The following is a 72,089-nucleotide window of genomic DNA, read 5'->3' on the forward strand; positions in this document are numbered from 1 at the left end:
AAAATGAGTAAAAGAATAGTAAGCCTTCTTGGTGGGGAGAAATAACAAAAGCAAAAAAAGTAGGAAAGTGGACTATATCCTTTGAGGGGCCATAGCTTATTCTCTATTTTAGCTGGAGTGTAAGATACATATATAGATGAGCAATAATTCATGGAGATGTATTCTATCTGTTTGGCAAAGTAGAGGGAGGATGGAAGGTTTTTAAGAGGAAGACTTGTGGGATAGAATGAAACTATAGGCTGGATAACAATTTCAAAAGGTTTTGAAAATGTTTAAGAAGATGATAAAGATTCCAACTAGGAGTAATGTTCAGAATGGAGAGAAAGATACAGGAACACAGTTAACTTTGAAAAAGGACACAGCTAGGACTTGACAAATGGAAATGAAGAAATTAGGTGGAAATAGCAGAAGCTTAAGAAAAATATAAAATCACAATTAGCTGAGATCGGATAATACTTCAGGCAAAGGAGGAGTCTATTAAAACATGGGAAGCTCTTCTTTTATAATGAAATTTTCAGGTTTACACACTCCTTGGAGAAAATCACAGGAATTGGATAATTGTTCACCTGTGCATTTAAATTTAAGAACCTACAATAACTTGAGAATGTGTCTTAACAGTAGTCTCTCTGATAATGTACATTAATATTAAAATACTTAATATCAGCGTTTCACACACGGAAATAAAGACATAACATTTGCAGTACCAAAGGAGCTTGTCTTTTATGTCGAGTACTTTGTGAAGTGCTTAGAGCGTTAAAGCAACATCTGGACAATACTTGCTTTATAAAACCAATTAGGTAAGCAAACATTGACTGTAATGACATTCTAACAGCCGAAAAGCATATTTCAAAATTAAACAGGAAGGCAATTCTTGTTTTAAGGTAAACATTTTCAAGATGAACACTTACTTCAAACATTTCACCGAAACTAGCGGATAGTTCAGCCAGCTGAAATCTTCTGCAAAGTGCTCCCTAGCTGGCTACTGTATCACACCCCTATATAGAGGCTGTCTACAGGAAGCCATTGACTCAAACACTTTGGTCAAACTCTTTTCTCAAGGCCCTAGCCAAACAGCTTTTTTTTTTTTTTTCAAAAGCAAAAATGTTTTGTGGGTAGCCCCATTGATGTACTAAACAAACTGCAGTCTGTGGCTTCTTTTTCCTGAAATCTGAAAATATTGAACAGACTGGTCTATTTATGATTAATTACTAGAGGCTTAAGGTTAATGACTGTGTTTTCATTCCATTAATTCCCTTCACAAAGAGCTTTGCTGGTTGGTTTACCACATCCACCAATCAGGTCCCACCAGCAGTCAGCATGCCAACTAGCACAGGACCAAGTATGGGAGACACAATCAGCTCCTTTGACTCTGGTGATTATTTTCATTCCCAGAGATATTTTTAAGGGTGATAGAAACTAATTTTCCTCCTCCTGTTTCCTTCTAGAAGAGTTTGAGATTGTCACACCCAGTCTTTTGTGTGCCTGATGACTAAAGAATATTTTTCTGAGTTTTTGATTTTTTTTAAACTTCTGATTGAGGGTTGAAAGTTTGACTGTACAAACTAGTTTGATAATTCTGAGTGACTTGACTAATGAAATTAAACACAAAGGCAATTAGTTTCTCTCTGAATGCTTCCTCATTGGCTTTTCATGAGAACGTTCCTGCCAGACTTCCAAAACTCCTCTCTTTATTTGTGAATCCAAAAGTTACTTTTATGAATCTCTACTCGTATCACTGGAAATAGTGTGTAGAATAAGAGACTAAATTTTTGTGAGGGTTTTATGTAAAGCAGAGAAGTAGTACATTTTAAGAAATATAAAACTGTATATAATATTTTACATTTATATTTTTATATTATATTTAGGAAATATAAAACTCCAGGGAGTTATGTGTATATATAAAATGCAAAATTATTGGCTACCATGCTCTGATAAAATTGGAACAATGTTGGCAATAGATTGGGAGTCATGAGACCCCAAGGCCTAGCTCCACATCTGTGTAATTTTAACTGCATATACCTCTAATTTGGCTCTTGATTTCTTTTAAATAGATAAACTAATCTTTGATCATTGTCACCAAAGCTCATGTGTTATTTTAAATGACATGTATTTGAACTCAAGATAAAGACTGAGAGTTAAACCCTTTTCCATAGTGGTCTGTTTAAAACCGTCATATACATTTAGTACAAATAACTCTGGCAAACAAAATTGCTAGCCTGTGGTTTCTTTTCTTTTAATGGGCTTCTTCTAATGAAGCCCATAGAAGTTTTAGGACTGAGGGAAGTCCTTGGAAGTCCTCAAACAGGATTATTATTATTTTGTTTGAATCAAAAAATAACTTTTGCAATCACAGCTACCTTGAGCACTGATATACCATGAAAATTCAACAAAAAGAGTAGTAATCAATAGATAAATAAGAAAAGCAGAAATAAAGGAGAAGATGGAACAAAAGAAAGAGAAGATCCATGTTCTTGGAATATTAGGTACTGGGGATGAATTGCTACTCTTGTTCACAGGATCCAGTTGCTGTGGCATTACACTTTGTTTTTTTTTGACAGTCTAATAATGAAACTGATAACGATAAAAATGACAAATGCTCTGTTGCAAGTTTTGATTTTTTAAAAAAATACGCCAGGTGCATCCCAGTTAACTTGTGTAATTAGGGAAAACTTTCAAATGACCGTATATTAAATCATGTTCAAATGCAGGTTTTAGCTTTCTTTCTCTATACTTGAAAAACCCCAACTCTGAATACATTTCAAGATTTAAAATATGGAGTTCTGTATCATTCTGTCACTTATATTTAATATATAAAACTAGCTCAAAGCAGTTTTTCTTATATAAAATGGATATTTAGTACTGTGTGATTTTTAGACAATTTAATTTCATTAATTACAATCATAGGCTAATCTAATTCATTTGCTCAGTTATAGAACTATGTATGTGCATGTAAAATGATGTCAATTTATTTAAACTTCCGTCATTCATTATTCTGTACAATTATATGGAAACTTGTGGGCCCTAAGACCAAGTTTTAAGATACAGTTTTTATTTACAATTTTAGTTTACAGTATTCTTTATTATATTAGACAAGCTTTTCTAAAGTAGAAGAGTCAGGCAACCTTTATCTTTTCTGAATTTCTGTTCCTTGATATCCCAATGCATGAAATTTACAGACGTTTGGAAAAAAGGGAGGAATTGGAAGTGTACTTACAATTTATGGCTTTTGCTTGGCAGAATAATTATTGTTCTGTTCTCTGTCATGGAATATATGTGAGAACACTGATAACAGTAAACTATACTTTTCCAATAAGACTTTTTTTTTTTATATTACTAAATGACTGCTTATTGAAGAAAGGGGAAAACAGAAAAAATAACCTTCTAATATTTGTTTCTTTCTGGTATATTATTGTCAGTCTTCGTCAGCTTAACCTTGAGGAAAAAAAATGTAATTCTTCATGACCATTCTGTCCTATTTTCTTAAAGTATAGAGTGTGGGAAGGGAGAGTCTATCTAGATGTTATCCATGTGCACAGAAAATACAAAAATGTAAAACATTTTAATCACTGTATCTAATTGTAATAGAAAATAAATCACTGAAAGCAACGTGAGAAGTATTTCAAACCCAATCTAAAATAAAGAATGGTAACAAGAAAACAGGAAACTGCCTGGAACAGGATTTAGTAATAATTCAAGATGTGATTTAGGACTCATAGGTCCCAGCTCTGGAATGACTGCCTTTCTCTGCATGTGATTCCAGACCATTTAGTAAGGATTTCTGTGCATTAGTTTTTTATCTTCAAAATGTTCATAGTATAGACTCATTTAATTTCTTTGAGCCCAGGAGAGGTCCAGGGCCCTCCTCAGAACTAATCAATAAGTTGTACATATTACTGGAGACAAGTTGATCCTATTTGTCTTACTTACTCACTTGGCTGGGACACAGTGCAATCAGATCTCACGTTATGTTTGACCATATCGGAAAAATGGAACCTTTAGATTTGTAAAGGCCCCTTCATAGTTTCATGCTCTGAGAGATTTTCTTTACATCCTTAAAACTGAAAATTTTAATTGAATAAGTTCTCCCTTCAGAGTGTTTCTTTCCATGGCTTCATTATTCCAATAAATATGATATTTAAATTTGCTTGGATATTATTAGCCATAGTTACTCTGATAGTAATCATGACAGAAGCTGCTACAATGTAGAGATTCTGGATCATTAAGAACCAACTATCTGGAAAGATGGGAATTAGCCATCAAAACAGCATAGTTTGCAAGATAATACCCAATTTTCTCTTTCATATTGGCTTTCCAAATCAGTTCTTACTTTATTTTGGCATGTAAAAATAAAGAAAATTTTAAAATTCTATGACAATGCAAAATAAGAGTCCTTAATAAAGACCCTAGCCACATATCCACTGTGAATTGAACCATTACATTTGCCTAGTATATTTTATAGAGTTATCTCCAAGGTATGTAGACTATAAGATTAGTATCCACATGTTTTAGTTACAAGATCCTACCAGATAGGATAATAAGATAACTTGAATTCTCTTTAATGTACCTGGTAATTACAGTTCTTTATTGGGCACTTACTATAGTTCTTACCATACGGTCTTGAACTAGTATTTTCTTCCCTTAGTAAGTTCAGAACACTTTTGGAGAGATACAAAATTAAGTAACATTGCAAAAGTAAAAAAAAAAAAAGAAAGTTCACTAGGTTTCTTCTATTTTCCCTTATTTATTAAGAAGGTTTTTTTCATCTTAGATCCACATCCCTGATAATAGAACAGACTTCCCTGGACATATTTTTAAGTGTATGTTTCTTGATTATTGTTATCTTATAATAACTGATATTGTTTTGCCTTTCTTTGAAATATAAGATATATTCCCATAAAAGTCATATCAAATATTTGAGCTCAATTCTATTTTGGATCCCAACTCACAGAATAACAAGATTTAGAGAGTATGATGTGTCAGATTTCCCTACGAAGATTTGAAGTCAAATTTACAGGAACCCATGTAATAGAACAAATAACATCATCCACATTCTGTTTAGCAGCGGCTTATTATTTAAAAAAGAACATATGTTATGATACTGTTCTTGGGAAACTTAATAAGCTGTCTTTTCTTAGGTGATTCATACCCAAATTGTGGATGAAAAATTTGAAACCTCTTTAATCTTCCATTTACTAGCTAGAATAGATTCTTCTAGAATCTAAATATTTTATAGGTATTACATGTAACTTCTCTCATCGTTATGTAGATTTTAAAGTTGTGCCCTTTGTGTGAACTACCTCAGGGAATAAAGACAATGAAAATCACTTTCACCAATAACACCTGATACTCTCTACACTGTAAAATCATCAATAGCGTCTTTTAATCTCCTGATATCAGACTGGCTTTTCCACTTGAGGCAGATAAGTTTTGCTATGGTCCTTTGAAACCAGCAAACTGGTAACCAGAACTGGCATGTTTTTCCCAGTCTGAGAGCTACCATCAGAAGTGAGCTCAAATATCTCTATTGACTTCAAGTCTTCAAAAGTTTAAAAGGTTTTGCTCATCTTTACATACTTATCTGAGAATATTCCCCCCCCCCCCCAAATTATGGAGGAAGTCCCAATTTGGATTAATTCTCAAAAAAAATTTAGATAATTTATCCATATTTCCAATTCATAAAACAACAAGAACAGCCTTCCCTTATTTCCACATTTCTGTGTCAAGGTTTATCATAGTCAGTTGACCTCATGTGAAGCCATTTAGTTATGCAAGCTTTTCTTTCAGTGTGAATAAATTCTATTTAGAAGTCATTCCATAATATTTGTGTTGAGAATATTATTTTTAAGAAGTGGAGATCAACAAAGGTATCATACAGTTTCTAGGAACAAAGTGGAGTCTGAGAAGTATAAGTACTTTTTTAAAAAAACTACAATAAGCTCAAATTGCGAAGATATCCCCTTGATGGTAGTGTCCTTCTGCTTTCACGGTAACACTGTTAAGTTCTCTGTGATTGTGTGATGGTGATATAAGCCCATAAAAAAAAGTAATTTCTTTTTCAAGGTACCTCTCTTTTTATGGCGACTAATAAGGATGGTACAATTAAACATGTTAACCGGAGTTCTGAGAAGGATTGTAGTAAAATGTCTGGTAGTTTTGTGCTTTACTCATCTTGATGACCTTTAATTTCCCGTATGACAAATCATGAGGAAATTCAGAGAAGACAGGAGTCTGTGAGAAAAATCTCAAAATGGAATCCTACACTTATTTCCCAGCAGCATCAATGGCAACAAGGCTTAACATGTGTCACACATTCTTTGTAAATCAGATGTTACTTACACAAGTAGTTCCGGGAAAAAAAATGTGAGAGAAAATGAGACTTCCTTTCTAGTTAGTGTTAAAGGCAGAGTACCAAATCTAAACAAATCAAAGTGAAAAATTTTAAGTAATGTTCAGGACCTATTATGTGTCACTGACAATTTTGCTTCGATCTTCAGAGTCCATCCATCCTTTCCTTTCCTCCCTCCCTCCCTTCTTTCCTCCTTCCTTCCTTCTTCCCTCCCGTTCCTCTTTCTTCATTTTCTTCCCTTTCTTTCATCAAACATTCTTCAGGTGTCTACCAAATGCCAGATACCAGTATATACAGACAGCAGGACCCAGTTCCTGCCCTCATGAAGCTTACAGTCTAATGTTGGAAATGAACTGGAAATAGATGAAATGACAATACACAATGATAAGAGCTTGTGTGAGGTTGGAGAGATGGAGGGTTCAGGGAGGATGGGGCAGGAGAGGGTGAGACTGTATTCTAGACGGTGGGAATACATTTACGCTTAATTTTTAAGCAGGTGAGTTTTCAGAAAGACCTTTCCTAAACCGTTTTGCTTACTTTTGAAAAGAAAATGTTAGTTTACCCAAAAGGATTTTAGCTACGCTAAAAATAATATTAAATTCTGTGTTTTCAAGATCTGACTAAGCTGCTTGGTTGTAGTTGTTTTATATTCTTCTGTTCAAAATGGCAAGAGTCACTTCTTCCCATCCCAGCTGCCATTTCACAAGACCGCAAGCTCCTTTTCCAGGGACAAACTATCTTGGGTGGGAAAACTTAAGGTTGTTGATTCTGTTCTCTGGGTGAATTAGTGTCCTGTCTCTTTTATGTAACTTGAGAAATGGATTGAATTTCAGCTGCATAAAACTATAATTACATCGTCACTACTTTCATGTTCTGTTATCTCAAATAATTAGGGCTTGGGGGAAAAAAACCTGGGTCCATTCAGTGTGTTCTAAAGAAAATGCCTGCTTAACATCAGTGTGACTACAGAATATGTAAGTTTCTGGAAATGACTAGTTAAAGTTAAATTGCATTTTCTTTTTCTTTTCTTTTTTAGTTTTCTTTAAAAATCTTTTATTGGAGTATAGTTGATTTACACTGTTGTGTTAGTTTCTGCTGTACTCAACTTTCTGTACTTTGATTAAACACAGTGAAAGGTGACAAATTTACTAAAAATTTTAACTCTATGAACATGGACACAGTGATGTGAAAAAAATTGAAATTGTTATGTGAGTCATTAAAAAGACCCACAAATGTATGTTGTCCCTAGGATTTAAAAAGTTGCTGGAACTTGTTGTATAATCACCTAAATTCTTGATTTTATAGCCTCCTCCCTCAAGTTCATTCTGGGGGTGGTGGTTTAGGGACTGGAGACTGGAAAGGGAGATTGAGAGGAAAAGGAAAAGTTTCTCTACTGAATTGTTGTTTTACTCTCCAGTTAATTATTTAAGATGCCTAAGCCTTGCTCTGATATCTTCTTTCATTTGCAGAGGATTTTTTTTTTTTTCCAGCAACTAATATGTTCTTTCTGGATCATGTTGTTTATGATTAATGCCTGAAAACCACACATCACACAATGCCTATTTACACATCTGGGTAGTCTGAGCAGACGCTAAGCTGTGCTCTTCCAACGCTGTAGTTCCCCTTTGATCACATTTATGTGACTCCATGGTCATTATTCTTTCCTGCTCAGGTGAGGTGCCATATGTCTTTTCTTGCTCACTCAGGCGTCCCGGAGCCTAAAAGAACACTTGACAATAATACATTTCTGTTTAATGAATGAATAACTGAAGGAGTGATTGATTGAAGATGTAATGCATAGTCAAAAAAGTGCTCAGGATATATACATGTTCTCAATGCTTGTTCATTCATTGTCGTGTTATTGGAGACATTGTTTTTGTTTTTTTGTGTATTTGTATGTTTTTTATTTTTTAATTTAAAAAAAAATTTATTGGAGTATAGTTGATCTAAAATGTGTGAGTTTCTGCTGTACAGCAAAGTGAATCAGTTATACCTGTACATATATCCACTCTTTTTTAGATTCTTTTCCCATATAGGTCATTACAGAGTATTAAGAGTTCCCTGTGCTATACAGTAGGTCCTTATTTGTTGCCTATTTTATATATAGTGGTGTGTATATGAGACATTGTTTTATATTGTTTTTGCTGCAGTCTAGTGACTTATCCACAGAGTCTCAGGTTTTCTATTTTACAAAATTTACTTTGAATAGATTATACTTTTTCTTCAGGGGGATGTTGTTGTTAAAGAGTACGGCAGATTTTCTTCCCTAATATATCCTATTCCCTATGTTTTTCTTACAATCTGACATTGTCATTCCTCCAGTGAGAGTTCTGTATTCCCACCAGTGAATACCAGCTAGACTTAGTGAATTGTTTCTAAGGGATAGCAGTGCTGGAAGTGACCAGGTGACTTCTGGGAGGCTAGGTCATAAAAGGTGAAACAGCTCCCACCTGACTCTCTTCTCCTTCTGTTGAGACACTTGTCCTTGGAACCTAACCACCCTGCTGTGAGAAAGCCCAGGCCATGTGGGCATAAGAAAGTGTTCTAGTCAACACTCCTAACTAAGGCTCAGCCCACAGCCAACCATCCACTATCAGACATATGAGTAAAGGTGTCTAGAGATGATTTTAGCTCTTTCAAGCCTTCCAACTGAGGCTCCAGACATCATAGAGCAGAGAAAGGCCATCTTGCTCTAGTCTGTTTGAATTCCATGCCTATATTAAATGGTCATTTTTTGGCCACCACATTTTGGTGCATAATTGTTTTTTGTTTTTTGTTTTTTAATGCAGCCATAGTAACTAGAAGATTTAGCTTTTATTTTTGTTTTATTTATTGAAATTATTTATTGAGATATAATTCACATATCATAAAATGTACATTTCAGTGGTTTTAGTACATTCACAAGGTTGTACAGCCATCACTATGGTCTAGTTCCAAAACATTTTCATCACCCTAGAAAGAAACCCCATACCTGTTAACAGCCTCTCCCCTTCCCCCTAGACTGTGGCAATCATTAGTCTACTTTCTGTCTCTATGGATTTACCTATTCTGAACATTTCATTTAAATAGAATCATACAATATGTGACCTTTTGTGTCTGGTTTCTTTCACTGAGCATAATGTTTCAAAGTTCACCCATGCTGTAGCATGTATCAGTACTTCATTCCTTTGGATAATATTCTGTTGTATGAATACACCATGTTTTGTTTATATATTCATCAGTTGATTGACATTTGGCTTGTTCCCACTGTTTGGCTATTGGGAATAATGCTGTTATAAATATTCATGTGCAAGACGTTTTTGCGAGAAAATATGTTTTAAATTCTCTTGGGTATACAGTAGGAATGGTAGCTTTATGTTTAAGTATTTAAGAAGCTGTCAGATTTTTTTCCAAAATGATTGTACTAATTTACATTCTCATCAGCAATGTATGAATTTCTTCACATCTTCACCAATACTTATTTTCTATTATTTTTATTATTATTGCCATCCGAGTATTAAGTGATGTCTTGTATTTTCTAATCACTTAACGATGCATTTCTCTAATCACTTAATGATGTTCAGCATCTTTTCATGTGCTTATTAGCCATTTGTATGTCTTCTTTTTTTTTTTTTTTAATTTATCTATTTATTTATTTTTGGCTGTGTTGGGTCTTCGTTTCTGTGCGAGGGCTTTCTCCAGTTGTGGCAAGCGGGGGCCACTCTTCATCGCGGTGCGCGGGCCTCTCACTGTCGCAGCCTCTCTTGTTGCGGAGCACAGGCTCCGGACGCGCAGGCTCAGTAGTTGTGGCTCACGGGCCTAGTCGCTCCGCGGCATGTGGGATCCTCCCAGACCAGGGCTCGAACCCGTGTCCCCTGCATTGGCAGGCAGATTCTCAACCACTGCGCCACCAGGGAAGCCCCTGTATGTCTTCTTAAAAGAAATAACTATTTAAATCTTTTGCTCATTTTAAAATTGGGGTATTTGTCTTTTTATTTTGAGTTGTATGTGTATTTATGTATTCTGGGTATTAGACCCTTATTAAGATTTGCTGTGATTTCTCCCATTCTATAGGTTGTCTTTTCACTTTCTCAATAGTGTTTTGTTGCATAAAAGTTTTAAATTTTTGTGAAGTCTGATTTATCTATGTTTTCTTTGTGCTTTAAGTGTCATATTTGAGAAATCACTGCCTAATTCAATATCATAAAGCGTTTCTGCTATGCTTTCTTCTAAACGTTTTATCTCTCATATTTAAGTTTTTGATCCATTCTGAGCTAATTTTTGTATATAGTGTGAGTGAGGAGGTCCAAATTCATTTATTTATTTATTTTTTGCCTGTGGTTATCCACTGTCTCAGCACCATTTGTTAAAAAAACTATACTTTCTCCATTGAATTGTATTGGCACCCTTATTGAAAATCTGTTGACCAGAGATGTTAAGGTTTATTTCTGGACTCTCTGTTCCGTCGATCTATATGTCTATCCTTATGCCAGTACCACACTGTCTTGATTACTGTTGCTTTGTAGTAAGTTTTGCATTTTAAAGTGTAAATTCTCCAACTTTGTTCTTCTTTCTCAAGATTATTTTGGGGAATTCCCTGGCGGTCCAGTGGTTGGGACTCCGCGCTTCCACTGCAGGGGTCCCGGGTTCGATCCCTGGTTGGGGAAGTAAGATCCCGCAAGCCGTGCAGTGTGGCCAAAAAAAAAAAAAGATTATTATGGCTATTCTGGGACCCTTGCATTTCCTTATAAATTTTAGGATCAGTTTGACAATTTCTGCAAAAAGAGCAGAATTTTGATAAGGATTGCATTGAATCTATAGATAAATTTGGAAAGTATTGCCATCTTAACAATATTGTCTTCCAATCCATACACAGGAATGTCTTTCTTTTCATTCAGGATTTCTATAATTTTTTTCAACAATGTTTTGTAGTTTTTAATGTATAAATCTTGTACTTCATTAGTTAAATTTCTTCCTGGGTATTTTATTATTTTTGAGGCTATTGTAAGTGGAATTGTTTTATTAATTTCATTTTTGGATAATTCATAGCAGTATATAGAAATGCAAGTATTTTTTTAAAATTGAAGTATAGTTGATTTACAATGTTGTGTTAGTTTCAGGTGTACAGCAAAATGATTCAGTTATATATATGTGTGTATATATATATTCTTTTTCAGATTCTTTTCAATTATAGGTTATTACAAGATATTGAATACAGTAATTTTTATATATTGATCTATAACCTGCAAACTCAGTGAACCTGTTTCATTAGCACTAACATTTTTGTGTGTGTGGAGTCCTTAGGATTTATTGATACAAGTGGATGTCATTTGTAAATAGAGATACTTTCACTTCTTTTATTCCAATTTGTATGTCATCAATTTCATTGCCCTGGCTAGAACCTCTAGCACAATGTTGAATAGAAATGGTGAAAGAAGACATCCCTTCTTGATCTTAGGGTGGAAAGGTTTCAGGTTTTCATCATACATATAATGTTAGATGTAGGTTTTTCATAGACTCCCTTTATCAGGTTGAGGAAGTTCCTTTGTATTCCTAGTTTGTGGACTGCTTATATCATATTGTATTATATATTATATCATACTATATTATATCAAGGGTGTGGGATTTTGTCCAGTGTTTTTTTGTGTTTATTGAGACAATCAGGTTTTTTTTTCTTTTATTCTATTAATGTGATGTATTACAGTTATTGATTTTCGTATGTTGAAACAATCTTGTATTCCTGGGATAAATACCACTGGGTCATGTTTTATAATCCTTTTTATATGCTGCTGGATTTGGTTTCCTAGTTTTTGTTGAGGATTTTTGTATGTGACATTGGTCTGTAGTTTTCTTTTCTTATAATGTCTTTGTGTGGTTTTGGTATTGGGATGATACTGGCCTCATAGCATGAGTTGGGAATTGTTTCATCCTATTTTTGGAAAAGTTTGAGAAGGATTGGAAAATAACATTTAACTCTAGGTGCTTCAAAGGGTTGCTACAAAAAACAAAACCAAAATGAGACATAAACTGTGTATATTAGTTTCCTGTGGCCACTGTAACAAATTACTGCCAACTGGGTGGTTTAAAAGAACAAAAATTTATTCTTTTACAATTCCGCAGATGGGAAGTCTTAAATCAAGCTGCCAGCAGGGCTGCATGCCCTTTGGAGGGCTCTAGGGGAGCATCCATTCTTTGCCTGTTGTAGCTTCTGATGGCTGTCGGTATTCCTTGATTTGTGGTTGCCTCACTCCAATCTTTGCCTCTGTGGTCACATTGCCTCTTCTTTTCGTCTCAGATCTCTCTCTACCTTTCTCCTATAAGGACATTTGTCATTGGATTTAGCAACCGTCTGGATTTTACAGGATGATATCCTCATCTAAAGATCCTTAATTTAATTGTACCTGCAAAGACTCTTCTTCCACATAAGATAACATTCACAGGTTCCAGGAATTAGGACATGGACATATCATTTAGGGGGCCATCATTCAACCCACTATGCTATGTAAGAGCATTTTGTGAACTGTAAAATGATATAAAAATATATATGATATTGTTATAGTATTGGGTTACCCAAAAGATTCGTTCTTTTTTTTGGTTAAAATGTTATGGAAAAACCGAACGAACCTTTTGGCCAACCCAATTTTATAAATGTGAATATGCAAATGTGTGGGTTTTCTGTTAAAGGAAGATTCCAAAATAATTAGTATGGATAATACTATAAATGTTTCTAAAATTATTCTATTTCTTTTGTGGTTTTTTGTGGGAATTCAATCCAGTGTTTAACTCCTTATTTTCATCTTAGTCAAATAAATTTTTTAATATTCAATTTTTAAAAATTCAAGATCAATACCATTTAGTTATTAAAAAGCCAAGCATTACAGAAGTATATGCAGTAAAAAGAAAATGCACATCCTTTGACAAGCATGCACATTACTTTCTCCACCCTCTTGCCCATGATGGCAGATTCTCAGACCCAACCTCCTTCTAGAGGAAACCAGTTTAGCAAATATTCTTCCAGACGTTCATGACTTTGATATCTATCTATCTCATTCATTTGAAGGATTGTATAGTGTTCCAGAGCATGGGCAAACTTATGTTTAAACATTTTATTATGATGAACATTTAAATTATATTCGGTAAATAAAATTGATCATCTTTAACATATATATGGTCAATTTTTTTTTTTTTTTCCTTCTGTGATTGGTCTGTTTATGTACTTTGTCCAGTGTTCTACTGGGTTGCTTTTTTTTTCTTATTGATGTCTAGGAATTCTTTGAATTAGAGAAATATAGACTGTTTAAATTCTAATTCTGTCACTATTTCTGCTTGCTGCCTTTCTATTAAATTTGAAAATAAACTTATATGAAAGTAAAAATGTATTAGTGCTTTAAATGTAATATAATTATGACACCTTTAATGAACTACACTCTACTATGTATGTATATCAATACATATTTTGTGGTTGTGATAGATGAAATATCTGAATAGAAGAGTCAATTATTTTAAAATATCTGGATACCTTGATAATTTACATCATCCAGAATAAATATAAGGGGGCAGTTTGATAAAGTAATTAACATCACTGTCTTTGCTAGCAAATGAACTTGAGTATTCTCCTGAGCTGTGTTATTGTACCTCTCTAAAATTTTTAATTTTTGCCTGTAAAATGGGTGTAATTATCTACTTTAAGAGGTGGTTGTGAAGATTATATAAGATAAACCATGAACAGAATTTGGCACAGTGCACAACACATAGAATTCACATAGTAAATGGTAGATACTGTAATATTCTTATTGGTAAGATTAAATCTGCACATTTGACTATAATTTTCAGTTTCCAAAAATCAAATTTCACCAATACTAAGTTCTGTCTCCATTTTCTTCATTTAATCTCAGAAAAGGAGATTGATACACCTGAAACTTAAATCTACAAGTTCAGATCAACTCATTTAATCCTCATAATAACCCTCAAATACAATTTGAGTACACCATGACTGTGGCGTACTCAAATTGTATTTGCACATAAGATGATGAGCCCAAAGAAATACTCTTGTTACTAAGTTGGTACCAAATTCTGTCCGGTCTCCTGCCTTGGTGGTTAGACGAAAGTTGTGATCCAGTACCCAACTGGCTAGGTAACAGCCCCCTAGACACTGCCACAGAGAGCCTAGAAGATTTCAATTCAGTAGAAGGAAGAAGGGCTTGGGAATCTATACTTTTAAAAAGCTCTCTAGCTGATTCTGCTGGGCAGTGGCTTTTGGAAACCATGGTAGTAAAGCAGGTGAAACCTCCCTCCTCCCAGTCTATATTTTCTCTTTTCTGTTGCAGTACCTGACTTTTAAGCTTTATAAGGATTAGCTGGAGGTAACCCAGGAAAGAAAAAAAAGTACTGCAATGGGAAGCAAAGGACAACCAAGAGAGCCAAAGAGAATTTGTTCCTATCTATTTTTTTTTTCCTTTTCTCTTTAGAATTTCACCCACTAACAAACTGTCCATTAAGTGCTTTTCTGACCCTTGAAAAGATAATACCTTTTTTCTTCTCTTTAGTGGTGGCATGTGTGGAAAGAGGAAAGGGAGAAGAGCTTAAAGTTTGATAAGAAAACTTGGGATCACCTAGTTTAACCATATGTACAGGCTTTGATCCAATTTCAGGAAGATGAAACACAAACTATTAAAGCAAGTGACTAAGGCTGATTTGTTCTAATGCTGCTGCCAGGGATTTAGCATTTGGAACTACTATAGGAACCACACCTATGACCACTGTGGGACAAAAATGTTGGCAGGAGAATGACACTGGAAATTATGACTGATTAATCAGATAAAGCATATGAGATTATAAAGAGCTTCCTCTGTATCAGGCACTGATGCAAAGACTTTACATGTATTGACTCATTTAATCCTTATAATAACCCTATAAGATAGATTAATTGTATGTCATTTAAAAATCTGTGAAAGCTGTTGGACCTAAAGGAAAACAGATATGTGAAAAAAGTACAGAAGTCCCTTAAAATAAAAGTCTTCAGAGTTAAATGGGGAAGACAATTACTTATCCTAAGGACCAAAGAAATGCAAAATCCATTCAAGGAGGTGACAAAGTTCCTAAAGCGACCTAAGGCAGCAGATTTCCCAGGGCACCAGTGAAACCAGGAGGACTGAAATCTCTGTCACAGACTATCATTAGAGCTCACTTTGTTCCAAGGAGACTCTAGTCACCTTTCTGGCCCAAATCTCTGGTTATTATGCATTTTCATTTGGCTGATGCGACAGCACCCCTGCCCTCTACAGACACATCTTGAATTGTTTGGGATGGCATAATACTTCTTTCCTTGAGTTAATATCTTTCAATTCTAAGAAATTTAGAATTCAATTTAGAAATATTTAACAGAATTAAACCTGCAGTGTTAATATGTTTGTGTTAAGAAGTCTGTTCATATTTACAGAGATTTAAGATAATTTGGACTTTGAAGTAGTAGGTTAGCCTTGGAATTCTCATTTAAAATTTTTATTATGTGTATAAGCAGTATTAAAATATTTTTAAAACTCTAATTAGTATATAATACACCATATTTTAATGTTTTGTCATTAGCTTGATAAAAACTACTTAAGCACCTGAGAAGATTCACTAGTCAGACAAATTAAGTACTTAAAAAAGAAACTGAAAACATTAATTTATAGATGCAGATTTGAACATGTTTAACTAAGTGTTTGAGACCAAATATTGTTTAAATCTCCCCTATAATTGTTAAAATGTGCTAAATTTTTCATAGGATGTCTTGTAAGCTATACTTAAAGCTTAAGGTAGACATGTATTCATAACTACTTAAGCAGCAGTGTTCAAAACGAAAGTAAACCTCTGAATAGATTTTCTGTCATAAAAGCTATATTCTTGGGCATCAGAAAACTCATATTTAACAAAAATAAGAAAGACATAAAACTCTGTTAAAGAATTAAAGCTCCTATCCTCTTTCCCTTGAGAAAATGTTGTAGGAAGAATATATTTTATGTAATCAGTGGAGAATAGCAAATAACTGTCACTGATTCACATGGCAGTTTACAATGGCCACCCTACCTCCTACCTCACTCCTCTCAGATCCAGCTTCAAATGGCAGGGCCTCTAATGTGGTTTCCCCAGAACCCAGAAATCTTATGTGGCTGTCTTTTTTGTTATTGGTCTGCTTGAACTCCATAACTCGGGGCATGCAGGCAACAGAAAGGAAGAAGGAGGGAAGAAGGCCACGCCCACTTACATTACAGAAGTTGCCCATCAGACTTTGCTTACATTCCATTAGCAGTATTAAATCATATGCTACCCCATGTGCAAGAGGAAGCTGCAAAATGTAGTCTTTATTCGGGGCAACCATGTGCCCAGTTAAAATAGAAAGTTCTGCTATTAAGGAAGAAGGGACCGGATTTGGGTCATAAGAGGCTTTTAGGTTGAGTTCTTAGATGCTCTTCGTGGGGACTGTCAAATCTCCTACAGTTTAGGTCAAATTTTGTAGGAAAAAAAGATATACAGCTTTCACAAGATTCCCAAACTCTTTCATGATGAAAAACTGTTTAAGAATCAGTGTCTTACATATAATTTTAAATCAGTATTCAGTTTTAAATAAATATTGTACAAATGTCTGTTTTTCATTATGTCTAATGAATTTTGTAACTGTCAATGGTAATATACCCAAGTTCATATTATGTACGCAAGTACTCCATGAACGTTACAAAATAGAGTTTCAAAAAGCTAAAGACTGGGAGGTAAACAAAGATCTTTAAACCTGGGAAGAATATGTAAAGAAAAGATGATTCACACGCTTCTTGCTCATCAATTATTATGAGAGTGTGTTTGCTTTTATTCTCTTACAATTTATACCCTAAGTTGGTTTTTAACTCAATATATTTAGTAAACAAATATAAGCAAATTAGAAGAACAAAGTGTTATTTATTCATCCTTAAAGTCAACAAAATAATGAAAACAGTTAACAACTCTAATATTTAGTGGCAGAATATAACTGCTATGATCATTTTGGAAGACAGTTTCGCAATATGTAAAACATAGACAAATATTTTGATTAACAGAATTTGTTCTCTGGAAATGATACAAAAGAACTTTAAAAGATAAAAAATATAAAAGAATATATTTATTATAGCATTTTAAAATAGCAGCCAAAAATTGGAAACCACCCAAATATCCAGCTATAAGAGAATAGTTTCGCAAATCCCATGCATCAACAAAGAAAACTTATGTAACTGTTCAGAGTGATAATTATGAAGCTTTTATAAATAGCATCAAAAATTACAATGGTATATCAAATTAAAAAGACACAATAGAGAATTATACACAAAAACCTATATAAGCAACAGCTGTATAGTAATATACAAAAGCAAAAAGTTACATTAAAATATAATTTTTTCTATATTTTAACTTATTATTGAAGGAGCTGACCTTTGTAATTGTATTGGATGCAAACATACTTTAAAAATCACTGATGGGAGGTCACTAAAGCACCAGATATGCTTTCAAGGAATCTTACATAATTTCATGTAATAGCTGTACAACTAATGAAAACACCTAAAAGGGAGCATTTGGCCATTCAAAAAAACTAGTTGAGCCAGGTTGGCATAATGCCATTAGGTAAATTAACTTCATTGTTCTACTCTGTGGTAAAAGTCTTAGTCCCGTGATATTCTAGGCAGGTGTTTTAGAATTCACCCATGTATAGAATTATCAGTTTGTACTCTGACCCTCTCCACCCTTCCCATGTGATAGTGTGCAAATCAAAAAGTTCATAATAAATACTCTTAGCCTTTTGTTTTTGAAGCCTTTAAATTTAAATTTCTTAAACAGGAGAAAACAAGAAAAACAAAAATACAAGAAAAAAACCTTTTTTCTTGGGTGTATAATAAGAGTAACCCCTCTCATATTCTGCCCTCATTCCTACACACACTTTTACCTCCCATGTTTTTATTGTAGTAAATTGTACGTCACATGAAATTGACCATCTTAACCATTTGAAGTGTACAGTCCGGTGGTATTAAATATATTCATTCCTACACACACTTTTAAAGATTTTCTATGACCTTAATATGTACTTTGTTAATTCATTCAGCAATTGGTTAAGCTAGAGGAAGGTGTTATAAGGCTTGAATCTGTAAGTTTCCAGATGTTGAAACGGTATTTATCTCTTTTGATGTTGAGAACTTGTCAACTTCTCAGGAAGATTTCTCTGACTCATCAAAACTACTAGGCAAATCCTCCAAAAGCAGTCTTATTCTGCTTCAACTGACTCTTTCTAGAAGAGCAAAGGCAGAGGTGAACCTTTCTCAGTCAAGTCATTAAGTGCCTTTCATGCACCAAACATTGTGTTAGAAGCATTTGTACACAAAACCCTTATTATAGCAACAATCTGCTGATGTAGTTGGCATTATTCACATGTTACAGACGAGGAAACTGAAGCTCTGCAATTTTAAGAGGCTTGGCCAGGATGTGGAGGAACTAGGATTTCAATCCAAAGCTTTGCTCTCCAGGCCCACTGATGGTTCTACCCACCACAGCTACCCTCTCAGATTCTTGCAGTCTCTTCCAAGCAAATCCAGATGCAGAGAGCACACAGGCTGACTCCCAAAATGCTGCACACAGGAGAATGTTCCAGATACAACTTTTTTTTTTTTTCTCACCACTTTTAACTCTTTGGCATTCATCACTTAAAAATGACAACCCCTGAAGGTGGAGATGGATTACATCTTAATTGTTATATTCTAAGAATAATTCCTTTCTGGATCATACTATGGGCTCTAGTAGATTTTTCCCTTGTGTGATTGTATCTGCTAAACTAGGACATGAGGAGCAAATCTGCAGGAAATAGGTTATAGGTATAGTATATATTGATCTTGGATGTTTATACCTGTACTGATATCAATATAGGTATAGAGAGAGAGATTATACAGAGCATATATACAGAGGTCTAGTACTGACACAAGGGCTGAGGTGCCCACACTTTAGACTACAGTTCCTCAGATTCTAGAAAGACCAGTCTTAGGACTATAAGAATTCTTCAGGATCTTAAGTTAGTTGAAGAGAGGTTAGAGTTTGAAATAGCTCTGTGTGTGTGTATATAAATATATACATATACAATTGACCCTTGAACAACAGAGGTTTAAACTGAGCAGGCCCGTTTATAGGCGGATCTTTTCCAATAGTAAATACTACAGTGTTACAGTGATATGAGGTTGTTTGAATCCCCAGATGTGAAACCTGAGATACAGAGGAACCACGTATACTGAGAGTAGACTATAATTTATAAGTGGATTTTCAACTTGGCAGTGGGTGGGAGCCCCTGATGCCTGTGTTATTCAAGGGTCGACTGTATACAGCTTTGCTAGCCGGGACCTTAGGATATAAACTCTTCAGAATAACTGACTCTTCCAGTTAGCTAAGGGGTGTATTCTTTTTTAAAAACAACTTTTCCTTTTTTTCTTTTTAATGTTTTGGACAAAAATCTAAAACATACTGCATATTTGCTGCTGCTGTTTTAGGCTCACATTTTTCGGTGATGGTGATTTGTCTGTCACTGAGTTAAGCACACCACTTGTGCTGTCATTTAATCCCCACTCCCAATTTATGAGGTAGGTACTATCACCATCGTTTTACCAAAGAGCCTGAGGTTTGAAGAAGACCAAGCCTGAGGAACTTGGTCAAGTTTTCATAACTAGGAAGGAGTGAAGCCAGGATTGAAACTGGTCCTCTGACCACCTTACCCCCAAACTTGTTTAATCACATCAATGTATTGTCCCTCTGAATAATTTAAGTCTTCATGGTGATTCTACCTTCTAAAATTAAATGTCGAGTTGACCTGCATTATAATAGAGTGGGACCATCTGGGCTCAAGACCACAATACTACAACAATATATATTACGATATATACATTGTAATATATACTCTTTTTTCTTTTTTTTATTGAAGTATAGTTGATTTACAATGTTGTGTTAATTTCTGCTGTACAGCAAAGTGATTAGTTATACATATATATAATACATATATATATTCTTTTCCATTATGGTTTATTACAGGATATTGAATATAGTTCCCTGTGCTCTACAGTAGGACCTTGTTGTTTATCTATTTTATATATAGTAGTTTGTATCTGCCAATCCCAAAGTAATATTGTACTCTTGAGACACTGAAGATAGGTACAAATAGTCACCGTTTGTATCTGCATTCAGTGCCCCAAGACTACAATGCTGTTTGGGTTCATGACACTTAAATTTTTCTTTTCTATGCCCTCTTTTGCTGAGCACGTAGCCTTTTGTGGTCAAAAGCATGTGGTTTGCAGAGTTAGAGAGATGTATTCAGTTCTAGCTCTGACACACACTAGCAGTGTGGTCTCACTTTCTTCATCTGTAAAATGGGTGTAGTATTGCCTACACTGAAGAGAATGAAAAGAGACAATGTAGCTAAGTGTCTGACACACTGACTGGCGAGCAGCAAGTTCTCAACCAATAGCACGCTATTATTATAGCCTATCACTGCTGTCAGGTGGCTAACCATCATTTCTCACTGCTCTCAGTGTTCCTGTTATATCTGGCTCTTTCACTAATTTGTAGAGTCTAATCTGCTGGGGCTGAGAAAACAGTTCCTGTATTGGTAACATAGCAGAATGGACTTGTGCAAGATATTGGCGCTGAGATGAAGGTACAAAGTCAAGCCAGGAACAAAACAGGGGTGGAAATGCTAAGAAAACATGGACAACATTCCAAAGCACAGCCCATGTAGTTGAAACAGAATCAGGGACGTGACTGGGGCCAGACACTGGGGTAGCGCAGAGATACCAGTGGGAGAGCCAAAGTCCACGGCTCAGTCTGGGGTTACGAGCGGACGGGAGCCAAGCTGGAGATAAAGCACAGAGGCGTGGGGCAGGCAGGCCTGACTGGGAGTACTTCTTGTAGCCAGCAGCGTGTGCTAATGTTCCTTTTGGAGGCCTGGAGCTTTTCCACAAGTATACTTTGATTTTTTTTATAGGTGCAACTCTCCAAGACGAGCATCGCTTAATCAGAATATAAACTTTTTAGATCTGAAGTTAAGGTGCAGAGACACTGAGTCAAGATTGAGGGAATATTTCTTTAAATAAGATAAATAAAAAGGAATTTTAATGTGTCCATTTTGTTTGACTGACTTTGATCTCTTTTATTTATCAGTAGGGTTTTTTTTTTTAAATTGAAGTATAGTTGATTTATAATGTTGTGTTAGTTTCAGGTGTACAGCAAAGTGATTCAAATATATATGTGTATATATATATATATATATATATATATTTCAGATTCTTTCCCTTATAGGTTATTACAAAATATTGAGTATAGTTCCCTGTGCTATACAGTAGGTCCTTGCTGGTTATCTATTTTATATATACTAGTGTGTATATGTTGATCTCAAATTCCTGATTTATCCCTCCCGCCACTTTCCCCTTTGGTAACCATAAGTTTGTTTTCTATGTCTGTGGGTGTATTTCTGTTTTATATATAAGTTCATTTGTATCATTTTTAAAAATTAGATTCTACATATAAGTGATGTCATATGATATTTGTCTTTCTCTGTCTGGCTTACTTCACTTAGTATGACAATCTCTAGGTCTAACCATGTTGCTGCAAATGGCGTTATTTCTTTCTTTTTTATGACTAATATTCCATTGTATATGTATACCATATCTTCTTTATCCATTCAGTGGACATTTAAGTTGCTTCCATGTCTTGGCTATTATAAATAGTGCTGCAGTGAACATTGGGGTTCATATATCTTTTCAAATTATGGTTTTCTCTGGATATATGCCCAGCTTTTTAACTAAGTCACAGACAAATGAATTTTCTTGCTCACATGATGTATAAATAGGGTTGCCAGTAAAATAAGGATGCCCAGATAAATCTGAATTTAAGAAAAATAATGGATAAAATTTTTAGAATAAGTTTGTTCCAAATATTGCATGGGATGTATTTATGCTAAGAAATTATCCATTATTTATGTGAAATTAAAATTTAACTGGGTATCTTGTTGGGTTTTTTTTTAGTTTTTTTTTTTTGCTTTTTCTCATTCTGGAAACTATATATGACTGATTATAATAACATGAATAGTAGTTTAAAATTATTGAACACTTCCAGGAACAGTGATATATTTTAATGAGCATTATTTTACTTCTTACAACTGGTAAATGAGGTACAACTATTGTTCTCATTTTACCAGTCATGAAACTGGGGCTTGAAAGATTCTTTTCTAATAGTTTGCAATTGGCAGAACTAGAATTCAAACTCAGATCTGTCTGACCCTAGAGCCTTAAATAACAAACACACTCTTTTATTTAAATCTACACATAGAATCTGAGTCTGTGGCTGAGAAGGTAAATACATGTGTACTGGCTTTCTGTGACATTTGGATATTTGGATTCTGGCTACAGTCGTCATTCATTATACCTGGTGAGGTACTCACAAAATGCCGCCATTTTACCTCTCTGTATGTTTTCTTTGATCAAAAAGAGAAGACCCATTTCTTATTGCTCAAGTTCAGACAGGTATGTTACTGGGTTTTCTTAGCAGATGCTCATTTTCCTGTGCAGTTTGAGGCTGTGTCCAAGTGACTCAAAGAAAGCCTTCCAACCACTCTGGGTTGATGAGTCCCTGCAATACTTCATAACAACAATCTCACTTTCTTATTCATTTTGGTTAATAACCAAGCCTGGGGAACTCTGCTGGGCAAACATCGGTTTAACGTGGCTAGATTGGCCACTTTCCAGGAACTAATTGTTGGCAATTCTCCCTTGCTGTTAAATATTAATTATTGCAAGTAGGTGAAGCTAATAAAACCACTTAAGAAAATGGATGTCATGTTATCACACCTAATGATGGACGTATAAAGCTGTGTTGGTGCCCAGCCTTCCGTGTGTTTTGGGAGTTGGGGATTTTGGCCTATTTAGCACAACTAACCTCTTTTAAATAGTTATTTAATCACTGGAAACCAAACTGCTACCGTATAAGTTGGAAAACTCCGTTGAATGATTTCTAGAGGATGTATCATCAAGGACCAGAATTGAAAAACTACAATTTACACCCCCGTCAGCTCTTCTGTTGTTATTAACTTCTATTGGCAAAACAGGCTGGAGACATTTAATATTAAAGTGACTGAGGCAATCATATAAAAGGCTTTCAAATAATGCCCAGCAAATGTATTCTTTATTGCATTTAACAGTAAGGATTTAAGGCAATTCAGGAGCTCATTATCATTAAGTAAGAGATCATTATCTCAGGAGATACTATAGAGAAACATTAGTTTTAAATTATTTTTTTAAAAAAGAAGTTGTATTAGCTAATTCCTCGAAAAACAAAAGCAGTGGAAAAACTTAATCCATTAAAAAAAGGTTCATTCTTTTTTTGTATACATAATATATTCATACTCATTCGTGTCCTTTTATGCAAAAGGCCATCAGTATTCCAGTTATCATTTTATTGCCATTTGCCTCTTTAAATAGACCACAAGAAAAAAAAATCAGAATTTTATCTCTTGAGTTCTGATTTCATATTTGAAAATACAGGCAACTGAAATCATTTTCAACTAATTAAGTCTTGTATAGAAACATTCAAATGATTCATTGGATTTTTCACTCTTCATCTGGATATTTGGGTTTTCTGTCAATGCCGTCACAGCTTGAATTTACCATGATAAACTCTGGCAAGATGCAAGTATCTCTCATATGACATCAAAGTGCTTGAAGGGAAATGAGTGTACCAGTTTCTTTGATGCAAAAATCTGACTGGATCTGAGACAGCTATTGTGAAATCTTCAAACTAAACCATCAAAATATAGAAATTAGGAATTTGTGATACAATAAAAGTAATTCTTTTCTCAAATTCTCTAGGCACCAAGTAAGCAAAAGTGTCTTGAAACTTGTAAGCTTGATTATCAGGAGGTTGGGAAGACATGTAGTCCTATCATGATTGCCTCGAACATCATGAAAGACTTTATAAGCTTCTTAGAGGTCATCACTTGCATTCTTTTAAGTACATTTTTAAACTCTGAAGACAATGGTGTTTGCACACTAAAGCACATGACATTTAATTTCATTGGGTTAACTTGACACAGTCGACTACAAAGCAATACTTTTTAATAATCAGTGTTTAAAGAGTTTAAAGAAAAAAATGCCAACGTGTGCCAACATCAGAAAATTCAGGATAACAAAAAGGAACACTGGGTACAAGTCAGTGATAGAGTCAGAGTCATCTTAGTGCTTTCTGAGAGCTCACCATCTTTTCTAGTTCCCCTGCCTTCTATTTGAAACAATATCATTATAAAATTCCAAATTGTAGGATCGTTGATTTTATTTCAGTATTTGGAGAAACCAAAAAGAAAAGTAAAGGATACACAGTATTCTAATCTCTTGCAATGAAGTTATTTTTTAATGCAGTTTTTAAAATTGAAGTATATTTGATTTACAATGTTGTATTAGTTTCAGGTGTGATTCAGTTTTATATATATATATATTCAGATTCTTTTCCATTATAGGTTATTACAAGGTATCGAATGTAGTTCCCTGTGCTATACAGTAAATCCTTGTTGTTTATCTATTTTATATATAGTGGTCTATCTGTTAATCCCATACTCCTGATTTACCCCTCCCCACCTTTTCCCCTTTGGTAACTATAAGTTTGTTTTCTACTTCTGTTAGTCTGTTTCTGTTCTGTAAATAAGTTCATTTGTATTATTTTTAGATTCTACATATAAGAAATATTTATAATATTTGTTTTTCTCTGACTTCAATTAGTATGATATTCTCTAGGTCCATCCATATTGCAAATGGCAGTATTTCTTTTTTATGGCTGAGTATTATTCCATTGTATATATATACCACATCTTCTTTATCCATTCATCTGTTGATGGACACCTAGGTTGCTTCCATGTCTTGGCTATTGTAAATAGTCAATGCAATATTTTTTAATGAAGAGGAATTAACCCACAAATTATGTTTTTTTTCACACTTAATGAATTAACATTTAAGAACTCTATATGAAGGGGGTAAATATTTACACATTTAACACCAAATCTTTATCATCTCTCTATTTTCATGCAGTGAATGAGTTCTCTCTAAGACAATATTAGAAAATCTTCTAAAAAATTATTTTATTATGGAAAATCTCAAGCATATACAAAAGGAGAGAATTGTAAATGAACCCAGTGTAATTTTTGTCCAAATTGACCAGTTGTCAATATATGACTGATCTTTTCATCTGTTCTGTCAACTAGTCATCTTCTCTCTGCCCCATTATGTTAAATCCCTGACATTACATTGTTTCTTCTGTAAACATTTTCTTTCTTTAAGACAAAGACTCTTAAACAAACCCATAATTCTATTGTCAAATCTTAAAAAGAGCAATAATTTGCTAGAATCATCAAATATCCAGTTCACATTTCTCATGTTTTTCCCCCAGTTTTTAAATTTGAAATAGGATCAGATAAAGCACATACACTGTTGTTTTTTAATATGTCTTTTAAGTTTCTTTAGTGTAATTTTTGGCATAAAGGTGGTCATAGACATATTCTCTTATATAGTGACCTTTGCCTTACTACTGAGGTGGTTAAAGTAAAGCACAATGTTTTAAGACTGATAGTTTATCTATGTAGTATCAAGTAAAACAATTTTATGACATCTGAGTCTAAGCATTGTTTACTCAAAAACACCTGGTTGATTTATTTCTTCTTTTTATTCAAAAGTTTTTATTGTGTACATGCAGGAATAAGTGGTAAATGTAAATTTAAATTTTGTCATTTTACAAGTTTTGAAATTGATAGATATCTTTTAAAAACAGCTTTCAGATTGAAATACTCAATTAAAACCATAATTGGTGGTTGCTGATACATTATATGCCATTCTAATTACACATTTTCTCCTACTTATATCAAGATCTTTAATTTGGTTCCAAGTTTATCTTGGTTATCGATTAAGATTCTTTTTCTGAACCACAGAAGTTGAATATAAAACTGTCAGAAGACATTTACATTTAGATGTAATTTATATAATTAATTGTAACTGAGACTGTAGTTGTTAGAAATCAGTTAAAAGCAAAATAACCCACTAATCATTTTATTTATTTTTTTAAAAAATCATCATATTATGCTTGATTTTATTCTAGGTAAGGATTTGATTTAAAAATGCCTTTTGACTGAGTAGTTTCTACTCACTAGAAATGAGCTGGGATTTTTTTTTCCTCCTTGAACTATTTAGTTCACTTATCCAGGACATATATTATGAAGATAGCATTTAAGAGTACCTTTTATTAGTGATGCTTCCTTATTTGCTAATGAGCATGAAAAGTAAGAATTGGAAGTAGATAATATTACTGTTATTATTGCTTAACAGACATGTAATTTACTTACACCAGCAAAGGGGTTTCTTGTTTTCTACAGAATGTGTTAAAGTATTTTTCTCTTTTCTGAATGAACATATTCTCCTAATTATCCTGATTTTCCAATACATTTTTGCCTTTGTAAAGGAAATGTAACTGCAGCGTTATATCTTCAGTTGAATTTTCTTATCTGCTTAACAATTGAAGTTGCTTTTACAAATATATTTTCTATTAAAATTCTGAACAGCAAATAATTCACAGAGAAAGTAGTTGTCTGTACCATCCTTACGCCTCCTTTATGTAACACTAGGTCTCTAAGGAAAGTTCCTCTGGGCAGTGGTAGGAACTCAGCTAATGCTTATAGAGCACTTAATATGTGCTAGGCACAGTTGTAAGCACCTAATACGCATTAATTTATTTAATCCTCATAACAACCCTAACAGGAAGTTACTATTATCATGCTCTCCATTTTACAGATGAGGAAACTTAGGGATAGAAAGTTTAAGTGACTTATGGACAGTTACACAACAAGTTGTGGTGGAGCTTGGTGAACCAAGGCAGTCTGGCTCCGTAAGTTTACTTTTATCCATGACACTATACAATATAATAAACGGGAAGCATATCCATGGTTCCATGGGATTGGGAAGAGGGTGACTGCAAAGGGGCATGAAGGAATTAGTTGTTTGGTATCATGGAAATATCCTGTACCTTAATCGGGACGGTAGTGGCAACATGACTGTATTCATTTAACAAAACTCATCCAACTGTACATGTAAAATGGATACATCTTACTATATGTAAATTATACACTAATAACATTAATTTATAAAAAAGCATCAAGACTCACTTTATGGTCCATGGTAAATTTGGGCAACTTTTGAGTGCAGTGTTCTCTGTATGACCAAATTGACAGTGAGAACAGTGCACGCAAAAATTACCTAATACACATCCCTTTGAGATGCAATAGAATATTTAGCACAGTTTGTTATATGGTGGATCGTAAGGTGAGTCTGTCACCATAGATAAGCTTCAGATCTTCTCTATCCCTACTGATTTTGTCAGCCTGCTCTATCACAACGACGAGAGCTATATTAAATTGATTGTGATTTGTGTTTCTCCTTTTCACTGTCACTTTTGTGTATATATTTTCCATCCTTTTTTATTAGGTATATGTAGATTGTTAGCACTGTTACATTTGCTGCTGGATTGATCTCTTTATCATTAGGAATCATCTCTATTGATTTCTAGTCATGCTTTTTTTACTAAAGTCTTTTAAAATTTATATTAGCATAGCTACACCATCTTTCTTTTGGTTACTATTTGCATACACATCTTTTTCTGGCCTTTTGCATTCAACCGTTCTGTTTCCTATATTTTATTAGAACATGTGCTTGTATTGTTCTTGATTTTGTTTTTGTTTTTCATAATCTGGGAATATTTCATTAATTTTTATTTAATTAGTGTATATTTGAGTTTATATTTACCATCTTTGTATTTTTTAAATTAGTTCTCCCAATTTTATGTTCTTGTTTCCTTTCCTTTATCTTCCTCTTTTCAGATTAATCAAATTTTTTCTAATATTCCTTCTTCACCTCTGGTAATTTGTTAATTATATATTGTTTTTCTATCTTTTTACTATTTACTTTGAGATTACAAGATGTATACCTTGCTTATATAGTCAACTTATAAAATATAACTTTACCATTCCCCAATAATGCTTGGAATTTAGACCATTTAAATTCCATTTACCCTTTTTGTGTTATTCGTGTTATTTTGTGTTATTGCCATAATTTCAATTCTGCATATATAATTAAACCTAAAAGAAATTATTATTATTTTGCTCAGTCAATATTAAGTTATACTTACTACATAGTTATCATTTCAATTGTTCTTTATTTCTCACTGAATATGGGGTCATCTTATTTATTTATTTATTTTTAAATTTATTTATTTATTTACTTTTGGCTGCATTGGGTCTTCGTTGCTGCATGTGGGCTTTCTCTAGTTTTGGTGCATGGGCTTCTCATTGCGGTGGCTTCTCTTGTTGCGGAGCACGGGCTCTAGGCGTGCAGGCTTCAGTAGTTGTGGCACGTGGGCTCTAGAGCACAGGCCCAGTAGTTGTGGTGTGCGGGCTTAGTTGCTCTGCGGCATGTGGACTTTTCCTGGACCAGGGCTCGAACCTGTGTCCCCTGCATTGGCAGGCAGATTCTTAACCACTGCACCACCAGGGAAGTCCCAGGGATCATCTTATTTTTGCCAAAGAAATCTTTTTAGTGATTCTTTTAGTGCAGGTCTCTGGATTTTTTCCCCCACTTTATATAGAATTCTGATGGGTAGATATTGATTTGAGTACCTTCAAGGTGTTGTATCATTCTTTTATAGCTTTCATTCCTTCTGTTGAAAATCACTTGTTAGTCTTATTATTGCTCTTTTTAGTAATGTATTTCTCACATGCCCCCAACCCCCTACATCTCTGGGTGCTTTCAGATTTTCCCTTTGTTTTTGGCTTTTAGCAGTTTGATCATGATATGTGGAGACTTCACCTTCCTTGCTTTCATCCTGACGGTGTGCCAAGAGCTCCATGAATCTGCGACTTGATGACTTCCCTCAACCATTTTCTCTGTAATCATTGCTTTGCTTGATTCTCTCTCTCCTCTCCTTCTGTACTCTGATAATATGTTGGACATTTTAATTATTTTTCTTATATATATTTCTTTATTTTTAATCTTTTTTTATTCTTCTGTGTTTCAGTATGAAAATTTTTGATCTGTATTTCACTTCACCAGTTGACTATTGTTCTCTGTCTAATCCTTTAATCAAGTTTGTAATTTTAATTATTGCATTTTGCATTTCTGTAACTTCCATTTGACTTTTTTTAAGATTTAAATACCCTGGTGAAATTTTCCACTTTTTCATCTATTTTCTTCATCTTTCTTTCTATTTTCTTGAACATATTAGTCATGATACTTGAATGTCCTTATTTGATAATTTCAATATCTAGATAACCTCTGGATCTCTTTTCATTAACTACTTTTTCTCTTGGTGTGAGGTCAGATAGTCCTGGGTTTTGTTTTTGTTTTTTTTGGCATAGATAGTGTTTTTTGATTCAGTGTCTGATGTCCTATATGAAAAATGTAGAGGCTTGCTTATATCATCTTCCTCAAAGAGCAGAAAGAGTGGATTCCCTTCAGAATCCAATCAGAAATTAAATTCAAGGCTGGATTGCAGTTTTTCTAAGGTTCCATCTGGGTCTCTCTGAACCCTGTTCCCAAGGTGTATCTCCCAAGGAATTCTAATCTAATTGAAAGCCCAGGATCTACACTTGGGCCCCTTTCTTCCGGGGTGTCCAAAACTCAAGTCCCTGTCTCCTAAGTACTATGACACTGCCAAAAACTCTCTTTGTTTTTCGAAGACGTTCTGCTTGGCTTCTTAGATCCCTTTCCCCATGTAGCTGCAGAAATCAATCAGTGTCATGAGGGGAAACCAGCAGAGTGTGGATGTTGTTCTTTTCCCCTCCTTTCTCACTGGGCTCGCAGCTCAGGTCTCTAATTTATGTCTCTCCAGCCTTGTGGGATGGTCAAAAGTTCTGTTTGTTTTTCTACCTCTTAGCAGGGACATCTGTTTGGCCTTTTCCTGGATTCCCCAGCCTCTTGTTCCATGCTCTGAATGGCCAAGGGCACCAAGGGAAAAAACACTGCAAAATGTCCACTTGACTTCCTGAGCCATTTCTCTCTCCCCAGGATCTTATACTTTCATGCCCTGGTTGCCTTTAGCAGCAATCTGATACCCAGACTTATTCTTTGGTTCAGCTTTTCTCTTTATGTTTAACATATGCTTTGTCTAATTCCAGATGCTTCATCATGCCCCATCATGAATCTTCATGTCCCAGATAAAACAACATCAAAACCACAAACAATTCAGCACATTCAAGAGGCAATATATGGGAACAGTAATAGTAGGAGATTTATAAATCATATGACACGACAGGCAAAATAATAAATAAATAAATAAAACAAACAAGGATATAGTGAATCTCAATAACAACATTAATTAAATAGAACTAATAGTTGACTGTTTAACTCTGTGGCCTGATAACAGAGAATGTTCCTTCCCTTCAAGTCTCTATGGGTTGTTTCCCAAAATTGTCTAGATGAGTGCAAGGAGAATCTCAATAAATCCTAAAAAGTAGAACTATTATAGACAATATTCTCTGACTATAATGCAATAAAAATAGAAATTTATAACAAAATTTTAAATAAGAAAATAATTTGAAGTTCTAATTTCTTTCTTAATTCTAGTATTAACTCTAGCATTGAAGAGAAAATCTAGGCCAAAATTTCATAGCTGGAAAGTAAAAACAAGCTTTTAGATCCAGAAAAACCTATGCTACGTGACAAAAACTGTGGTTAGAGAAATGATTATAGCCATAAATCTTTAGGTTACTCTGAAAGAAGAAATTAAATTAATATTATTAGGTATTCAGATGAATATTTTTTAAATTATGGCAAAATTTATTTTTAAAGTAGGAAGGAATAAAAATAGCATAAATTAATAAAAGAGAATACATTAGAAACAATAAATAAATTCTAAAATTGATGAGAAATAATAACAATAAAATAGATAAACTATTTGCCTAGCTCTCAAAGAAAATTGGAGAAATCACAAAGACACAAATTTAGAAATGACAAGGACAGAACCAATGATAAAGTAAATTATAAGAATGGCAAATACTTTACTGAAAAAAATATATATTCTTATACTCCTCAATTTCTCTTACATACCGTTTACAATTCATCAGTGAATCTACCTGTTAAACCTAAATACATCTCAAGTCTGATCACATCTCACCACCTTCCCTGGTACCTCTTCTTTTCAGCCACCACCATCTCACCTCTACCATTTCCCTCTGCAGCCTAGCTTTAGCCTCCTACTTTCCAATCATTTCCCACAAAACAGCCAGAGGTATCTTTTTAAAATAATAGTTCAGTTATGCCATTTTCCCTCACACATCTCAACCTTGGCTTCCCATGTCTCCCAGAATAAAATGCAAAACCCCTGAGATACTATGTGGTCCTTCTTGCTACTGCTCCCACCTACAATCAGCCAACTGGTCTCCACTGAGCACATCCCTTACTCAGTTCCTTTCTACTTGCTGTTCCTGCTTCTCTCCTCTCCCCAGTTATTGAAATGGCTCACTTCCTTCTTTATTCAGGCCAAAGTTTAGTAACTACCCAATTTAAATAATAACTGCTCTTGGCCACTGTCATTCTCTATTCCCTTGCCCTAATTTATTTTTCTTCTAAGTATTTATGATCACTTGACATATTGCATATTTAATTTTTAACCTGCGGTTTTTTTTTTTTACTAGAATGAGCTCCAGGAGAATAAGAATTTGTCTGTTTTGATCATTGCTCTTTCCCTAGTGTTTAGATTAATGCCTAGCACATATTAGTACTTGATAACTATTTATTGAATAAATTAATGAATGATATGATATAATTTACATCTGGAAGGCCTTCAGAAAATCCACTGAAAAACTTTTGCAAATAGTAAGAGAATTTGGCAAGGTTTCAAAGTTCATATAGTAATAACAAAAAAGACAAAATATCTAGAAATAAGTTTAACTATTATTATGCAGGACTCTAATGATGGACATAGAGAAAGATTTGAAAGAGCAGTGAAAAATACCTTACTCGAATAAAAAGAATCAATATAGTGAAGAGGTCAATTTTCCTTGAAATTAATCCACAAGTATAAGATGATACTAATTAAAATATGTGTATTTGGGGGATAAATTGACAAGGGATTTTTTTGGTAAATTTTTACTGAAAAATGATCAGTTGAGAATAATTAGGAATATTCTGGACAGATTACAAGTCATATGAACATTCATATTTTATGCCTTTATTTATGTTTGAGGTCATTTTCTTTAGTATTTAAAGCCATTCTCACTCCCCCTTCTGACCTGCTTGGGAAGCCAAAGGAAAAAAGGGCCACACATATCATAGGAGAGAATTCCAAGAAAGAAAGAACAGTCTATAGATTCTCAGGCCATAAGGAGTTTAAGTAAAATAAATTCAGAAGAATATGCATCGGAGCTAGTGATTAGGAGGATGGTGCAAGTTCAGTGTGCTGTGGGGAACAGTATTCTGGGGCCTGTGGGGTAAAGAAGTAGAGACTGAAGGTAGGTTACACCTTCAAGGAGCTTGATCAAAAGGGGAAGGAGAGAGAGGAATTAGAATACAGACGGATTTGGGATAAGTAATGGAAGTTTTTTGTTTTTTTTTTTAGGTAGGATATACCTGATATGTTTAAAAGCTGTAAGAAAAGATTTGGTTTTGGCTAACTCTATATGTAGATAAATAGGGGCCAACCAGGCCATGAGGTGGGTGCAAGAGTTAGGAAGCACCAGCTGGAGGAGGGCTGAGCAGGGCGGGCCTCTGGGCTGCAGAACAAAGAAAAAAGTCCTCTGAGAGGGGAGAGAAAATCAAAGGCAGGCAGATTTTCAACTTTAATGAATCTAAAGGGAGACTCCTGATTCAAGGCAATAGGATAAAAACAGTGTAAATAAAGCTGTCCTGAAAGGCATTAAAATGGACCATAGGAATTAGATCCTGGAGAAATTGCCTGTGTGTTGGGAACATAGCCACCATGCTTCTTATAGAGCTCCTATTGCCCTGCAGAGAAGGAACAATTAAGGGTGCCAACCTGGCTGGGTAAATAAAGATGTTGAAGATATTGAAGAAAGAGATTGCCACAGATAGAATAAGGTCCCCGAGGACATGAGGTGGTTTGGCATCCTGACCACAGGTTGAGTAATTAACTTCATTAACACCATGCAAACCATCCATGGGATTCTGAGCCAAGGAGATTAGGCTTAAAGGCTTTTTTTAAGTGCATAGATACAAGAGCTCTAGGGGGAAATTCAGCTTGCTTTAAGAGTCTGAGGGGAAAAAATATATATATGCATTAAAAAGTTTGCATACTGTGTTTTTAAAAATCCCCAATTTTCTTAACCATTTCGAAAAGTATGGTCAAATAGACTTCATATAATATTTGTGTTTAAATGACCTTTTAGTAGTTTTTAAATGGTTATTACTCTTTCCAACTGAAAGTATATTTTCTAACGTGGCCTTCTCTGTACCAGTCCTCCAAAGTGCTCTTCTTAATTTCCATTTAATGAAAATCTCTACATTTATGGGTTTGTATTTTCTTTGGATTTAAATTAATCCTTCAAGGAAAGTGTTAACTTTCTGAGGCTACTGGAACTTTGCTTTTTGGAACTGTTATGTTTACTGTTAGGGAGTAACTTTGGCACCAGGGAGAACTTGGCTCAATAGATATTTTCAACAAAATTACTGATATAATAAATTTTAATCAGGATATTTGGAATAAAAATCTAGAGTTAAAAATGATCTAATATTTAAAGGCAGAATAATTAAATTTGTGATTTATATTTTGTTTTTTAGTGTTTCTCTGAGAGGTCCTTGTGCTTCATTGAACTTATTTAGAGTCACTGGTTCCATGAAATCCAGTATTATTTAAAATAAAAATCTAGTATACTGATGAAACTATCTGGGTTGATTAGTTAAATATCTGGATTCAGAAAGAAAATAAACTGAATAGGGAGAGCAAAAACAACAAACAAACAAAAAACCAAAATTCACACTATGGATTATTTCCTTCCCTTTTCTTTTCCTTCATTTTGGATAAAACACTTGACAAAAGGCAGGAACTTTTTCTTAGAAACAGTGTCATTTGCAATGGATTCTTAGTTATTAGATGCTCATTTACCTGAATTATTACTGTTTTGCAAATAGTAATTTACGAAGCAAAGTTAATCATCTAAACTTTGAAATTAGCTCTCCAAAATCATAAAGGTTTATTCAAAATTTTTATTGGGACCTTCTATGTGTCTCCCATTTTTGCCAATGCCATTCTACTTTTTGTCTCTCTAGAACTGTGTAACAGGTTTTCCTTACTTTGTAAACTTTGACATACATGTATAAAGAAAATATGTTGTATACTTATTTCATACTATTTCAAAAAATATTTTTATTATTTTGCCTTAAAGTTTCAATTAAGGATTTGGAAAGAGATAAATGGTTAATGATTTGGATTTTGAACCAGTGCTGCATTTTAGAAAAATATGACCTCTTGCTATCTGTTAATCACACTGATAACTTGGAAATGAGTAGAAAATTCATATTTTTATTCATTCACATAACAAATGATATCTGATTTATGGTTCATGCTAGTCAACATTCCACGGTCTTGCACTGATTCCCACATATAGTATATCAATGTCTGACATAATCAAAGCCTTACAGTAAAAATCAAAGAATCTATTTATAAGTATATTTTAGAAAATCAGCAAGCTATAAGATCTATTTGATTGAAGCAGATTACAAACGCTAGTTATTGTACCATCGAATTAATCAACGTATCAAAAAATTAAAGATTAAGAACTGCTTGGCCTAATTCTCTGTTTCTAGCCAGAATGGAACTAAGAGTATGTTTTCATGAATGTGTAGCACACAGTAACTCTCTCCGTCTTCCGTATCCTCTTTTCTGTTTGTCCCTGAGCAGAAAATTACCCGGTAGGCACTAGTGGTCTATGTAGCTGTTTTGGGAAGGATTTATGCCTGTTGACTTCAAAGGGGTTGGAAGTATAACCTTCCTCTGAGGAGAGAAAAGTCAGATATGTGAAAGGAATGAATTCTCTCTGGATGGATTTATTGACTCAGTCAACAAATGAAACTTACATATTTGGTATTTACCATGTATGCAACTCTCTGCAGTGTGGCAGTGCATATAAGGTTTATAAGCTAAATTGCGTTCCATGTACTTGTGATTTATTTGGACAAATGAATGTGAGGATTATAACGGATATATTTCCTATTCTGCCTCCGCTTTCATTTGTCTGCTTTAGACCTGGGATCCAATCCCACTGTGGCCAGCTAGGCATTGTTCAAAGGAAGGCTCTCACTGAATAGCTGTAAGACAGGAAAAAACTGGGAAAATAAGTAATAGGGCAGAAGCAGCTGCCTACCCCACCACCATATAAGCTAAGATTGCTAAACTGTGGAGGGGAATAGAGAGCTAGAGAATCAGAGAGGTCTTAGAACTAACATTGAAAAGGGAAAATATTACAGCATTTCTTATTCAGTTTAGGAATGTAAGGCTGAGAATAGAGAGATCGAATGCCTCTCCATATGGAATGTTAGGAAGTAGTAGCCTCACAGATGTGTCCTTGCCAAATAAATGCCAGTAGGTAGTGAAGAGGGCTGTTTGGAGATTATCAATGACAGAAAGGACAAAGGGTAGCTGGGAGAAGTTGGGCACTTCTGCTGGTCTCACCTGGGCTTACACAGAGCAGTCCTCTGGTGGCTTGATTGAGGCAGTGGTTCTAAGGTGACCTCACTCACATGCCTGCAGTCTGGGTGTTCCCTCTTGCCTATGATCATCGACCTAGAAAATCTCTCGTCTTTCAGTAGTTGGTGCCCAGCCTCCTTAAACAGCAGGGGTATTTTCCGAGACTGTGAAAGAAAAGCTAGAAATCTTCTTGAGAATTAGGAACTCTTAAAATAGGCTCTGGAACTCATGCAAAACCACTTTTGTCACATTCTGTTGGTCAAAGCAAGTAGAAGGTGAGCCTAGCTTCAGGGAGTGGTGAAATAGATTCCACTACTTAATGGGTGAGCTGCAAAATATTTGTGGTCATATTTAATCTGTTACAATCCATCCCGTGGCTACAATTACGTAATTCCATATGCAAAATCTGCTTATCTCTTGCACAAAAGTCTCATGTCTTGGAGTGTTTAGACCATGCAATACATTGGCCACAAGTCACCTGTGTCTACTGAACAATTGAAATGTTGCTGGTCCTAATTGACATGTGCTGTTATTTAAAATATACACAGGATTACAAAGATTTAGTAAAAAGAATGTGAAGTATCTCTTTAATACTTTTTTTATATTGATTAAATGTTTTTCTTTTAGCTTTATGGAGATACGATTGATCTATAACACTGTGTAAGTTTAAGGTATACACCGTGATGATTTCATATCTGTACATATTGCAAAATAATTATTGCAGTAAGGTTAGTTAACACTTCCATCACCCTACACAGTTATTATGTGTGTGTGTGTGTGTATGTGTGTGTGTGTGTGTGTGTGTGTGTGTGTGTGGTGAGATTTTTAAGATCTACTCTCTTAGCAACTTTCAAGTATATAATACAGTAGTGTTAACTATAGTCACCATGCTGTACATTACATGACCAGAACTTATTCATCTTATAAATGAAAGTCTGTACCTTTTGATCACCATCACTCATCTTCTTATCCTTCCACCCCCAGCCCCTGGCAACCACCAATCTGCTCTTTGTTTCTAAACATTTGGCCTTTTTTTTTTTTTTTTTTTTTGATTCCACAAATAGGTGAAATTATAAAGTATTTGTCTTTCTCTGACTTATCTCATTTAGCATAATTGTCTCAAGCTTCACGCATGGTGTCAGAAATGGAAGGATTTGCTTCTTTTATTCTGAATAATATTCCATTGTATTTTTTTCTTTATCCATTCATCTGCTGAAGGACACTTAGATTGTTTCCATGTCTTGGCTATTGTAAATAATGCTGCAATGAATGTGGGAGTACAGATATCTCTTTGAGATAGTAATTTCATTTCCTTCAGATATTTACCCAGAAGTAGAATTGTTGGCTCATATGTTAGTTCTTTTTCAGTCTGTTGATGATTTCTTTTGCCTTGCAGAAGCTTTGTAGTTTGATGTTGTTCCACTTGTTTATTTTTTGCTTTTGTTGCAAAAATTACTGCCAAAACCAATGTCAAGGAGATTTTTCCCTATGCTTTCTTCCAGGAGTTTTATACTTTCAGGTATTACATATTTAAGTCTTTAACCAATTTTGAGTTAATTTTTGTAAGAGGTGTAAGATAGGGGTCCAGTTTCATTTCTGTGCATGTAAATATTCAGTTCCCCAACACCATTTATTGAAGAAACTGTCTTTTCTCCATTGACTATTCTTGGCTCTCTTGTCAAATATTAGTTGACCATGTATTTATGAGTTTACTTCTAAGCCCTTTATTCCATTGCTCTATTTGTCTATCCCAGTATAATACTGTTTTGATGACTCTAGTTTGTAATATAGTTTATCAGGCTGTGTGATGCCTCCAGCTTTGGTCTTCTTTCTCAGTATTGCTTTAGCTATTTGGACTCTTATGTGGCTCCAAATGAATTTCAGGGTTGCTTTTCTCTTTCTTTAAAAAATACTTTTGGAATCTTGATAGGAATTGTGTTGAATCTATAGACCATTTTGGATACTATGAACATTTTAACAATAATAATTCTTCCAACACATGAACATGGGATTTTTTCCATTTATTTGTGTCTTGTTCACTTTCTTTCATTGATGTCATGTAGTTTTCAGTGTAGAGATCACTGAAAACTGTAGAGAAATTTGTTTCTTGGTTAAATTTATTCCTAAGTATTTTATTGCTTTTGTGCTACTGTAAATGGGATCATTTTCTTTTTTTCCTTTTCAGATAATTCATTGTTAGTATATAGAAATGTTACCGATTTTTGTATGTTAATTATGTGTCCTGCAACTTCACTGAATTTGTTGATTAGATCTGTGCATATGTGTGTGTGTGTGTGTGTGTAGTCTTTGGGATATTTTTACACATAAAATTATTATACAAATAGAGACAATTTTACTTTTTCCTTTCCAATTCTGATACGTTTTATTTTTTTATGTTGCCTGGTTGCTGGGCTGGGACTTCCAGTACTATGTTGAATAGGAGTGGTGAGAGTTGGCACCCTTGTCTTGGTCCTGATCTTAGAGGAAAAGCTTTCAATCTTTTACTGTTGAGTATGATCTTAGCAGTGGGTTTGTCATTCATGACCTTTATTATGTTGATGTACTTTCCTTCCATACCTAATTTAAGACTTTTTAGCATGAACAGATGTTGAATTTTGTCAAATGCTTTTTCTGTGTATATTGAGATGATCATATTATTGTCTTCTTTCATTCTATATATAGTACATTTATTGATTTATAAATGTTGAGCCATCCTTGCCTCGCAGGGATAAATCTCACTTGATCATGGTGAATGATCCATTTAATGTGCTCCTGAATTTGGTTTGCTGGTATTTTATGGAGAAAAATTTTTATCCATATTCACCAAGGGTATTGGCCTATAGTTTTCTTTTCTTATAGTGTCTATTACTGTCTTTGGTGTCAGGGTAATGCTGGCCTTATAAAATGAGTGTGGGAATAGTCCCTTCTCTTCGGCTTTTTAGAAGAGTTTGAGAATTGGTATTAATTCTTCTTTAAATGTTTGGTAAAACTCATCAGTGAGGCCTTCTGGTCCTGGGGTTTTCTTTGTTGAGAGGTTTTTGATTTGTGATTCAATCTCCTTACTAGTAATTAGTTTGTTCAGGTTTTCTATTTCTTCCTGATTCAGTCTTGGTAGGTTTTATATCTTTAAAGGTTTTTCTATTTCTTCTAGGTTGTCCAGTTTGTTAATGTATAGTTGTTCATAGTATCCTGTTATGATCCTTTGTATTTCTGTGGTATCAGTTGTAATGTCTCCTGTTTCATTTATGATTTTGTTGTTTCTGAGTCCTCTCTCTTTTTTCTTTGGATAGTGTAGCTAAAAGTTTGTCAATTTTATCTTTTCAAAGAACAAACTCTCATGTTTGTTTTCTTTTCTATTATTTTTCTCTTCTCTGTTTCATTTATTTCTGCTCTAATCTTTATTATTTCTTTTTTTTGAATTTTATTTATTGTTTTTTATACAGCAGGTTCTTATTAGTTATCTATTTTATACATATTAGTGTATACATGTCAATCCCAATCTCCCAGTTCATCCCACCACCACCACCACTCCTGCCGCTTTCACTGCTTGGTGTCCATATGTTTGTTCTCTACATCTGTGTCTCTATTTCTGCCCTGCAAACTGGTTCATCTGTACCATTTTTTCTAGGTTCCACATATATGCATTAATATATGATATTTGTTTTTCTCTTTCTGACTTACTTCACTCTGTATGACAGCCTCTAGATCCATCCACATCTCTACAAATGACCCAATTTCGTTCCTTTTTATGGCCGAGTAATCTTCCATTGTATATATGTTTATTATTTCTTTCCTTCTGCTAACTTTGGGCTCAGTTTGTTTTTCTTTTTCTAGTTTCTTAAGGCATAGAGTCAAGTTGTTTATTTAAATCTTTCTTGTTTCTTAATGTAGCTGTTTATTGCTATAAACTTTCCTCTTAGAACTGCTTTTGCTGCATCTCATAAGATGTGGTGTGCTGTGTTTCCATTTGTTGGTCTCAAGATACTTTTAAATTTCCTCTTTAATTTCTTCTTTGATCTATTGGTTGTTTAGGAGATTGTTAATTTCCATGTGTTCATGAGTTTTCCAGTTTTCCTCCTGTTATTGATTTCTAGTTTCACACCATTGTGGTCAGAGAAGATACTTGATATTTCTTTTTTTGTTGTTTTGTTTTTGTTTCTGTTTTTTTGATATGATTTCAGTCTTCTTGAATATACTAAAAATTGTTTTCTGGACTAACGTATGGTTTCTCCTAGAAAATGTTCCATGTATGCTTGAGAGGAATGTGTATCCTGCTCTTGTCAGATATATTGTTCTGTATATGTTTGTTAGGTTTGTTTGGTCTATAGTGTCGTTCAAATCTGCTGTTTTGTTATTGATTCTCTGCCTGGATGAGAATTAAAGTGACCAATTATTATTGTATTAATGTTTATTTCTTCTTTTAGCTCTGTTAGTTTTTGCTTATATATTAGTGCTCTGATATTGGGTACATAAATATTTAGAATTATTATATCTTCTTGATGAATTGACACTTTTTTATTATATAATATTCCTTTTTACCATTTTTAGTTTAAAGTCTATTTTGTCTGATACAAGTATAGCTACCCGTAATTTATTTTGGTTACCATTTGCTTGAAACATCTTCTTTCACTCCTTCATTCTCAGTCTATGTGTGTCTTTCAGGCTAAAGTGAACATCTTGTAGTTACCATATTGTAAAATCTTGCTTTTGATTCATTCAACCATTCTATGCCATTGATTAAATAGTTTAATCCTTTTATGTTTAAAGGAATTATTGATAGGTAAGGACTCACTATTGGTATTTTGTTAATTGTTTTCTGGTTGTTTTGTGGATCCATTGTTCTTGTTTCTTAGCCTGCTATCTTTTGGGGGGGTATTTTGATGCCTTCTGGTATTAGTATGTTTTGACTTCTTTATCATGTTCTTTTGTATAATAATTATTACAGGTTTTTCCCTTGTAGTTACTATAAGGCTTACATAAAATATCTGAAAATTATAACGCTCTATTTTAAACTGATAACAACTTAACTTTGATAGTATTCCTAAACTTTACACTTTTACTTCTTCCCCTCAAATTTTAGGTTGTTAATGTTACAGTTTACATGTTTTTTATATTGTACATTCAATAACAGATTATTGTAGTTATGGTTATTTTTTACTACATTTGTTTTTTACCTTCTAAACTAGATTTGTAAGTGAATTGTGCACTACTATTACCATATTACAGAATCTAATTTTGACTATATATTTACCATTACTAGTGAGTTTCATGCTACCTTCTTATGTTTTTATGGTGGGAATTAGCATCCTTTTACTTCCACTCAAAGAATTCCCTTTAGCATTTCTTGTATGACAGATCTAGTGGTGATGAACTCCCTCAGCTTTTGTTTGCTTGGGAAAGATTTTATCTCCCTTCAGTTCTGAAGAACAGCTTTTGCCAGGTATAGAATTCTTTTTTAACAATTTTTTCTTTCAATATTTTGAATATGTCATCCCATTTTCTCCTGGCCTGAAGAGTTTCTGTTGAGAAATTTACCATTAATTAATCTTATGGAGGTTATCTTGTATATAACATCTCTCTTTACTCTTGCTGCCTTCAAAATTCTTTCTTTATCTTTGACTTTTGACAATTTAATTATAATGTGTCTTTGTGTAACCCTGTTTAGGTTTAACCTTTTTGCACCTCATGGATTTGGATGTACATTTTTCTCCCCACGTTTGGGAACTTTTCAGCCATTATTGCTTTAAATATACTTTCTGTCTCTTTTTCTTTCTCTACTGTCTTTGGAATTCCCATAATGTGTATATGTATGTTTTTTTTTTTTTTTCTCCTGTGACTGGATAATTTCAAATGTCCTATCATCTGGACCACTCATTCTTTCTTCTGCATGGTTGAGTCTTTTGAACTCTCTATTGGATTCTTCAGCTCAGTCATTGTTCTTTTGAGCTCTAGGATTTCTGTTTGGTTTTTTTGTTTGTTTTGTTTTTGGTTTTTTTGATGGTTTCTTTTTCTTTGTTGAACTTCTTGTTTTGTTCATGCATTGTGTTCCTAATTTTGTTTAGTTGTCTGTCTGTTCTTGTAGTTCACTAAACTTCTTTGGGTCCTCCCAAAGAAGGGAGGACCCAAAGAAGTTTATTCTGAATTGACAGTTCATAGATCTCCATTTCTTTAGGGTCAGTTATTGGAACTTTATTAGTTCTCTTTGTTGGTGTCATGCTTACCTGATTTTTTTGTGATCCTTGATTCCTTGCATTGGTATCTGTACATTTGAGTAAGTGGTTTCCTCTTCCAGACTTTACAAGTTTGATTTGGCAGAGACAGTTCTTCGCCAGTCAGCTCAGCTTTAATTTCTAGATGTATCTACTGGTAATGTCCTTTGGCAGGTGGAGCTCATTATCAGCGTCTGTTTTGAGACAAGCTCACAGTCTGAGCTCTTAGGTGATGGGGTAGCTCCTGGCTGAGAACAGTTGGATAGGACTACTGGCTTGCTTCCCTGCCTAAGTGAGGCTGTAGGATGGGCTCTGAAGTTGTCTAGGCTCTCTGGTCAGGCTTTCTAGACAACTGGCATGGGTACTATCCAGAAGTAGGCAAGGCTATGAATTAGCTTCCCTGCACTTGTGCTTGCCAGGACAGGCCCCATGACCTGCCTGGCTCATTGTTTGGGGACCTAAATCAGGCAAACCTATACACTGAATTCCCTGGTCAGACAGGGCCACTGGTTTTGCTCTGCAGATGGAGAAAGCCACAGGCTATGCTCTCTGTTCAAGTGTCACTATAAGCATGGTTAGATGGGTTATGCAGCTTCCTGTGTGCTTTGGTTAGATTCCCTGGTCTGAGAGGCTGAAGGCTGTATTCAGCAATGGGTGGGGCTACAAATTAGTTTCCTGGGCAGAGCAGGAAAACCAGCTCCAAGGCCAGGAAGGCTCTTTGTTTGTGGTCTTGACTCAAGCCAATCTGCAACCCAAGTTCTCTGGCCAAACAGGGCCACTGGCTTTGCTCTGCAGACAATTATCTCTGCCTGTCTGGACTCTCTGCTCAAGCATTGCTGGGCTACACAGCCTCTAGGCTTTCTGGCCACACTTTCTGGTCAGATGAGGCCAGTAGTGGGTGGGGCTATGAATTCGCTCTCCTGCCTGGGCAGAGCAGGGGAACCCTCAAGCCAAGGAAAGCTCTTTATCTTTTGTCTGTTGGTTTTCACTCATGATATTGCCTTTACTTGTGTACCTGATTTTATCCAACTTTGTGATAATAGTATTGATATATTAAAAATTGTCTGGAAAAAGTTTTGATGACTTTCATATGATATCATCCTTCACAGAGGATTTTCGTTGGCTTTCTCAGGACGCATAAGGGTCCTACAGGTTCAGAAATACTTAAAGTCAAGAGTTAAGCTTCCTGGGCCCAACAGATGATAGGTTGCATGTTCAAGAGAGGGTTGGGTTTGCTTATTCCAGCTTACTTTATGGGTATCACCCTTTGGAGTGGGTACATTATCAATGTTCCCTCTTCTAGCAAGTTCCTGATTTTGACTTTTATTTCTGCAGTCCCACAAGGCCATCAAAAGCACTGCTCAGGCTGTCAACTACTCCTACAGGAATGGACAATATTCTTAGGATAAGTGTGTTTTGAGTACCTGAGCTTATATCTCTGTCTCTGATTTCTTGTCTTCTTCCAGATCTTGGGCCAGCAAATCCTGGGGTATCTTTAAGCTCATTGATGTCTCTGAGAAGAATTTTGTCTATAGCCCTATGTTTATCATTGATCCTCAGGTTTACATGTGGCATCATGTTACTACTTTTTTCTTCATCTTCAAGTTAAGAATTACATTTATAACTCTAAACATATGATAAAATTCAGAGTGTTAAGGAAATATGTCCACAATGACATCAGCATACAAGTTCACAAAATTATTTTAATTAGACAGCTTCACAAATATCTTAATCATGCACATCTTTCTTCCATTTGAATTATAAGATTTCCTCCCAGGAATTGTTTAAAATGTCAAACATCATCTAGAATTTATGCAAAAAAACTTGAGATACTGAAATATGCAGATTCTTTAGGAAAACAATGAGTAAAAATTTGTAGTAAACTATAATATAGTACAATGAGTATCTAAATTTAGAATTTGGGGTATTAGTAGCTCTTCATGAAAGTTTCTAGATCATTGGATGGTACTGTTTTATATACTTGAATTAAATTTCTTTCCCTTTTTGAATTAAACCTATCTCTTTCATTCAAAAAGAGCTTAAATATTTCATCCTATATTTTAAAATCTTTAGTTTAAATTCCATTGCAGTAGCTACAGATCAAGTAAATGGAATTTTAGGAGGAATGTTCACTGTATACTTCTAATGGGCAAAATACTGCAATGCTAGCTGGACAAGGCAGAAAATCAGGAAGCTACTTACCATAATAAGAAGTGAGGATCAAAATAGGAGATTGGACTTGCCACTACTTCTGAATATCATATGTGGTGAACCCCAGAGGCTCTGTCTCTTTTAGCGATGCTTTAGCACAAGATTGTCTTACATGGAAGTATATTGTAAATGTTACATGATTCCCAATATAGCATCAAGCTGCAGTCCTGGAAGAGCTTCTATTTATATCTTAGAAACAGCTTATAACAGGAAATGGTATGCCCTGCTGACCAGCCTTCTCATAACCTTCGTGAGACTACCTTCTCTGCAGTGGCACAGGGATACCTAGGGCTTACATGTTAAAACAAAACATATAACAGAATGATTATGAAATATAATTAAGACATAAAAGGGGGAAGGTGGGATTACTACCAACTATCATAGATCCCCAAACTCAGAGATTTGAACTGAGACACCACATTCATTTAAAACAAAACTTACTCTGCAGGAGGATCTTGAGAGCATTCAGCCTCGTGTTTCTCTTGCTTGGTCTTGGTCAGTTCCTTTAAATTTTGCCCGACTGTTGGTTCTCTTAAATAAAGCTGAAGTCAGCTGCTGAGGTATAAAGATATGTTTGTTCCAAATAAGTCATGTCTTGACTTAACTACAGTAAGAAAAATGTGCGCTATTGTGACACATTGTTGGCTGTATCAGATTTAAATAGAATAGAAGCTATCAGTCAAAATCTGTTGGTTCCTAAAACTATAATTTTACAAGAAATGTAATCAGAACTCATTTAAGATAAGCGTTTGCACCAATATTTGCTTCCAACTCTTTTTCCCTACACTGATCTATTTTTCCTTCTTTTAGAATGAATGGTTTAAGAATCACAAGTCTCTATGATTTGAGATGATTTGAATAGGGTGTGAAGGAATATCTAAAAGCTTGGAATTTTTGTTTCATCAAAAATATTTGAATTGAAACTTTAAAAATATGTCAAAAGATAAGAATGAAAAACAGAATGGAAATATCCCTGTAGGTTTTTACATGTAAGTCATCATGATTAAAAACTAAGCAAGAGAAAAGATAAACCAGTGAAATAAAGAGTTAAATTCCGAGCCCAGTTTTCATCAAATGTGTAGATGCTAGAAGTTTATAGGGAAGAATGTGTACCTTTTATGAAAAACAGTTGGGAAGAGAGGGTTAAGCAAAAGAAACCGTTTGGGTGAATGTAAATTGGTACAGCCACCATGGACAACAGGGTGGAGGGTCCTCAAAAAGCCAAAAATACAGTTGCCATATGATCCAGCAATCCCACTCCTGGACATATATCCAGACAAAACTATAATTCAAAAAGATGCGAGCACTCTTATGTTCATAGCAGCACTATATACAATAGCCAAGACATGGAAGCAACCTAAATGTCCATTGACAGATGAATGGATAAAGAAGATGTGGTATATACACACACACACACACACACACACACACACACACACACACACACACACACACAATGGAATATTACTCAACCATTAAAAAGAATGAAAAAATGTCATTTTCAGCAACATGGATGGTCCAAGAGTTTATTATACTAAGTGAAGTAAGTCAGAAAGAGAAAGACAAATACCATATGATATCATTTATATGTGAAATCTAAAGTATGACACAAATGAATTTATCTAAGGAACAGAAACAGACTCACAGATATATAGAAGAGACATATGGTTGCCAAGGGGAGTGGGGGTGGGGGAGGGATGGATTTGGAATTTGGGATTAGCAGATGCAAACTATTATATATAGAATGGATAAGCAACAAGATCCTACTGTATAGCACAGGGAACTATATTCAATACCCTGTAATAAACCATAATGGAAAGGCATACAAAAAAGAATATGTATGCATAACTGAATCACTTTGCTGTACAGCAGAAATTAACACAACGTTGTAGATCAACTACTCTTCAATAAAGTAAATTTTAAAAAAAGAGAAACCACTTGGGAGGAACGGTTTTGTAATGTATACACCAATGAAATTTCAGCATGTGGAAAGTTCATAGTTATTCTTAATAGTCATATGAAAATGAAAGATCGGTGCTCAGGTCCGGGTAAACTCTGTTAGGTGTAGAGAGCTGGTCAGTATGACATCTTTATTTTTCTGCTTCCCTGTTCCTCTTCTGCCTATGCTTTAACGTATCAACTCTAAACCTTCTTAAGAAACTTATGAGGCAGAAGCTATTTCAGAGATAAGGAAACTAAAGCACATGAGGGATAAAGTTCTTTGCCCAAGATCAAATGACTATAATTGGTAGCCTAACTCCAGAGCCTATTTCTTCACCACTTACAGCAGACTCCTGGCTACATACCACGCTCAGCCTCGGTGACTGCTAGACCATGCAGGGGCTCTTGCTGCGTCTTTTGTAATTGCTCCATATTGCTTAAGGTTCAGAGAACCTTTTGGCCTTAGTGAACAAAACTCATTTGCCTTTGTGTTTTCTGACTTTTGCAAATAATTAAAGACTCCCCTCATATTCCATTTTAAGGAAAAGGCATTTTATAGACAACTATAAAAAATCTCATATATTGCTATGTTTGATACATTCTGTCATTTAATCCTTGAAGGAACATGAAGTTAGTATTATCATTTCTATGATAATAAATTTCAGTGCAGACCGGGGATTTAAACCCAGTTCTTTCAGATTTCAAAGCAAGTATTCTCTTGCAAATTATTACAAAGAAAACTTAAGTTTATATTCGTTATAAAGGATGAGATAATTACAATATTGAATACCTCTGGGGGGTAGCTATCCACGTAAGGCTGTGTCTAGAGGTGGAGTCTCACTGGGCAGTTTGTATAAATTCCCCTGCTGGCAGGCAGATGAACCACTCATTTAGAGATGGAAGAACTATCGTGCAATTCCTGTAGAAATACTATGCTTATATTTTCCTTTCTCCTAAGAAACGAACAAAAGGATAAACCAATCTATGGTTAAACTCGGTTGATAATATCTTCTGCACTCTGGTTTAGATGGCATTTCTGATATCACAACTCTCTCAGTGAAGACATACTCATAGGAGACACTAGCAAGGGTCTTAATAATGCTCAGAAATGTACAATCCTACACATACACACACATGCGCGCGTGCGCGCGTGCACACACACACACACACACACACACAGGGAAGCACTAAGGTAGAAAGAAATGAAAAACTCAGATGGCTTTCAGAGGAAGAGTGTTTAAAAACAAAGGAGAGTCACTGCACTTGGCTTCCAAAGAATACAGTTTCTTATAAAGCTGTTGGACAAAAATGGGGAATGACTGACTGATGAGAAAAATGGTATGAATTGTATCAGGTGGATTTGGTGGCAGCAGCTCAACTCTTGTGCAGATGGAGCAAAAATGGGAGTAAAAATAGAGTTGCTGGAGCCCTGAAGGCAAAATTGATTATGAGGCAAAACCGCTAGCTTTCTCATAGAATATTTCTTGCCAAGATCATAGTTAGAGACTTTCTGGATAGGCATCTGCTTAACTCTATCAACAAATTCCTAGCATTACATCAGATCACAGGCCAAGTGTGATAAAGGTGTGCTCTTGCCTTTTATCAGATAATGAGATGCAAATGCTATCAGGAGACCTTAGAACTAACCACATTCTGTCATTTCAAAATATATACTGTCCTCAGAAGAAAAGGACTGTAGCAGTTGCTAAGCAAGGCTATCTACCTTGGAAGGTTCTCCCAGGCTCCTAGGTCTGGCATATGGTAGACGTTTTAATGTGTGTGAAAATGTTGTTGTTGAAGTGTTTCATAATGGTATTATTAGCTGTAAACTAATTTTTCTCTATACATCCTGTTAACAATAATCCATGAAATCAAAACCAGCAAGAAGGTCTAATTTTAACCTATTCAGTGACAGCTTGATTATATACATATGTATGTATATAATCATACACACACATATATACATGTGTGTGTGTGTGTGTGTGTATATATATATATATATATATATATATATATATATATATAGTTTCAATGGAAAATATTTTCAACTCAAGAGGCTATAAATAAATAAGATAGTCTGGGAACTGCTATTTTGCAGTAATTGTTCTGGGCTTACTCAGAAATGATTAAGAAACTGCAATCCCACTCCTGGACATATATCCAGAGAAAAACATAATTCGAAAAGATACATGTACCCCAATGTTCATTGCAGCACTATTTACAATAGCCAAGACATGGAAACAACCTGAATTTCCATCGACAGATGAGTGGATAAAGAAGATGTGGTATATATATACACAGTGGAATATTAATCAGCCATATAAAGAATGAAATAATGCCATTTGCAGCAACATGGATAGACCTAGAGATTATCATACTAAGTGAAGTAAGCCAGACAAAGACAAATATCATAGGATGTCGCTTATATGTGGAATCTAAAAAAATGATAAAAGTGAACTTATATAGAAAGCAGAAATAGAGCCACAGACATAGAAAACAAATTTATGGTTAAGGAAGGGGAAAGGGGGGGAAGGGATAAATTAGGAGTTTCGGATTAACATATATACACTACTATATATAAAATAAGATAACCAACAAGGACCTACTAGGTAGCACAGGGAACTATACTCAATATTTTGTAATAACCTATAAGGGAAAAGAATCTGAAAAAATTGTTATATATGTATGTATAACTGAATCACTTTGCTGTACACCTGAAGCTAACACAACATTGTAAATCACTATACTTCAAAGCAAAAAAAAAAAAAAAAAAAAAAAAGATCTTTCAGGAAATTACATTCTAATGGGAGAAATGAAAACAAGTAACTTGGACACAAGTTCTAAGGGAGCACAGAGGAAATGCTTTCAATCCAAGTTGGGTTTCAGGGAAGGAAAAGACATCTGAACATGTCTTGAAGAATGCTAGGCTGACAATGATGGGGAAAAGGGTATTCAAGGTGCATGGGAGAGATGAGAAAATGCACAAAGTTTGAAAGAGCCTGGTGTGTACAGGGAACCTTATGTAGTTTACAACCTTATGCAATTGTAAATGGGATTTGTTTTCTTCATTTCCCTTTCTGATAGTTCATTATTATGATGACAGTGTATAGAAACACAACTGGTTGCTGTATATTAATTTTGTATCCTGCAATTTTACTGAATTCATTTAGTAGTTCTAATAGGTTTATGGTGGAGTTTTTGGGGTTTCTCTCTATAGTATCATGTCACCTTCAAATAGTGATAGTTTTATTTCTTCTTTTCAAATTTGGATTCATTTTATTTCTTCTTCCTGCCTGATTGCTCTGGCTAGGATTTACAATACTATGTGGAATAAAAGTGATTATAGTGGGCATCCTTGTCTTTTTCCTGATCTTAGAGGAAAAGCTTTCAGCTTTTCACTGCTGAGTATGATGTTAGCTGTGGCTTTGTCATATATGGCTTTAACTATGTTGAGGTCCATTCACTCTATACCCACTTTTTTGAGAGTTTTTATCATAAGTGGATATTGATTTTAGTCAAATGCTTTTTCTGTGTTTATTGAGCTGATCATATGATTTTTATCTTTTGTTAATGTGGGATAACACTTTGATTGACTTACACACATGTTGAATCCTCCTTGCATCACTGTAATAAATCCCACTCGAACAGGTTTGTGATCCTTTTAATGTATTTTTGAATTTGATTTTCTAATATTTTTAAAAATATTTTTGCGTCTATGTTGATCAGGGATATTGGCCTGTAATTTTCTTTTTTTGGTTGTGTCTTTGTCTGGTTTTGGTATCAGGATAATGCTGGCCTCGTAAAATTAGTTTGGAAGATTTCCTTCTTCAATTTTCTGGAATTGAGAATAATAGGTATTAACTCTTCTTTAAATGTTTGGTAGAATTCAAATGTGAAGCTGTTTGGTCCTTGAGATTTGTTTGTTGGGAATTGTTTAATTATTGTTTAATGATTCAATTTTATTAGTAGTAATAAGTATATTCAGATTTTCTATTTGTTTATGATTCAGTCTTGGAAGGTTGTGTGTTTCTAGGAATTTATCCATGTCTTCTAGGTTGTCCAATTTGTTGGTGTATATTGTTTGTAGTAGTCTCTTATGAGTCTCTGTGTTTCTGTGGTGTCAGTTGAACACTTTGAACTTTATCATTTCTTTTCTTCTACTACCTTTGGATTTTGTTTATTCTTCTTATTCTAGTTCCTTTAGGTATAAAGTTAGGTTGTTTATTTGAGATTTTTCCAGGGGTAGGCTTGTATCACTATGAATTTCCCTCTTAGAACCACTTTTGCTGTGTCCCACAGATTTTGGAATGGTGTATTTCCATATTCATTTGTCTTAAGGTTTTTGTTCATTTCCTGTTTGATTTCTTCATTGATCAATTGGTTATTTAATAGAGGTTAATCCACCTCTTTGTGTTTTTTCCAGTTTTCTTCTTGTAATTGATTTCTAGCTTCATACCACTGTTGTCATGAAAGCTGCTTGATATGATTTCAATCTTCTTAAATTATTGAAACTTGTTTTGTGACCTAACATGTGATCTACCCTGGAGAATGTTCCATGTGCACTTGTAAAAAATGTATATTTGGCAGATTTGGGATGGGATATTTTGTATACATCTATTAAGTTCATCTGATCTAACGTTCATTTAAGGTCAATTTTCCCTTGTTGAATTTCTTTCTGGATGATCTATCCATTGATGTAAGTGTAGTGTTAAGGTCCCCTACTATTGTTTTATTGTCAATTTTCCCTTTATGTCTGTTAATATTTGCTTACATATTTAGGTAGTTTTTTGTTGGGCACATAAATATTTACAAATGTTATATCCTCTTGTTGGATTGACATTAGGAAATGCCCTTCTTTGTCTTTCGTTACATTGTGTTTTAAAGTTCATTTTATCTGATATAAGTATTACTAACCCAGCTTGCTTTTCACGTACATTGCATGGGATATCTTTTTCCATCTCTTCACTTTCAGCTTGTATGTGTCTTTAGATCTGAAGTGAGTCTCCTATACATAGCCTATAAGAGGGTCTTGTTTTTTTTTAATTCATTCAGCCTCTCTATGCCTTTTGATTGGAGAATTTAGTCCAATTCCATTTGAAGTAATTATTGATAGGTATGTGCTTATCACCATTTTGTTAATTGTTTTTTGGTTGTTTTTGTAATTCTTCTCTGTTCCTTTCTTCTTCTCTTGTTTTATTCCCTTACAGTTTGATGTTTTCCTTTAGCATTATGTTTGGATTCCTTTCTCTTAATTTTTTGTCTCTATTATGTTTTTGGTTTGTGGTTACCATGAGGTTCATATTTAATAATCTCTATATAAAGCAGTCTATTTTAAGTTGATAGTTGCTTATGTTCAAATGCATTCTAAAAGCACTCTATCTTTACTCTCCCCCATATTTTATGTTTTTATGTCATATTTTACACCTTTTCATTTTGTGTATTCTTTAACCACTCATAGTTATAGCTGATTTTACTACTTTTGTCTTTTAACGTTTATAATAGTTTTATAGTTAGTTGATTCAATACCTTTACTATATATTTGCCTTTATCAGTGAGATTTTTTCTTTTATATTTTCTTATTTCTAGTTATGGCCTTTTGTTTCTACTTAAAGAAGTCTCTTTAACGCTTCTTGTAATACTGGTTTAGTGGTGATGAATTCCTTTTGTTTTTTGCTTTTCTGGGAAACTCTTTTATCTTTCCTTCAATTCTGAATGATAACCTTGCTGGATAGAGTATTCTTGGTTGTAAGTTTTTTCCTTTCAGCACTTTGAATATGTCATGCCACTCCTGCTGACCTGCAAAGTTTCTGCTGAAAAATCTGGTTATAGGCTTATGGAGGTTCCCTTATACATAATTAGTTGTTTTTCTCTTGCTGCTTTTAAATTTCTCTGTCTTTAACTTTTGACATTTTAATTATAATGTATATTACTGTGGATCTCTTTGGGTTCATCTTGTTTGAGACTTTCTGTGCTTTTTGACTGGGATGTCTGTCCCCTTTCTCAGGTTAGGTAAGTTTTCAGACATTATTTCTTCAAATAATTTTTCTGCCCCTTTCTTCCTTCCTCCTTTCTTCCTCTTTTTCTCCCTTCCTTCCTTCCTTCATTCCTTCCTTCTTTCCTTCTTTCTCTCTCTCTCCCTCCCTCCCTCCCTCTCTTTTCCTGTCTTTCTTTCTTCTCCTTCTGAGATCCCTATAATGTGAATGTTAATATGCTTGATGTTGTCCTACTGGTCTCTTATTTAAACTATCCTAATTTTTTTCAATTCTATTTTTTTTCTTTTGTGATTGTGTGATTTCCACTAATCTGCCTTCTAGATTGGTGATTCATTCTTATGTATCATCTAATCTGCTTTTAATTCCCTTTAGTGTATTTTTCATTTCAGTTATTATATTCTTCAGCTCTGATTGGTTCTTTCTTATATTTTCTGATTTTTTGTTGAAGTTCATAGTGTGTTCACTCATGCTTCTTCTGAATTTGATGAACATTGTTATGACCATTACTTTTAATTCTTTATCAGGTAGATTACTTATCTCCATGTCATTAAGGTCTTTTCCTGACGTTCTCTCTTGCTCTTTCATTTGGTACATTTTTCTTTGTTTCCTCATTTTGCTTGGCTCTCTCTGTTTGTTTCTATATACTAGGCAAAACTGTTATCTCTCTCAGTCTTGAAGGAGTGGCCTTGTGTAGGTGATGATCCTTTTCATTCAACCCTGCCCTAGCACTTTGTCTCTAGAGTCTTTGTGGTTGTCTGTATAACCTTATTTATTCTTGATATGTCCTTGTTGTTGAGAGTGTGCCCAGATCTGTCAGTGTTCCAAGGAGAGGAATCTCATTTTGCACCTAGTTTCAGGCTGATTGGAAGCCAGGCCCTCAGGCATCAACTTTTAAAGTATGCATATATATATATATATATATATATATATATATAGTTCTGTGGAGCCACAATCCTAATTCCTGATGGCCTACCAATCAAGAGATCTCAAGATGTCCCCTAGACAATAGCTGCAAAAATTGGGGCTCCTGATTATAAGCTTTTTTCTGGGAAGTCTCGTCAAGGTATAGTGAGATCAAGTGGGTTTGAATGGTTGGTGCCTTCCTGCTTATCTTCCTGGAAGTGCCTCCTCAGCCTCTAGATGTGTAGGAAACCTGTAGCCTGTCTCTCAGGATAAAGCTTCAGGATAAGTAAATAGGCCATTTTCATAGGAAGACTGGGGTTGTGCTTCAGTCTATTGTCTGTGCAGTGCCCTGGGGGTGGTGGCCTACCAAGAACTATCTTTCCCATTGTTGCATTCCCATAGAAGTCAGGAACACCAGCCCCCTTGGCCACCAGGGCCAGGCAATCAAGGGGTGTCCCCTGAGGATTGGGCTTACCAACTGGCTTTAACTAGGTAGCTGGAGAGTGGGTGGGACTTGCTCTCTTGCTTCAGAAAGGCAGCAGGAAAATGACTTCAATGTGTGTACCCGTGGGCTTCAGCGATGGAGAAGGAGAGTGTTTTGTCTGTGTGCATGTGTTGGCTTTAAGCCAGGAACAGGAGAATGCTGTGGCTGCTTACGTTCACTAGCCCCAGCCTCGGGACAGGGGAGTGTTGAGTTGGCTTTAGGTTGGGAGAGGATTAATGCTGCAACCACTCACACTTGCCAGTCCCAGCCAGGAGATGGGGTAGTGTTGCAGCCACCTGCACTTGCACAGAGACTTTGGCTATGGAGTAGGGGAATGTTGTGACTGTTCACACCCATTCACCCTAGTCAGGGAGCAGGGGAATGCTGCAACTGCTGGAGTCCTCCAGCTTCAGCAAGGGGGCCAGATAGTGTCACAATCACTCCTGGACCCCCTCCCCGCCTCCTGGGAGCAAAAGTGGCACCAACCAGCACCTCTGTCTCCAGGAAGTGTTGTTATCTTACCCCGATCTTCCAGCCAACGCTTTTAGATTTGCAAATGACTCTTTTTCCTGTGTAGTCTTAGCACTTTTCAACTGCTTCTATTTCTCTGGGTCTTGGGGCAAGTGGGACCACATGTGAGCCCTTTAAGAGGAGAGTCTTCCGTTTCCTATAGCACTTGGATGTCAGCCTCATTGGTTTTCTAAGCCAGAAATTTTAGGCACTTATTTCTCTGGTGTAGATCCCAGAGGTTGGGGTGTAAATCCTTTGCTCCCCCGAGAAAAGTACCTGTCTGGTGAGATCCCTCCCTATTGTGTGCTGCCACATTGGGGGTGGGATTTTTGGCAAGAGCATTTCTCTGTCTCTCTTACCCATATTGATGTGGTCCTTTTTATCCTCTGTAGTGGAGTAGGTGTTCAGCTAACTCTCAGATTGCTTTCAGAGGGAACTGATCCATATGTAGCTATATATTTGTTATATCCATGGGAGGAGGTAAATTTAGGCTCTTCCTCTTCCGCCATCTTGAACTGCCAGAGCCCAGTTTGGTCCTTTATTGCAAAGTGCAAAAGCAAGAAAAGGCAAAAACTTTATGGCTGGAGAGAGATGTAACAAATAAGCCATGGAGGACATTTTTGCTAGGAAGTTTAAATTTCATATTTTTAAAATCATGAGAAGCCATTAAAGGGTTTTAAATAGTGTGGTCAACATACCATGTTTGTAATTTAGATTGGCTGGCCACTTTAGCTGCAGTAGAGAATGAATTTGAGAGGACAAGACTGGAGACTGACTGAGCAAGAAATAGAAAAAAATAAATAAATAAACCAAGCAAGTCAGCACTTTCTCTAGATGTCTAAAAAAGGTATATTGGTTAATATGACACAGAACTCTATATCACGTGGCACATCTTAAGAGAGATGATAGCCTTCCATATCTTCTGTGTATTTGAGGCCTGGGCATTAGGTAAAGGTCACTGTTAACTTCCTTAATTATGCATAAACCTTATCTACTTTTCATTAGGTGACACATATAAATGCCCAACAATAAGGTACTAGAACTTAGCCAATCTGCTGGCATAAATGCTGGCCACACCAAATTGTTGTCTGCTCCCCACTCATGTGAGTATCTATGCCTCTGCTCATGTTGCTTTCTCCACCTGAGTTTTTTCCCTTCCTTTCCTGGAAAAGTCCACTACTTTACCATAACACTCCCTCCATAAAGCCTCTTATTTCTTCCCTTGACCATCTTCTTCTTGTGTCACATGACTGCCTGTAAATATTTCTATTGTAATGTTACCTCTTACTGATTTCTTTCTAAGGGTCAGGTACAATGCAAAGTACTTTTCACAGACATACAATCTTATAGTAACCCTAGCATTCACCCCAGATTACAGTTGGAGAGACTGAGAATCTCACAGACCTGATGTAATGTGCTCAAGATCTGGTGGTTAAGAAGTTAAGACCAAGGTTTGAATCTAAGTATATCAACCTCCAACATTTATATGGTTTTACTAATGCCAAAGTGTTCTATTTCTTTCTTATCTTTTATACTGTAAGAAATTTGAGAACCAAAATGACCTCTCTCTCTCTCTCTCTCTCTCTCTCTCTCTCTCTCTCTCTATATATATATATATATATATATATACACACACACACACACACATACCCATGATACCTGTCAAGTAAATAGTGGGTGCACAAAAACTATCGTTTGAATGAATGAATGTTTAGAGCAATACCACTAGTGCTAGGTAGGTACTGCAGTAGCTAGAATTCCACATAACTGAAATGGGGCAGCATAGTGTCAAATCAACTTTTTAAGAATAAACTGAAGTATAATGTGTTCTAGGTCCATCCCTGTTGTTGCAAATGGTAGGAATTTATTCTTTTTGAAGGCTGCATAATATTCCATTGTATGTATGTATCACATTTTCTTTACACATTCATCTGTCAATAGACATTTGGGTTGTTTTCATATCTTATATTCTAAAAAATGTTGCAATCAACATGTGAGTGCAGATATCTCTTTGAGATCCTGATTTCAATTCTTTTGGTTATATGCCCAAATTGTAATTGATGGATGATAGGACAGTTCTGTTTTTATTTTTTTTAGCATCTTCCATACTGTTTTCTGTAGTGACTGCACCAGTTTACATTTCCACCAAGAGTGAACAGGGTTTCAATTTATCATTATGCTAATTGAACTAATAAATCAGTCACAGAAAGAAAAATACTGCATGATTCCACTTATATGAAGTGTTTAAAATAGTCAAACTTATAGACTTTTGTTTCTTGGGAGGTTTTGACTACTGATATGACATCATTACTAGTAATCAATTTGTTCAGATTTTATATTTCACCATGATTAAGTCTTTGTAGATTGTATGTTTCTAGGGATTTATCCATTTCTTCTAGTTTGTCCAATTTGTTGGCATATAATTGTTCATAGTAGTCTTTAATGATCCTTTGTATTTCTGTGGTGTCAGTTGTAACATCTCTTTCATTTCTGATTCTATTTATTTGAGTCTTCCCTCTTCTTTTCTTGATGAGTCTGGCTAAATGTTTATTAATTTTGTTTATCTTTTCAAAGAACCAGCTCTTAGTTTCATCAATCTTTTCTGTTGTCTTTTTAGTCTCTGTTTCACTTATTTCTGTGCTGATCTTTGTTATTTCCTTTCTTCTACTAACTTCAAACTTTGCTTTTACTTTTTTTCTGGTTCCTTGAGGTATAAAGTTAGGTTGTTTATTTGAGGCTTGTCTCTTGGAGTATGTACTTATCGCTATGAATGTCCTTCTTAGAAATGCTTTTGCTGCATCCTATAAACTTTGGTATGTTACATATTCATTTTTATTTTTCTCAAGATACATTTAAATTTTTCTTTTGACTTCTTCTTTGACCCATTGGTTGTTCATTAGTATGTTGTTTAATCTATACATATTTGTTGTTGTTTAATCTATACATATTACATATGTAATTTTCCAGTTTTCATTGTGTCATTAATTTCTAGTTTCATACCATTGTGGTTGGAAAATGTGCTTGATATGATTTAAGAGGATTAAAACCCTCTTAAATTTGTGGACTTGTTTTGTGGCCTAACATATGATCTGTCTTGGAAAATGTCCCATGTACACTTGAGAAGAATGTGTATTCTGTTGCTTTTGGATGGAATGTTCTGTAAAAATCTGGTAAGCCCATGTTGTTTAATGTGTCATTTAAGTCCAATGTTTTCTTATTGATTCAATGTCTGGATGAGCTATTCATTGATATAAGTGGGATATTTAAATCCCGTGTAATTGTATTGCTGTCAATTTCTCCCTTTAGGTCTGTTAATATTTGCTTTATATATTTAAGTGCTCCTTTGTAGGGTGAGTAAATATTTACAAATGTTATGTCCTTTTATGAGATTGACCCCCTCGTCATTATGTAATGCCTTTCCTTGTCTCTTATTACAGTCTTTGTTTTAAGGTCTATTTTGTCTGATATAAATATCGTTACTCTGGCTTTCTTTTGGTTTACGTTTGCATGGAATATCTTTTTCCATCCCTTCATTTTAAGTCTGTGTGTGTTTACATCTAAAGTGAGTCTCTTGTAGGCAGCATATAGATTTGTCTTTTTTTTTTTATCAACTCAGCCACTCTATGTCTTTTTTTTTTTTTTTTTTTTTAATTTTTGGCTGCGTTGGGTCTTCGTTTCTGTGCGAGGGCTTCCTCTAGTTGCGGCGAGCAGGGGCCAGTCTTCATCGCGGTGCGTGGGCCTCTCACTATCGCGGCCTCTCTTGTTGTGGAGCACAGGCTCCAGACGCGCAGGCTCAGTAGTTGTGGCTCACGGGCCTAGTTGCTTTGTGGCATGTGGGATCTTCCCAGACGAGGGCTCGAACCCGTGTCCCCTGCATTGGCAGGCAGATTCTCAACCCCTGCACCACCAGGGAAGCCCCCACTCTATGTCTTTTGATGGAAGAATTCAATAGCTTTACATTTAATTATTGATAGTATGTGTTTATTGCCATTTTGTTAATTGCTTTCTGGCTAGTTTTTATAGTTCCACTCTGTTCTTTTATTCTTCTCTTGCTCTCTACCTTTGTGGTTTGATGACTTTCTTTAGTGGTATGCTTATATTTCTTTCTCCTTATCTTTTGTATATTTACCATACATTTTGTTTTTTGGTTCCCATAAGGTTTTTTTTTTAATATTTGTTAGGAATGATTTTTTTAATATAAATTTATTTATTTATTTATTTTTGGCTGTGTTGGGTCTTCATTACTGCATGCAGGCTTTCTCTAGTTGTGGCAAGCAGGGGTACTCTTCGTTGCAGTGCGTGGGCTTCTCATTGCAGTAGCTTCTCTTTATTGTGGAGCATGGGCTCTAGGGACATGGACTTCATTAGTTGTGGCATGTGGGCTCAGTAGTTGTGGCGCATGGGCTTAGTTGCTCCACAGCATGTGGGATCTTCCAGGACCAGGGCTCAAACCTGTGTCCCCTGCATTGGTAGGCAGGTTCTTAACCACTGCACCACCAGGGAAGTCCCTCCCATAAGACTTACATATAAAAATTTATAACAGTCTATTTTAAGTTGATAACAAGTTTAATCCCATTTTATAGCTTAACATTTTTATTTTCCCACACCACATCTTATGTTTTATGTTACCTGTTATCAGAAAGACAAGAAATAGTAAGTTTTGGTGAGGATGTGGAGAAAAGGAAACACTTGTGCACTGTTGCTGGGCATGAAAATTCGTGTAGCCACTATGGAAAACAATATAAAGCTTCCTCAAAAAATTAAAAATAGAACCACCATATGATCCAGAAATTCTGCTTCTGGGTATTTATCTGAAGAAAACAAAAAGACTAACTTGAAAAGATATATGCACCCCCGTGTTTATTGCAGCATTATTTACAGTAGCCAAGATGTGGAAACAACCTAAATTGTTCATCAGTAGATGAATGGGTAAAGAAGATAAGAAGATATGTTGCATACACACACACACACACACACACACACACACACACACACACACACACACACACACATATATATAATGGAATATTATTCAGCCATAGAAAGAATGCAATCGTACCATTTGAGACACCATGGATGGACTTTGAGGGCATTATGCTAGGTGAAATAAGTCGGACAGAGACAAATACTGTATGATTTTTTTATATGTGTAATCTAAAAGAAAAACAACAAGCTCATAGGTACAGAGAACAGATTGGTTGTCAGCTGAGGTAGGAGAGGGTGGGAGAAATGGATGAACCGTGTTTGTTTTGTTTTATTTGTTTTAGTTTAAATAAATTGTTAAATTAAAAAAAAAAACCAACCATAGTCAAACTTATAGAGACACAAAATAGAATGGTGATTGGAGATGGGGGGAAGGGGAAATGAGGAGTAGTTACTCCATGAGTATAAAGTTATGGAGTTACACAAGATGAATATGGTTTAGAGATCTGCTGTTTAACGTAGTACCTGTAGTTAACAACACAATATTGTGCAGTTAAAAATTTGTTAAGAGTACCCTCATGTTCAGATCTCACGTTGAGTGTTCTTACCACACAAAAACAAAGGCAAAACAAAAACAAAGGACACAAGAAACTTTGGAAGGTGATGGATATGTTTATTACCTTGATTATGGTGATGATATCGTGGTTGTATACTTATTTCTAAAATCATCAAACTGTATACATTAAATATGTGTAGTTTTTAATATATCAATTATACTTCAGTAAAGCTATCAAAAGTACTGATACATTGAAGCAAACATGATACAATCTGATTTAGTAATTGAATTTCATGAAAGTAGAAAATAGTATAATGGCATGGATGGAGGAGATCTTTTTAAGGATGGTGCTGTCTGAAAAATGGTAAGTTTACTGTAAAAAATGTTAAGAATCTGAAAACACTGGATAAAGTCACTAAGTGAAAACACTAACTATGATAATAGCATGGTGAAAGTGCATTATGCTAAAAAATGTTAAGATTAATTCACACCTTTGTACAAATTATCATGTAAATACTGCTATTCAAATACCAATTTACTATGTGAACATTAAGTGCATACTATATGGCAGTTGCAACTATGATTGAGTCTTCTACATGACAGTCTATCATATGTCAAATACAAATATGATTCTGCTTACTAAATGACAGTGCCTATTATAAATAATTACATATATGGTCTTGTACCTACCATATAAGAGTTACATATATGGCCACTACAAAAATGAATGTCATAGGTTTATTGCCATTCAGGAAATTAAAGCTTTGTAAAAGATGTTAATCTTGTAAAATAACAGGGAAACTAAATTCGGCTGGAGTTGTGTCATACATTATCCTGAAGCTGTATAGAATACAGCAATGAGATGATACTAATTTAAGCCAATAATTTGGGGTGAGATTAATGTTGTGCAGTCAATCACAATGTCCCCAAAGGGGAGACTCACAGAAGGCTTCACACAGGAAGCACTTTGACCTGAAAAGATTTGGAGAAGCAAAGCACATTCAGATAATTGGAGTAGCTGAACACAGTTTCAGAAACATAAAAACCCTTGACATACTCAGGGAAAAAAGGAGTGATTTAATATGATTGGAGAATAAAGAATAGGGTGTAATATGTTGGAAAAAGCCAGGGGGAGATAGGCAGGGATTGGGTCATAGAGAACAATGTATGGCATACCAATGAAATTGAACTTTACCTTGAATTTTATGGTGTGGTGTATGTGTGTGTGTGTGTTGTCTGGGAAGTTAGTTTTGCCTTACAGATCATTTGTTTATGATAAGGAGGTTTGGTAGTGGGGAGTAGGTGAGAGAGAGAGGAGAACTTTAATTTAGATAAGGAATTTATCTAAGGCAGTAGAGGGAGAAGAAAGGGTCAGGTACCAGGAATGTTAAAGAAGCAAACTCTACTGATCTTTGGGACTAATTATAAATGGTCTCTGAGGAAGAGGGAGCATCCCCAGATGGCTTCCTGATTTCTGACTTGGGTGACTTAGTAGATTAGATTGCTATTCACTTATGTTTAAAATATAGAAAAAGAAGCAGGTCATGACTGCTTCTGGAGATGGGAGAACAAAGCATTGATGTAATTCTGCCCAGTGTGAAAGTGCAAGGTTTTTAGATATACAGATTCAAGCCCACTTCTAGGTTGTCCTTGGCTGTGTGACTTTGGACAAGTTGTTGAGGAAATCAAGTCAAATTGGGAGAGGGATCAAATAGCCTCTTTAGGAATAGATACAGTAATCAAGTTACTTAATAAAACATTGAATAATTGAGAAAGAATTAACATTAACAAGATTCTTTTGTTGAGTCTTTAACACTAGTTAGTATATGTCACAATCTAATTTCACCAGCAATCTCTGTAGACACAAATTTAGAGAATTCCAATTCCATATTGTCAATCTTTGGAAGCCTTAATTAAGTAGCTATTTGACACACTATAAAATCACTAATGTCTACGTTAATATTAGTAGATACGTGTAATATAAACATATCTAAATAAATCTATATAATCCCAGAGGAGTAGTAAACAAATGAATTATGGTTTTAAAAGATATTTTAGTTATAGTGCAACATAAAACTATAAATATGTTCCTTGCCCTCAAGTGAGGACAAGGCAGATGAACAAAACATAGATACCCACAAAGAACAAGACAAGGAAACCAGGAAATTACATTCTTAACATAATTTTCCTCTTTTCCAGTAAACTATAGTAGAACAGGTAAAAAGAAATGACTATTATTTAAAAATATCTGTACAAAAATTCATTACAAAGTCAACATATAAAACAGCGAACATAGAGGAATTTGTCCTGAAAGACTGTTTGATGAGGCCAGAGCAGGTAGTGGATTTCTCATTAATTTGGTGGTATCTGGATAAAGAGAGCTTTACAGGAGAGTAGATTCATTTTAATTGGAACAGGTCCCTGTGGAAAAAGACATACGTCCCTGAAGTTCTCTAGATTATCGTGGCTTTGAGTCTAGACTCCTAGGTGAAGCAATCGTTTTCTTATTTCATTAATTCTCCTTCAAAATAAACTTACTCTATATTCTCTGGAAATAAAAGCTCGAATTGTGTTTTCCAGAGGAAGTGAATGTGTATGCTATGAATTCATCTGTCTGGAAGTCTGGAAAATGTTACTGAATGTGGTAAACATTTATCAATTTTGAAAACAACAGATAATAGCACAAAATCAGTAGTGAGTGAAACCAAATCTCTTAGGGAAGAGATTATTTCTCAGCACCTATTTATGACCCTAAACTTGCTACAAACAGAATAATAATTCTAGCATGTAGTAGGGTCTTCACGTATTCATTGAATGAATGTAACTTTGGAAAGTAAGTAAACTACAACATTAATGTAACTAAACACGTGACATTTAACTATTATTTATTCACAGGAGTCTGTTCTTCAGCTGTCATCCATGTATTCAGCCATGGTTTTTATTCAGACCTTAGTCATTGGTTGATCTCATGTTTCAGAATTTACGGCATATCTGGTATGATGCATTAGAAAGATACCTTGCATTTATAATCGTGAGTTTATGTCAGAAATCTATGACTAGCTTATCAAATACCAAAAAATGACTTGTCATTTTCCTTTTGTTTCAACATGTAAAGCCTTTTCCTTCTTTTTCCTTGCTCCAAATGGTAAAGGCTTTAAATTTGGTATGACATGGGTGTCTATATGAGTGGAGTGTGTGTGTGTGTGTTTGTGTGTACATGTTTTCTAGGTTGAATAAGTCCATGTGACTTTCTATACTTACAGATTCCTTTGGATTCTAAAAGAAGGAATGTTCTAAGCAATCATTTTCCAGTGAAGTAACTCATTTTCTAGAAGAGAAAAGGAGGTTTTGGTTTGTCCCATGTACAGTTGATAAATTACGTTTTGTTGAATATTTTTTTTAAACCACACCGATTCTACCTCTGGAGTTAGGGCTTTAAAATATTATGTCATCCCCCCATTGAATGTTCTCAATATTAAAAATGAAATTTCATAAGATAATCTGTAACTTTCTAGTTAATAAACTATATAGCAGTCATTTTTATTGTTTCTGATAGAACAGTTTCATTCCCCATGACTCATATATTCCCACTTCACCCATTTGAGTGTGTATTCCTTTTAGGCTATATTATTCTTTCCTGTCAAAAAAGCTAGGCAAAATGAGAACAAACAGTGACTAATTTCATTTTAGCATGATTCTCATATCAGAAAGCATGAGAGACATTTAAATGAGGAGGAAAAAAAAATCAACCTTGATTTGACAGTTCTTTGACAAAGTAGGAAAGCGAATTTGAAAGCGCAGGGAGCTGTGAAATCAGTAGTCACATATTTTTGTTCCCAGCTTCTCAAAATCTTATTTCTCAGAACCAGGAATTGAAGATAAACTTGTCAAAGCAAGTGACCCTTGCTCTTCAGCCTATCGGTCTCATGAAAATGTGGATACAGCTTAAATTGCAGAGTGTCCCAAATATTTGGGTTTTATAACAAGATGCTTTCCAGCCATGAAATTCTACGATTCCACAGTGGAACCCCTTGAAATTGTTCTGAGAGAGGAGATGGCTTCATGCCTTACATATGATGTCTCAAGTTAATAGTAAGGAATTGTTTGACAAAAGGATGTGTTTGTCCACGATTATGTCTAGAGCTACCTTTTTTTTTTTTTTTTTGGTCTCACCATGTGGCATGTGGGGTCTTAGTTCCCGGAACCCGTGCCCGCTGTATTGGAAGGTGGAGTCTTAACCACTGGACCACCGGGGAATTCCCTAGAGCTACCCTTGAACAACCAAGGTTATGCTGAGATTTCAAGATAAATGTGACTATAGATATGTAAATTTGTAGTGATTATAGATTTAAATCATAGTTCCTCATCCTAAAGTACAACCTGCGGAGGAAAAGAACTTACCTAAACTAATAGATTGGGCAGTTATTTGTGGTTGTTGGCATTAGGGAGTGAAAAAGGCAAGATGGAAAAGAAATCTCCTCCCCACCCTGCCCTGTGATAGTGCGATATAGTAAGGACATATTTGGTCTTTTTCTCTGGTTCCTGGTACAGACGGGGCTCTTGAAACTCTTGGAATTTCCTGAGAGCAGTGAGAGGAGCATCTTTGTTATTCATAACAAGCTCCCTTCAGCCACACCTGAGTTTATGCTAGTGCAGTGACTCTTGGTGGACCACTGGATAGCGTCAGGATGGGGGCTGGTTGCCGGAGGAACCAACCACATGATTAGAAGATTGGAACTTTCAGCATCCCCACTTCCTCTCCAACCCCTGAGAGGGGAGAGGGGTTAGAGATAGAGTTAATCACCTACCTCCAATGATGTAACTGATTATGCCTACGTAATGGAACCTCCGTAATGCCCCTAGACAACAGGATTCAGAGAGCTTTCAGTTTGGTGAACCTTTTGTGGTTCTGAGAGTGTGGAGTGTTCCCAGAGAGCCTGAAGGCTCTGTGTCCTTGCTCCCATACCTTGCCCATACATCTCTTTTATTTGCCTGTTCCTGAGTTGTAATAATAAGTAAACTTCTCCCGAGTTCTGTGAGCAAATCATCAAATGTTGGGAGGGGGTCGTGGGAACCCTTGATTTATAGCTGGGTGGTCAGAAGGATCGGAAGCTTGGACTCGTGACTGGTGTCTAAAGTGGGGGACAGCCTCGTGGGACTGAGCCTTTAACCTGAGGGGTCTGCACTATCTCCAGGTGTCACAAGTAACTTATAGGACCCCCAGCTGGTGTTCAGAGAGTTGAAGCATTGATTGGTGTGGGGGAAAAAAAGAGCACACTTTTGGTGTCAGAAGTGTTGTGAGTAGTACTGCATCCCTCCTCCCGCCACTGCACACATCCAAATAACAACCGAGTGCTGCCAATACTTCCTAAACATTTCATAGATCGGGCTTTTCTTTTTATTTTCTGTCCCTGTAGTCGGTGTCCTGGCTCAGTACCTTATCACCTCCCCCCTAGACGAGGCTGTACACGGTCAGTGTAAATTCTCACTTCTCATACGTTACCTCCTTTGCTTAGAACATTTTCTTCCTCTAATTTAACCTTATGCCATGTCTGATTAACCCCTTTGATCCTGTAAATCTCAGTTCAGGAGATTCCTCTGAAACTTCGTGTCAGGTCTTCGGGAAAGACTACCTATGTCCCTAGGAAGGTTAGGGGCACCTCATCTGTTCTCAATATCATGTGTATAGCACCCTCACTGTACTCGCTACATTGCTTTCTGCCTTTCTTGAGAAGAGGGAGCCTCTTAGTTATCTCTATATTCTCTGGATATAACAGAGTACCTGCGCTGGAACAGTTGTTCAATAAAATCTTCCATGAGGGCCTGAAGCTTGCTCTGAATTTCCACTGTCGAGCATCAGCAGAGTCGGCTGTGCTTCCACATATAATTCTTACCTTTGCCCAAGATATGAGCTATTCTAGGAAAGGTTTTCCCTTCAGGTTCCATTATCATTCATCTTTACACATCTTCCTAAGGCATATATCTGACCATATCATTTCTCTACTTTCATTACCTTCCGATAATTTTCAAGGAAAGTTCAGGATGAAGTTAAAATTCTGGTTTATCCCTTCATATCTTTGCCTCCAGCCTTCATCTGTCTTGTTTGGCATCCTCCACTTCTCCATGTACATCTTTTGCCCAGATTTATAGAACTACTTTTGCTTCTCCATAATCAACATGTGTTTCAAGCTTTTATGACTGCACATGCATTTTCTCTTTCTCCCAATGCCTCCTTCCTGCATCTGAATCCTTCCCCTCTCTTAGTGTCAACTCTTTTGGGAAAGACTTCCCTGAGCTATCTCCACCCACATCACTTCCCTTATCTGAATCACCGTTCTCATTGTATCTCTATGATATACCTATTACAATTCACTGTCATTGTTAGTTTATGTTTCTGTTTCCTCTATATAAGTGCAAACTCGTTGAGGGAAGGACCTCTGTCTTCCTGGACCTACATTTTCAGCACTATGTGATGTATTTGGCATATAGTGTGAGATCAACTGAAAAGGAAACAAGGAGAAAGAAGAAAGAGAAAAAAGAGAGAGGCAAGAGCAGTAGTCATGTACTAATTTCCAGATATTTAAAGTCATTCAAAATAGTAACTTTATACACAAGGGTCTCAGTAGCTAACGGATTGCCTACTGATTTCTGCAATACTTTACAGAATAAAAATTAGTTTTCCAGTCATAATTCATTTGATCCCCACAAACGCATAGGTTTCATCGATATTTCCATTTTAAAGCTATAGAAAAAGAAACTCAAGAAGTTCATGAAGTTAGGAAGTAAGAAAACCAGGAGGTCAATCAGTCTGATCAACACAAATCTGGATTGTCTGATACCGTACCCAGGACTGACTACATAATTTGTGGGACCCAGTGCAAAATGAAAATGTGGGGTACCTTGTTCAAAATTATTAAGAATTTCAAGACGGCGACAGCAGAACATTAAACCAAGCTCAGGACCCTTGTGAGTGTGGGATTCTGTTCAACAGCACAGATTATATGCCCATGAAGCTGGCCCTGACCATCCTTTTCCATAATTCTAAGGTGCTCTTTTGTGTGCTAAGAATGAGGTTGGTAGCACGTTTATCAAAAGCAAACTCTGTCTTGTTGGATTAAGGAGAGAAAGAATTGATGTTGAGCACCAAGCACTGGGGATAATTGTTTTGGATATCACCTTGTTAATCCTCACAATAACTCTGCACATATACCATCTCTTCTGTCTGTTCCAACATCTTCATCACTCAACTGAGTCCTATGTCTCTGGAGTAAAGACTTCTTAAAAGTCCATTCCCCTGCCCGGTCTAAATCATTGCCCTTCTAGATGTTCTCATTTTACCCTCTGCTAGCTTTTAGGATGTCACCAGTGATGATTTGGCTTTCTATCCTTGCATAAGAACAAATTGAGACTAGAAGAGTCACATAGCTAGGGAATACATGTTGTTGGGAGAATTTAGGTTTTCTTCTCCTTTCAGTGCTAATCCAGTGTTCTTTTATGCTACTCTAACCTGTTGAAGGTCACTTGCCCACTTAAAGCATTCAGCAGTGGCCACCCTTACCATCTCACCTTCTTTTTATTCCCTCAGAAGAAGCACATTGAGGGTGGAGGGGGTGATAGCTGGTTTTTTAGGTGGAAGGTAACACACTGGGACACATATGGGTCTTACCTGGGCTTTGCGATCTGGTAAAGGTATGACCCAGTGTATACTAGGGTAAGATGCATCTTTATCTCTCCAGAGCTGGGATCAAAAAGGGAGCCAAGAAAAGTCATTTCTCTAAGAATAATGCTTAAGAAGCTATCACTTGCGTCTGAAAAGGGAGCCAGAACACACTATGCTTTCCAGGAAGCTTGAAGACAATATTAGCATTCTTTACAAGACTTGGTTTGCTCAAATGCTAAATGTCCTTAGTGTCATATTGGAACTGCTCCATGGGCAAAATAAACATTTTACTGTGACATAATATAATCTTTAAAACATTGATTTCACAGGTTAAATTTTAAAATACATTTTAAGACGTATGTGCCTCTACCTTTAAATATGAGCATTAATATTTAGAACAGCAGGGTAGAGATTAATGTTATAAGAGAAGACACATGGAAGCCAAAAATCAGCTTCTTGAAGTGTATCAGCTTCTTGGGATATGATCAACATTAATGTTTCTCCTGGTTTCATGGGTTTAATTAATTGAAAATGAGCTAATTGATTTTGGGAAGGTGTTTAAAAAGTATGGTTAGAGATCAAAATTTTCTAAATTGAATTCATAAACCTTTGATATTCCTCAAACAGAATAAGAAAGTATTGGTGTAAACGAGTCTCCTATCAATCATATAGGGCCATTGGAGGTTAAATCAGTGAGGCTGCTGTTTTGAACTGGATGTTAATTCTCCATAAAGAGTAGTGAAGCTCATAGTAATGCAGAACCTAATATGTAATTAATTTTTAAAATTAAAAAACTGTAACTTAGATGTAGACACTCTTCCAATGTATTGGGAGGAAACTGTGAAGAATTGAAGGAGATTATTCATGGGCACATCCCAGGGAATCTAATTGTTAAATAGCCTCTTTTAATAGATTTTTTTCATTGTGACTGTGGGAGGAGTAGATGTATCTAAACTCTAAAGCACAGGGTGCAGCTGAGACGGACAGATCTAATAAGGGACTGATTCACCGTGTCTGCCAAGGTCTGCTTGGCAAGGGCTTTGGATCCAGATAATACCATTTCCTCCCCATTGTTTGACTGAGTATCCTTTCAAAAGCATAGCCATATTACCTCCTGTCCTTCCAACTCAATCACTCTGCATTTCCTTCTTTATTGTTGTGATGGAGGTAATACTTTGAAAAACTTAAATATGCGTTCTTTTCTAGCTTTCCAAGCCTATGACGTTTCTTCTAGTTGGCCCAAGAATTCATCACACCTGGAGAAGATTAGCACATGTTGTTGCAAGTAAGATGATGTAATAGCTTCTGACATGGAAAATAAGGTTTTTCAAATTCCTTAAGTTTCCTTGCAGTGTATCAAGAACACTGGTGGATAAAGAGAGGGAAGAAGTTAGCAATTCATCCAGAAATGTGTCTTCTTGTTTTTTCTTCCTTGGGCTGCTGCTCAAAGACATAAAAGAAAGTAAGCAAGTGAGAGTAAGTGAGGGTAGAGTTGACTTTTGTGCCCACTTCTCATTTGAGACTCTGAGCCTTATAAGCTCCTCCTCGCATGACTTTATGAAGGAAATATTATTATTCTTCTTATTTAAAAAAATTAAGGCAAGTGGAGATGAACAATTTGTTCGAAATCATACAGATGGCAAAGACCTGGATTTGAACCCAGGACAGTCTGACTAACCACTTTTCACAATACCATACTACCAATAAGCAATTCCATACATAACTCTGTGTACTGAATTGTGCACAATTAAAAAAAATAAAATTAATGAAAGTAGTGAAAGCTAAAATAAAGTCAGTAAAATTTTAATACTTTGCATTTATGGAATAAATGGGTTTCTGATCATATTGTTAGTTAATGTGGTATCAGGGTATGACACTTGCTATGCTGCTTTAGTAGTCTATTAAAACCTCCTAAAATTTTGAGTCAAAATCAAGATTTAATATGTAACTTGAACTTCTGTTTTGTCTTGCTAAAAAAAAGTTTGGGCTGTACTTTTGCTCAGTTGCATCCAAACTAAAAGCATTTTTTTCCCCCATGTGAATCTCTTAAACAGTTTTGTTTATTGATAATCAAAAATTGTAATATAATTTCTGGTCTAGACTTATCTAGTACCATAGACTTCTACATTTGTAATTTCTTCAACATGTCAGGTAATAAATTAATTGCAACAATAGATATACTCTTTGAAGCACTTTTAAATAAGGTATTTTGTTCATATTCCAGCCATTCCCTTAGAGATGGTGTAAATATTTCAAAATTGTTTTGGGAACCAAACTCTTTATACATAGGTATATTTTGAGTCTTCGTGTTATTTAATCCCACCATCCAACAGAATATAAACAATCTCTCTCAGCTAGATGTTATCTTCACTTTTAGGTGCTTGGCTCTTAATTTACATGTTTTAAAGGATTATTTTATAGTAGTTTATTTGAATTAAATAAGGCACTTTTCACATCAGCTTTTAAAACTTGATGGTTTCATTCTCTTTTATTTATTTTTTTGGTAGACTTGATGTCTCTGGTGCAAGGCTTGCTTTTGCTTGTAATCCTACAGTGTTGCCAATTAAATGATGTCGCCGTTGAAGTAATGTTAACCACCCTGGATTAAAAATGCTCTCAAGCAATTAAGCAGTGGTTGTAAATCCCTGGAATTTGGAAAAATAATCAGCATCATGTGAGAGTTGCATGACACATGATGGATCTAGTATTTAATGTACAAGCTCTTGGTTAGAAAATGAAGATGAACCCCTTGTACAATTTCATGCCTAAGACAGCATCAATCAGAAGGGGGAAAGAAGGAAGAGTGGGGAATATGTGAATCCTGATTTCCCAGAAAAGTGAGGGGAGGCAAAATTTAACTCTGAGAAAAGTGATAAAATGGCAACAGTTACATTAACTCTTACACAAATTGTGAAACACAAGTCACAATTTTTACGAAGTGAACATTTTCTCAACATCCTATTTGATAAAAATAAGTAAAGGTTGTGGGCAACTTAATGTGACTTAACTAATCAAACACTCTAGTTGCATCTTTTCCCTGCCTGCTTGGTGGTAGCCACCTGTACCAACATATTTGTCTGTTGTTTCACTTTCCTAATTTTGCCTTTATTCATACGAATATTTTTATTATCACCAGTCATTTGCTATTTTGCACATGGTTCATTTGGTTGTTTTTTTTTTCTTCTAGGTATCTATGATTATGTGAAAATGATGTCAAAAAAGGTTGTGTGTTCATTTTTCACAAAAATCTCTAGGTGTTGAACTGGGGAATCATGCTGTTGTCAGTAACAGTCAGGTGACATAGCTGAAATTTTCATCATCTTCAGTAAATAATCAGGGTGGTCAGAATTATATAGGATCTAGCAAAGACTGTTAAATTTATGAAAATACATTATGGACTATGCATCACAGAGGACTAGATTTGTCTGCAACTGATAGAAATTCGCAAATGACAATGTTGTAAGCAACACAGGGGTTTTCTCTTTCAGGCAAATAGAATCTCAGTGCTACCTGCCCAGGGCTGGCATGATACCTGCATAATCATTAGGGATCCAAATGCCTTCTCTCTTGCTGCTGGGCCATAGTCACTATATGGCTTCCACTTCATGGTCACATATGGTTGATTAAGCTTCAGTGTCTAGTCTATGGTCCAGCCAGTAAAAAAGAAGAACCCCAAAAGGGCAAGCTTCAACTATGAAGGAAGAGGGGGGGAAATGTATGTTTGGGACAACCTGCAATCTCAGCCACAAGATTATCAACCCAAATTATCTCAAACATAAAGGTACAAGACTGAGTATTTAAAAACATTGATATTCGTATTTTCAATGGTAAAACTATAGAGCATTCTGCTGTTTGTGCCAATGATTTTACCACACAGTTTAGATATAAGAAGAGACATTTATAACACAAGGTGTTGGAATGAAAAATTGAAAAGAGAGCCCTGGAAAAATAAAATACAAGAAAGATATGAAATATATTTTAAATTATTGTGATTTTAAAGTATATTTTGTGGGAAAACTGTGCTCATAAATGACCGAAACTTTACTCAGAAGAGGTTGAATAAAAGAGTGCAACTAAATTTTATCTTTAAAAGAATACATTTCGTAAAAAAACGCTTACTCTTAGGAAGGCATAATAGCTGTATGAGGGCAGGAATTATTTTGTTCACTGTTATATTCTTGGAACCTAGAAGAGTGCCTCCAACAAAGTAAGGGTTAAATACATGTTTGTTGAGTTATCAGATGATTGATTGATTACATTAGAATGAAAGACAAGAAATATTTCAATATATGAATTACAAGTAGATTCCTACCACGGGGGGAATATAGTCGATACTAAATGAAAAAAAATCAACACGGTAAATGAGATCACTTCCTCAACTTATTTAATAATATATTATGAGAAAGCTGTAAGAAAAGAACAATTTAAGTCTATATGAGACCCACTGAAAATGTCAAAATATATCCTAATTTAAAAGCTCCTAAATTTCATCGAAGTAGAAAAAATGACGGGGATCAACTTACATAGAGTGTAAAAATTTTCTGCAGCAAACTACAATAAAATGGGCTTCCCTGGTGGCGCAGTGGTTGAGAATCTGCCTGCCAATGCAGGGGACACGGGTTCGAGCCC

The 72,089-nt window shown here is 35.3% G+C and overlaps 1 long non-coding RNA gene across 1 annotated transcript; it reads right to left on the reverse strand.

Moving 5' to 3' along the window:
- Positions 1–10,338: 10,338 nt before the first annotated feature.
- On the reverse strand, positions 10,339–52,550 carry LOC309609914. Its single transcript, XR_014233649.1, has 2 exons — positions 36,056–52,550; positions 10,339–18,608 (listed from the first exon to the last, which is right to left on the reverse strand). It is a non-coding gene; the product is annotated as an uncharacterized lncRNA (long non-coding RNA).
- Positions 52,551–72,089: the final 19,539 nt, after the last annotated feature.

The sequence above is a fragment of the Balaenoptera borealis genome (assembly GCF_965194805.1).
Source record: "Balaenoptera borealis genome assembly, chromosome: 13".
Lineage (NCBI taxonomy): Eukaryota > Metazoa > Chordata > Mammalia > Artiodactyla > Balaenopteridae > Balaenoptera > Balaenoptera borealis.